The 67,432-nt window shown below is 38.0% G+C and overlaps 3 protein-coding genes, 1 non-coding gene and 2 pseudogenes across 5 annotated transcripts; all 6 read right to left on the bottom strand.

Annotated features, from left to right (window-relative positions):
- Window positions 1-22,104: 22,104 nt before the first annotated feature.
- On the bottom strand, window positions 22,105-27,816 carry LOC143592138 (callose synthase 12 pseudogene; annotated as a pseudogene). Its single transcript, XR_013145861.1, has 2 exons — window positions 22,476-27,816; window positions 22,105-22,379 (listed from the first exon to the last, which is right to left on the bottom strand). The product of XR_013145861.1 is annotated as a callose synthase 12 pseudogene (transcript).
- LOC143592143 (small nucleolar RNA J33) lies at window positions 24,753-24,828 on the bottom strand. Its single transcript, XR_013145862.1, has one exon. It is a non-coding gene; the product is annotated as a small nucleolar RNA J33 (small nucleolar RNA).
- Window positions 27,817-44,519: 16,703 nt separating the features above from the next.
- Window positions 44,520-50,735, bottom strand: LOC143592137 (26S proteasome non-ATPase regulatory subunit 2 homolog A-like). Its single transcript, XM_077072125.1, has 24 exons — window positions 50,514-50,735; window positions 50,323-50,423; window positions 49,489-49,609; window positions 49,332-49,391; window positions 49,156-49,223; window positions 48,772-48,814; window positions 48,621-48,686; window positions 48,452-48,490; window positions 48,290-48,372; window positions 48,007-48,121; window positions 47,790-47,864; window positions 47,526-47,684; window positions 47,315-47,422; window positions 47,132-47,233; window positions 46,911-47,051; window positions 46,720-46,824; window positions 46,415-46,636; window positions 46,199-46,312; window positions 45,890-46,105; window positions 45,635-45,808; window positions 45,463-45,548; window positions 45,274-45,382; window positions 45,011-45,189; window positions 44,520-44,921 (listed from the first exon to the last, which is right to left on the bottom strand). Exons 1-24 carry the CDS (start codon window positions 50,628-50,630, stop codon window positions 44,846-44,848), a joined length of 2,679 nt encoding a protein of 892 aa, XP_076928240.1. The 5' UTR covers window positions 50,631-50,735; the 3' UTR covers window positions 44,520-44,845.
- Window positions 50,736-52,436: 1,701 nt separating this feature from the next.
- LOC143592136 (riboflavin synthase pseudogene) lies at window positions 52,437-53,822 on the bottom strand (annotated as a pseudogene).
- Window positions 53,823-54,788: 966 nt separating this feature from the next.
- On the bottom strand, window positions 54,789-57,099 carry LOC143592142 (DNA-directed RNA polymerase II subunit RPB2-like). The gene is made up of 8 exons (XM_077072129.1): window positions 57,049-57,099; window positions 56,860-56,955; window positions 56,668-56,783; window positions 56,507-56,576; window positions 56,381-56,434; window positions 56,160-56,303; window positions 55,778-56,077; window positions 54,789-55,355 (listed from the first exon to the last, which is right to left on the bottom strand). The coding sequence occupies exons 1-8, from the start codon at window positions 57,097-57,099 to the stop codon at window positions 54,819-54,821; spliced, it is 1,368 nt and encodes a 455-aa protein (XP_076928244.1). The 3' UTR covers window positions 54,789-54,818.
- An 811-nt stretch (window positions 57,100-57,910) lies between these two features.
- LOC143592141 (DNA-directed RNA polymerase II subunit RPB2-like) lies at window positions 57,911-60,231 on the bottom strand. The gene is made up of 10 exons (XM_077072127.1): window positions 60,004-60,231; window positions 59,627-59,917; window positions 59,298-59,560; window positions 59,152-59,238; window positions 58,956-59,076; window positions 58,829-58,882; window positions 58,584-58,721; window positions 58,366-58,515; window positions 58,158-58,265; window positions 57,911-58,015 (listed from the first exon to the last, which is right to left on the bottom strand). The coding sequence occupies exons 1-10, from the start codon at window positions 60,229-60,231 to the stop codon at window positions 57,911-57,913; spliced, it is 1,545 nt and encodes a 514-aa protein (XP_076928242.1).
- Between the last annotated feature and the right edge of the window lie 7,201 nt (window positions 60,232-67,432).

Genomic DNA, 67,432 nt, shown 5'->3' with positions numbered 1-67,432 from the left:
AATCGTTTATTTAGTTTTTTTGTCTCTCCTTTTTATGTGTATATTTAGTTGTTCTAAGTTTAAGCTTGTATTAAGACAATATGAGTGATCAATAGTTTGGTTACTAAGTTATGTTTATTATGTGTGTTTATTTAATATGTCAGTGAAAAAATATTATGATTTTGATAACCAGCTTGTTGCATTTTTTTTAAAAGCGTATGAATTTATAAGATTATGGTTATAAAGTTATGTTAAAGTATTTTGATTTTTTAAATGTTTTCTTGTGAAATTTTATGATTGTCTAAATTTATATGGTAATTATTACATTCACACATTTTGTTTTTAGTTTTACATAATCTTCTAGATATTAATGTTAACATAAACTCATTATTAAATACATTAACATTTTAGTTTAATACTTAATTAATTAGGTTGCACGGTTTATTTTGTTTTTCAGGTTATATATCAAAATGCTTTTGTTTTTAGGCGGAAATTTTTTATGTTTATACTGGGCTAATACGATTTAAATATTTTCATAACTTTGCTAATATAGACAAGTTTGTGTAACTATTCACTTTTTATTTGACAATGTTGCATTATAATATTTTGTTTATGCCATCATAATGTTAATATATGGTTGTCTATTGATAAAATTTTATGGATGTCTATATTGATTTTGTTATTTATCTATTTTCAACCCGTGGGTAACACGAGTACTATCCTAGTAAGTATTATGAAAGCGCTTATATTCATGAGGGGTTTATTAATGACCACGTACAACTGCATATCGTACTATGAATGATTAACTATTAATTTTCCTCATCAGATTTGGTTTTGTATAGCTCTTAATATGTTCTACATGCATAATGACATATAAACAAATTATTATACAAATCAAATGTTTGAAGGGCTTACTTGTCAATTTTGATCATAACTACTTAGGTTTTAATAAGGACTGCAGTATGATTAATGGGGGTTTTGAGCTGATGTTCAATTCAATGACTGTATTTCTCAGCTCCGGTGTAAGCTTAAAACTAAAATGAGTGTTAACTCCTGATTAGGCTAATCTAATACTCATATAAATGATTACTCGGCCAAGTGGGAGAATGTAAGAATAATATATCTAACTATCTATATAATTGTCTACCATAAAAACCTATGTATCGCTCTCACATTGCTCCACCCCCCCCCCCCCCCCCACTCTTTAGAGCCACCAGATTTATTGATTTCTGAATAAAGGCCTCTCATTGATTTAACACGATTTGACCCGTTTAACCCTTACACGGGTCATAACATCTCTAGAAAAATAACCCTTATTTATTTTTATTTGCATTAGTTAACCAAAAAAGGTTATTATAATTACAAATTCTCCATTCTCTTTGTTTGCCATCTAAACCCTGAATTATGATCTGCTTTCACTTCAGATTACGCGATGACCATGTCTTGATGGGTGAGCACCAAATCGATCATTCAGATTTCATACCAGTTTCCAACGCGCGATTGAAGCTTCATCGTATTATTTTTGTTCTTTTATGTTATCCCAATCGGTATCCATGGTTACTGAAGGTCACGATAGTGGGTCAGTTGTTTGTTTATGTTTGTTTCAATATGCTAAATTTTAGTTGTTTCAACCATATGGCTTTTATTATGTCGTATGTTCATCCAGTTTAATCCACACCTGCAACATGTTTATATCGGAATTCGAATTGCCTTACATTTTCTTTCTCTTCATCTTATGTTTTAGGATACCATCAAATCAATAACTTTACCAATTCTTCAATTCAATTTGAATTTTGTTAAATTTGTATAAAGATTTAGAGAAAAAATGTTGGATTGCTACCAGTTCGTTTAGTGATAACCACATGATTTACATATTTAGTTTTGAATCATCCTTTGCTCTTTATCTAACAATCTTATGAAGTTAATTTACCATTGGAAAAAGAAGATTACTAGCTGGAAACGATACTCGTGTGAATACCATGAAACAAATGAATGTCTTTCACGATTGGATTGGATTGGATTGGACTGGATAAAAAGAGAGTGCGTGAAATGCTTACACGAATGGCTTTTGGCAGACAGTTTAAGGTATCTTGATGTTTTAAAACCCGTGTTTTGTAATCAAGACATATGTGTGACAATATTATATCTTTTGTTTGTGGCGGCAGTTGATTACATTTTGCAAATTCTGAAGCTGCTATGACTTTATCCTTCCGCCACATCAGAACCGTTTCATTAGAATTCACAAATTTGAGTAGAATATCTCTTTTCTATTTCAAAACAACTTACAAGATATGGAATATATACCTTGGCTACTGTAGGTTCCCAGCCGGATCTACACAGGAATATCTCGTAACACGAGGGTGCGGAATCCCCACGTAATACGATACGAGCGTAAGATATATAATACGTTGAGACGATACACGAACACAAGTTACAATACTAATAAACACGTTGTATTGCAACACTTCAACACGTGATCTCTAATCACAAACACGTTCTCTCACAAGAAAACCTATTTCTAAACATGCCGAAGTTAGGCATATATTGTGACAATCGTCAATTTCAGGTTAACCCCGTTAACTCAACTCCGTCAATTCAAACTTTAAGATCGTTGAATCTATAACGCACACTTCATTACATTTAAACTAGGGTTTAAATGACGCTTAACATTTACTACATGTGTAGTCTTTCGGGATTTGCACCGAAACGCAAACGAGTTGACGCGAACGATTGATAAATAAACGACAAACGTCAAAACACTAATTATGTGATAATTATGTGTTAGATATATGTGTGTTACTTGATTGTTATGTGGAATGTTAAACAAGAAACAAGAACCAACTAGTTTAGGCTAGAGATGTAACACTTGAAAGTAGAGGGACTAGAGTGTAACTTGTATTATTATAAATATAACCTTATCATAAAACCCTAACCTATTAACCCCACCCGATCGGCCTCTCTCTCCCTTGCTCCCTCACGGCTGCCGTCCACAAACACCCTCACACAACCCTCAAATCAAGTGATTAATCCAAGAACTAGGTGCTAGGAAGGTATACTTGATCATCCCTTACCTCCTTGTTGTTTAATTTTGATGTTTAATGGGTTAAGTATAAACCCTAGGCAGCCAATTGTGTTCATGTATATGGTTAATATGATTGTTGTTATTTGGATAATGAATTGATAACTAGATTGATGTTGTTGCATGATTCATTGTTGTCTTTGATTTGAGTTAAAACACAAACCCTAATCTTGTATGTATGGGGTAATTGAGATGCATGGATAATAGTATTAGTGTCTAGCATGTTGTATGATTTATTTGTGATCCATGGCTAGTGAAATTGTTAAGTTTTGATGTGAACAGAATCTGGACAGAATGTGTATACGATGTTCAAGTGACTGTAACGAAGTGTAAACGTGAAAATTGGTTGAGATTGTGGGTACTGCAGTAAACTAGGTTGAGTCTAGTTTCCATGAAGTATAAGTTTGTAATTTTTGGACAAGTATAAGTGTGCTTTTATGATTTTACAAAAACGTGGTGCAAAGCTGAGCTGTTAGACCTGCTGTTAGGTTATGTTGTAAATGTTATATCTCATGAACTACGAGACCAATTGGGTTGGTTCCACTTCTGGAAGTTGACTCATTGAGTTAGGAACCAAACCCAAGTGGTCTTGCATTTATTGGATTTTTCGTTTAACGGGAATTGCAAATAACATTCTGTTGCGCATGAATCTGACTGATATGAGTTTGCTGTAATGTTTTGGTCATTATAAGAAAAATATGTGGAATAAAAATAAGATAAAATATGTTCTGGAAACCTAAGATATGTATGCTTCTGTGGTAATTTTTGGTGAATTAATTGAGACGTTATGATCGGTGAACTAGTGCAATCTTTCAAGTAGAAATTCTGTCATAACGAAACTAGCTGCTGAGTTGTGTAAAAATGCATGAAATATGATAGTTTTTATATAATTGTTGTGTTTTGACCAAAATACCCTTGCGGGGAATAGTTGTTAATTGATTGCCATGAATTGACCAAATTGCCCTTATGGGGAATAATGGTTATTTAATCTTTGTTTGTTGACCAAAATGCCCTTACGGGGATAATTGATAGTAAAGTATGTTATTAGTACGTGACACGAAAGTAATTGCTCACTCATGTATCGTATCACAATTGTACTTGTTAAGTCACACACGATTCACAAACGAAACACGAAATCTGTTACGTGCATAGGTATTATGTGCCGAATCTAGAGACTCGTTAAACGTACCGATACTTAGAAAATCTCTTTGTTATTTAGAACGCTAGAGAGTTTCTACGACGCGCATCACTTGGTGATCTAGATCGGGATATTCTTCGCAAACAGTGAGTTTCACTTACCCCGCTCTTTGAACTGTTTTCAAACATTTTTCACTTGGGGGAGATAACATACTCCGATAAACGCATTTTCTAAGATAAACGCATATTTAAGATTTTGTTATAAATTATATATCACTTGTAAAGGCTAAGTGGCAAACGTAACATTTGAAGTCCCACACATCGAACCGGTTAATATTTGGAATAGCGAGTCACTGTTGAGTAGTATTACTGGGTTTGACAAACCCCACCCGACGCTAAGCTCAACTGGAGGTTGAGTGGGTGTAATTTTGGCTAACACTTACCATGGTCTGGATTGACCTGGTGACGGGCACTTGATAAACAGTCAGCTTCGGTCTCGAACCACTTAGCGATACTTGTTGTATAGATTAGCTACCTATCGATATATAATTTGACATAACACTATCTGGTAATGCAAAACACTTAAACGTCGTAACGTGGTTACGCAACACTTAAACGCCGTAACGGGGTTACGCACACTTAAACGCCGTAACGGGGTTACGCACACTAAAACGCCGTAACGTGGTTACGCAACACTTAAACGCCGTAACGTGGTTACGCAACACTGAAACGCCGTAACGAGGTTACGCAAAACGCTAAACGATTTATATTATATAACTTGTGAACTCACCAACCTTGTGTTGACACTTTTAGTATGTTATTCTCAGGTAGCCGAGGCGGGCGCGCGGTTTAGGAGCATGCATTAAACGAAAATACTTATAATCTGCAAACTTAATTTTAACAGTTACATTTGGTTTTAAGTCGTCCTGCGTGACGCAGCTTTGGAATTAAGGTTTTACGCTTCCGCACTTATTTACATTTAAACGTTTTTCTTTGGTTTGATTATAACTAATGATTCCGATCCTGCCAGTTCACACCCTCTGACGGTAAAACTCCGTTACTGGATTTTGAGGGTGTGACATATATAGGCCTCGACAACTTCGCCTAACATACTAGGCGAAGTTGTCTTAACTTCGCTTGTCCACAAGTTCGCTTACATCAGGCGAACTTGTGTGACACCATATCTAAAACCAAAACAACCAATATAACACGATTACAGACACATACAAAACACTAGATACTGAACTACTGACATTATGCACCAACAGACTCCCCATTGGCAGTAGCTTCATATCTCTATCTTCATTCACGTGTCTTGTAATCCCAAAAGCCTCATATCACTCGTCTTCAAGCATGAACACCCTGTCTGACACAAACAGAGACCACCCTCTGGTACTTCTTGGCTTCATCTTTCCATGCAGGAATATAGAATATCTTCTTATCGTTCAGCATCTGCAAGTCAGCCTGAGACAAATTTACCAAGTGCATGGGATCATACACTCTCAGAACTTCTTGTTCATCTTCATCTTCCATAACCGCTTCAGCTGTTTGGCTATCAACATACCACCACTTTAGATTCTTTAAAACATCCTTAGGCATTATCTTCATCGGCACTTCTTTTAAACACCGAACCCGTTTATATTTCATTACCATCCAAGGTTTACCATCAGCTCGCATTCCTCTTTCCTTATCTTCAACCAGCTTCCCTTTCTGCGGCTTTAACAATTCAAACTTCTTCTCTTTCATACTTTCTTTCCACACAATCTTCCCAATTATTCTGGCCATATTATCATCACTTCTATTAATCAACCCCAATTTTGCCAAATCCTTCACCTCACACTCAGGCAAGGTATTGAGAGATCTCAACATCCTCTTAAAATACTGAATCCCATCAAAGCGTTTAATCACAAATAATCTCAACTGCTCATCATACAACCAGCAAATAATACCCTTCTTCAACTCAGCATACCTTTTGATATTGTAACTTTTATTGAACATGGTTGGAACCGCTGGCTTCTTTGTCTTTACAAACCACTGAGCGTATCCTTCTTTCCATCTCGGCTGCTCTTCCCACTCAGACTCATCTGTCACATCCATATCTTGACTCACATTTACTTTGTCAACGCCTGGAATATCATGTTCTACACTGTCATCCACAATCTTACCCTCTTCAATCTCACTATCGATCACAATCTGTTCACCTATCTTTTCAATCTCTTCAACAGGTAACACATCTTCATCACCCACATCATCATCACCCAACGTTTCCTCATCATCCACAACCACAACATCTTCACCACCTGATCCACCTGCTGTACCAGTTGACTCCCCCTGAGATGTGGAAGTCCCAAGAGTTTGTTCAGTTCTTGGCAACTCACCACCTGCACCTTTCGATGCATTGGGATCATCGTCTCTATCATGACTTTTCTTTGTTCTCAACTCATCGCCCTTGCAGCTCGTCTCCCCCTGAGATGCTAAGAACTGCTTTAGAGCATCAAAAAGTTTACCGTGTGTTCAACAAGGAGGGACGATTGGATTTGATTTTCTGCTACAAGGCGTTGGATAGCTTGTATCTGGATTAGATTTATTCTCGACTGTTCAGCAACCACCCTTTCAAGAGCCACTATCCTTTCAGAATCAGACAAGGTAGCATCAAAATCAAAGCGCATGTGAGAAACGTCTTGAGCATAAGGTGGAGGTATTCCCAAACTGACAGGAATACCAGAAGCAGGCTGAATAGTAACCGCGGGTGGTATTGTGACAGATAACCCGGCAGTAGCTACCAACGTCGACTCAACAAATCTTGCAACAACCTCCGATGGAGTAAGAGTAGGAGGTGGCAAGGAAACTATCTCCGGAGCTGCAAACTGAAACGTGGTTGGTGGAATACCAAAGGATGATGATGTCACCACGGGAGCACTGGAGGTGATCGGTACTGTTACAGTCATCGAAGTCGGAACCATGGTCATACCAGATAATGAGGGTGGAGAGAAACGAACCACCCTTGAGCTTTCACCAGCTCCCGAACCCTCACCAGTTCTGGCCCTCTTTGATCGACGTATCAACCGGTCTAACTCCTCCTCGAAGTCAGATTCACTGTCATCTGAGTCTTTCTTTCTCTTACCATGTATTCTTTCTTGTGTGACCAGAATCTGTCGTGCTTCCGCGATATCGTCAGCGGAGGAGTCAGAGTCTGTTCTCTCAGAATCTGCTACAGACGTAGCGACCATCGAAACATTCACACCAGATGCCTCAGCTTCTGGTGCTTGAACCTCTGCAGCTGGATCAATCTGCTCCATATCAAAGAACCCTTGGCCACCAAAAGCAGCTTCAAGATCTACCTGTTCCTCTGGAGCTGCAACAGGATCAGCAGGCAAAGCTTGTTGTACCACCAGTGGTGGTTGAGGAACATCAGCCTGTTGAGGTGTCGGGTCCCGAAATTCATCTCCACGAGGAGCAATATAAGCAGGGATCACCAAATAACCAAACAATGGAGTGTGCCGCGGACGAAGCTCTGGTTTGATACGTGCGCTTGACGACCTACATTGCGCAAAGATCCTCTTACTTACACTCTCAAAATAATGGATGGGACGTCGTTGAGGTAGTGTAGGTGCTACATGATTCAAAATCATCTATAAGAATATGGGGTACATTAAAAATCTTTCACGAGCGACCGCGCGTCTCTGACGATCGATTTCATAAAACACCATCTGACTGAAGCTGTAGGGCTTGTTGTAAGTCAGGGCTGTCATAGAAGACTGCATCGTTGCCCCCATGCCGTCAGTACCAGCTTTACGACCCAACATGCACACAATCATCACGTGCATCAGAAAACGCCACTGATCTAGCAAGAATCCCTTTCGCCTTTGAGTGTCACCCAAAGGACCCGAATAGCCCATACGTAAAAATGCACCATCTTTGAATGGAGCTGAAAAATCTGTAGGATCATCTCTAGTTTCAGTCCCGAACTGCAAGGTGACTCTGATCTGATCTGCTGAGAACTGCACCTCCTGATTGTTCACTGTGGCGCGCATAACCGGAGGCTCAACTCTACAGTCATATTCTACCGTTCGCCAGAAATCTTCTATATTAGGTAGAGAAATGGGGAGAGTTGTAGTGATGGCGTGAAAAATTCATGAGCGAACGAGGAAGGAGATGATCTCGCGAAAATCATCGATACCACTGGCATCCGGATCCAAAGTAATGTACATGTTGTGACCAGGAAAGAACTGTCGGTTGTTGTCACCACCTTCGTCACCACCAGCACCACCAGCTCCTGCTACAGCAGCCATATCTGTACAACAAACGGTCTAAGTTAGAACATCGACAAAGCAGATCATAACTTCGCCAGTTACCATGAGCGAAGTTATGATAACATCTTATGTGCAGGCGAAGTTAACCAAATGGCGAAGTTGAGTGCAACTTCGCCTTAACCCTAACTTCTCCTGAGAACAACCAGGCTAATTAATTAATTAAACATGAGCAGGCGAAGGTAAAACTAAGGCGAAATTGAATATAACTTCGCCTAATCCTTAACTTCGCCCCTGAACAAACCAGACTTAATGAATTACAAGCTTGAGCAGGCGAAGTTAGACCCTAACTTCACCTGAATATGAACCGGCATACACAGAGGTCCGATCATGGTTTTGTGTGGTGTATTTGAGAATGAAAAGATGTTTCTTTCGCGGTCTAGAAGATCAAATGAGTTACAAACATGTTATAACCAGAAAGTTTATCGAGTGTTTGAAAGTTAGCACACACTATGTCACAAATCGAATCACCAAGTCCTCTGATTAACACCATTAGTATGAATTACATGTTATACAAATCCAACACACCTGTAACACGGATTGGAAACAGAAAATAACGAGGTTCGATTCGAGTTTTAAGTTCGCCGAGGGTTAGAAGATGATAAGTTCGCCGGAGTGTTTGAAAAGTTTAAGTGTTTGACCAAGAAGACACCTTATATAGGGTTGAAAATACTCAGGCGAAGTTAAGGTTAACTTCGCTTACCCTTAACTTCGCCCCTGCACAACTTCGCTTACTATTAAGTTCGCCTAAAGTGTACTTGGAAGCAAAGTGTGCTCGGAAAACAAGGTGTACTCAGAAAATAAAGTGTGCTCGGAAGTAAAGTCTACTCGGAAAGCAAAACACTTGTATTTTTCAATTTTTAACTAGCACAAAGTGTACCCGAAAGCACTTTCTTAGCACAAAGTGTACCCGAAAGCACTTTCCTAGCACAAAGTGTACCCGGAAATCAAACACTTGTGATTTTTCAATTTTCAACTAGCACAAAGTGTGCTCGGAAGTACAAGTGTGCTCGGATTACTTAGTGCTCGGAAATAAAGTGTGCTCGGATTCCTTAGTGCTTTTTCATTTTCTTTCACATAACACCAATCATGCTCGGGAGCAAAAGTGTGCTCGGTAGCAAGGGTGTGCTCGGGAGTACTTGTGATTTTTCATTTTCTTTCACTTAACACCAAGCATGCTCGGGAGCAAAAGTGTGCTCGGTTGCAAGGGTGTGCTCGGGAGTACTTGTGATTTTTCATTTTCTTTCACTTAACACCAAGCATACTTGGGAGAAAAAGTGTGCTCGGGAGCAAAAGTGTGCTCGGTAGCAAGGGTGTGCTCGGGAGTACTTGTGATTTTTCATTTTCTTTCACTTAACACCAAGCATGGACAACTTCGCCTCTTTACCTTAACACAAGTTCGCCTAACTTAATTTACAAAACAGGACCTTATAAATTTGATCAAAGTGCAACTGCCTTTTAAAATTCTACGCTAAAGATTTAAACTTTACGATCAAAGAACCAAGTAACCAAGTTTTAACCACAAAACAAAATATGCAAAGAAAATTTTAGTAATTAAATAAACGGGATCAAATTTCAGTCTAGACGGGGACCAGCATGTTTTAGAAAAGATCCGAACAGGAATCATACTAATTAAGTGGCTGTCACATAGATCCATGTTCAGCGGTATTATGACATAAGGAAACAGGTTGTAAGCGGGTATAAAACTTAGTATGGTTTTCATCGCTTCTGTGATACGGATTAGGTTCAATTAAGCTCAAAATTTAGATGGACATCACATGAGAGATTGTGATGCCTCCTATCTATTCTCAAAGCGTATTTGGCTTTCCCCAAGTCACCCCGAGTTGACCTCGACCCGTAGTGTCTGATTAAACAGTAAGTACATATCGATCTTTAGAGTCTTCTTCCCGGTCTCTTTCTTGCCTCTTGATTGATATTTGAAACAACATAAGCTTCAGAAGGCTTAACAACACAGATATATATTTAATAATAATATTTTTTTTAATAAAGACATTAACACAGCTTGATCTTTTAGACAACTGCAAGTCCCGAATCTGGATCACTGCAGGTACTTGACACTCTCTTCTCGGGAATCAGAACACTCACGGGCTCGTGTATGACTGGATAATCACTTTTCTGCCTATCATTCGGAAAGATGTATATGGAGACATGCACAACTCAGAATGATTCTCCACATTAAATCGAGGAGATTTAGTTTGTATCACTTCTACTTTTACACACTATATAAAGCTACCATAACTTACAATGGCTGTTATAGAGTCTTTTAGGCTTAATAACTTCACTAGTTAAGCACACAGAATTAGTTTTTCTATCACTTTCCAAGGTTGGATAAATTTTCTTTTAAACATTGTATTGAAACTTCTTACGAAGTTATAGACTTGAAGAATTATATCATCTCCCTCAAAAAAAAATTTTAAATTCTATCGCCCCGATCAAGTCAAAGTCTTCAGGTAAACGGCTATCCTGAAGATCCAATGGATCAGCTGGACCGACCACATACAAGTATGTGTCCTTCTAACTAAGTATGAACGACTATTTTTCAGTGAAAGAATAAAAACCCATCATAAACCGCCCGGTCACTTTCAGTCATCTGGTTAATGGCTATCCTCATAATCTACTAGTAGAAGTAAGGACCAAGCATATCTGAGGATGTGTCTTTCAAACTGAAGCAACCGACTTAATTCTAAGCGGTAGTGATTTTTTTTTTAATAAAAACGAAAAACAAGGTTACTCTGGATTGATCATCCCATTTAGCTCAACCAGATTTTGAAAACGGGATCGGTTAAATGCTTTAGTAAAAAGATCGGCGAAATTATCCAACGAATCAACCTTTTCAAACACAATTAATTTCTTCTCAACACAATCCCGTATAAAATGATGACGAATGTCAATATGTTTAGTTTTGCTGTGTTTGACGGGATTGTTAGTTACTGAGATTGCAGCAGTGTTATCAATGCAAATAGGAGTTTGAGTGAAATTCAGACCGTAATCTCGCAATTGCTGTTGTATCCAAAGAACCTGGGAGCAGCAGTTCGATGCTGCCATGTACTCTGCTTCACAGGTGGAAATGGCTACCGAGGTCTGTTTTTTGCACTGCCACGACACCAATCTTCCACCCATAAACTGACATCCACCGGTTGTTGACTTCCTGTTCTGATTGCAACCTCCATAGTCAGAATCTGTGTAAGATACCAAATTCAGTTCTCCCCCTTTCGTGTACCACAATCCCAACTTAGGCTTGCCTTTGAGATACCGCAATATTCGCTTCACTCCCTTCATGTGAGATTCCTTCGGGCTTGCCTGAAAACGAGCACAAAGACAAACTGCAAACATAATATCAGGTCTAGATGCAGTTAAATACATTAAAGAACCTATGATTGCTCGATATTGGGTGGGGTCTACGTCTTCATCACTGTCAGAATCAGCACCCAGTTTGTGGTTGACGCAAACTGGAGTATCAAATGGGGTGCTATCTTCCATCTTGAAGCGTTTGAGCACATCATGGACATATTTTGTTTGATGAATAAATATCCCATCTTTCTTCTGATCAACCTGCAATCCCAAAAAGAAAGTTAATTCGCCCATGGCGCTCATTTCAAACCTCTTTTTCATGACTGCTTCAAATTCCTGACACATGGTGACTTTTGATGCAGCAAAAATGATGTCGTCCACATAGACTTGAACTAGTAGAAGATCTCCCCATTTTCTCTTGACAAACAACGTGCTATCGATCTTTCCTCTTTCGAACCCATTCTCAAGCAAATAATCGGACAAGGTTGCATACCAGGCACGAGGTGCCTGATGTAGCCCATATAAAGCTTTACTCAGTTTGTACACATGATCAGGGAAATCAGGGTCAGGGAATCCCGGAGGTTGTTCAACATACACCACCTCATCGACTTTACCATTAAGAAATGCACTTTTCACATCTAACTGGAACACCTTCATCTCTTTGTGTGCAGCAAATGCAAAGAATAGTCGAATTGCCTCCAATCTTGCCACAGGAGCAAACACTTCATTGTAGTCGATTCCTTCTTGCTGATTAAACCCTTTTACTACCAGCCTTGCCTTGTTCCGTATGATTATCCCTTTCTCATCTCTCTTACATTTAAAAACCCACTTTGTACCAATAGCATTTACTTTCTTTGGTTTTTCAACTAATTTCCATACTTCCATCTTCTCGAACTGTGCTAACTTTTCTTGCATGGCTCCAACCCACGAGCTATCCTTTAGAGTCATTTGATAGTTCTTCGGTTCAATCTGGCTGATGAAGCAGGTGTACAAGCATTCATTTATGATACCCGTGTCTTTAATGCTTGCGTAAACACATGTGTGTTCATCCAAACTTCTTCTTGTTTGAACACCGTTTTATTAGAATTCACAAATTTGAGTAGAATATCTCTTTTCTATTTCAAAACACCTTACAAGATATGGAATATATACCTTGGCTACTCCAATTAATTAACCCATGTAACGGTTTTTTTAACAACCTTACTCAGTTTCATATAACTATTCTTTTCTTGAATAACATAAGGGTACTGTAATTAATTATTCATTTTGGGAATATGCATATTGTTAGTAAAAAGTGCTTACAGTTGAAGTCAACACTCTTAAGTTAGTATTTATTGTCGTAAAGTATGAGTTTTTTTACTCTTTTTTTAAAGTCTTAACTTTTTGTTGCATATTATGCTATGTTCATGATTGGGTTCCTTAAGTTTTCTTAGCCCTATTTTTTAGTAGTGATGCCACCTACAACACCTTTAGCAAAACAGACATAAAGGGAGCTATAAGAGTTGTCATGTACGCTCAACTAATCTCTTGAAAATTGATGAACATTTTTATTTATTAGAGCCTTCTATATGTGAATTTGACTGCATAGTTGCATTTATAGTTCGGCTATGACTATTTTGTGTGTATTGCTTAATCAAACTTTGATTGTATCTGCCATATTGATATTGAAGAGACTAATGTGTTAATTGCTTATGAGTATATCTCATTCGTTTGACACAGCTACATGTATTGCATCTAGCTAATTTGAAAATTTTTAGATAAAAATTAAACATAAGAACATTAAAATAGGAAAATTGATATGTAAAACAGTAAAATGATATTATCACAAATGTGTATATATGATTCGGAAAATATGAAATAATAGAATATAGTCTTCAAAATTAAAAGGGTATATTTTGCTCTTGAAACTCAGTTTCGCTAAAAGATTTTGTTGAGTTTATCAAGCTTCTTCAAGTATAAGTTTGGCGAGCCACCATAAAGATAAAAATCTTGCATTTTCATAGCTTTGATAAGAGTTTTACATTTAAGTCAAATGTTAAAGGAAATCGAATACATACACTGTTTTTTAGAAATATGCTTTGCTATGATTTGTTTTGCGTGCCAGATTCGTTTATATAGTTCAGGTATGTTCCATTGTTCTGCGTGTCGGGTATCTTCTGCATATTATGTCTGTTTCGCGGGTTAAGTTTATTTTGCAGACCATCTTTATTCTGCGAGTTGTATGGCACAAGATGAAAACATCTTGGAAAATGAGAACTTTTGAGAACCATGAGCATGGGCGAACCTGTCGGCAATCAATACAATGTATGTGACTTCAAAAGTTATTCCATTTTGTTCACGACATTGGCAAAGAGTAGTGATAGTATTAACTTTTTCCAGCATTTGTTTTTAACAGGAAACTGGCATGACCAGGTATCCCCTTTTGCATTTGCAGCCTGTTGTATAATACAGTTAGTGATTCTGAACACTTAGGTTCCATAATAACGTCATACGATTAGTGAATTCTGAATACTTGGTCCTATAATAATGTCGGAGAGGTTTTCCTAAAACTTCTTCAACTGCATAACGACTTCGCTCAAATACCAAGTCTCACATATGTTTAAACTTTTAGTTTTGAGTTTGTATTTTAATATGATGCTACCGCCTATTAGATTTTTTTTTTTGTATTGAATAAAGGCAACCAAAAACCTCACCAATCGATTATTCAAGATAAAACAAAGAACTTTAAAGTCATGAATGATAAAAGGGATCTCATGTGCAAGTTGAAGATAATAGAATGGTTAAGCATTTATGCTTTTAAATGATTAATACCTTATCTTGATGTTACGAACTTATTAATTTAGTATATTGTTTTATTATTTTGTGGTTGTAGGATATTGAGAGTTCAAATCACTTGCAAATGATTGCCAAGACGATGAAGGAGAAGGACTATTAAAGAATTGAAGATACGATTTATAAAACTGAGTGTGCTTTTTTTGTTAAGGTAGGTTCAGAACACGCTCTTTAGAATACTCATTTAGATGTATAAATGTGATGTATTATAGCTATAAAAAAATAATATAAATATGTTTATTTTAAGGATCTCTTGCAAGATACGAGTCAGGTAAGAATCGTTTGATCAAAAAAACTTTGTTGATGAGATTCGAATACAACGTTATAATTGATTATAATGCATTTTAGTTCAAATAATCTATAGTGTTGTTCATATATTATTATTTCACCATAAACATATAAATAAAACTTTGTATTTTGCATTTTTCAAGATTGTTTGTTTCACGATAATTACATAATTATAATAGCTCAGCTACCACCGCATCTTAATATTGTTCGCTTTGGCCGAGATGTACCACCATCGCCTCACGGATTTTCCCTAGGAGGTCACTCATCCTGATACTACTCCCATCAAAGCACACTTAATTGTGGAGTTCTCCTCTCATCCACTACCATTAAACACCCGAAACGCGTTGTGATGGAGAATGTATTCACCTCCTTATAAAGAAAACTTACTTCTCATCTCCAACCGATGTGAAATGTCACAATAATGGCTTCTACCATGGTGGAAATGATGAAGATTTGGGGGAAGGGGTGAGGGTTCAATTCGAACTGAAATGAAACTCCCGAAACCAAAAAGAGTAAATGAATAAACATAAATGAAAAGAAACTAACAACCAAAAAAATCGAACCCCTTTTATTACTATTACCGTTTAGGTTTAAAACTTACAAAAAAGCTGGAACACCTAATTTAAGAGTTCTGCTATGAGTTGAAGAACATGTATTAATTAGTTTGATTCTTTGCAATGAATTGAACATACAAGAAGTTTTCAGGTTTTCAGTTATTTATCTTGCTCATATATGAATCAGATTAATCTAAATTCTATCATTTGACTACAACATTAGTATGGTCTGCTGTCTAACTTGGTAAGAAAATGATAACCAAAAATCCATAACCCATTTGTTTAGATAATGTTCTCACACAAATATAATTATAAAGTAACAACATTGTCGACTTGGGTAATGTGTGCTCGGATGAAGGGTCATAACAAGTTATGAGTAAATTGAGTTTGGGTGAAAACAAACACAACACATGTTAGACTTGGTTTAATTATCACAAGTCATTTGGTTTTGAAGTGTAGTTAAATAAAGGTGTTGTCACTTTGCTTGCTTGAAGCTCTATTACCATGAGATTTATAGCCTTAGTTGACTTTAGATGAAACTTATTAATGGGTGTTTAATATATATCTTGTCTGAAATTGGTTATGATTTCTTTGACTTTATAAGGCACAATTAGTTAACTTAATAAAAATTATATTTTCACGATAATATAAAAAAATCTAAATAAACTCGCGTAACATGCGGGCTAAAAACTAGTAATAATATATATTTAGATATGGCCATTATAATCATTTATATTATAATTGATCAAAATATTAACTATACCTTATTATATAAGAATATTGGATTTTAATAATTCCTATTGAATGATATTGGCCGATAATAATCTCTATTCATTTTATCGCCACTGTCGGTCCCAAATTCAAAAAAGTTGGCCCCCAATGGTCCCCCGTTAAAAAGGACTTAACGACGTTATACTTTTTTTTGAATTTCAAACTAATTTTTTAGGGCTATTAATCGGAAGGAAGATACGAGTCCAATGATATAAAACTTAGCTCCAAACAATGATCTATACCACTTGATTTTGGTTAATTGTAAGTTCAAACACCCAAATTGAAGCATTGTTTCGTCATTTTGAAGCACTATTTCAAACTAAGTTTTACGCAATCGACTCGTATCCTCTTAACGATCAAAAGCCCTAAAATATTGGTTTGAAATTCAGAAAAAACTATAACGCCGTTAAGTCATATTTAACGAGGGACCATTGGGGGCCAACTTTTTTGAATTTGGGACCGCCAGTGGCGATAAAATGAATAGGGATTAATATCGGCCAATATCATTCAATAGGGATTATTAAAATCCAATATTCCTATTATATATTAGTTTGGTAATTGTTGATGTGCCATATTACCTATAATTAACTAATAAAAGGTTTCCCCTTGGGTGTATATATATAGAGATAATATAACATCATAACCTAATCTCACACACATACAATTTTGTGTGCCTCCTCTCTCATAAACCGGGTTCCTCTCAAGAACCCTAACACTATCCTTAACTATACATCCTAAAGGGGAACTCGACCAAGCTGATAACCATGTCGTCTACATCCTTCTCTGTTGCGGTTACTACTCTCACTGCTGTAACGGGTTTATAGGTTTAATATTTATCATGTTTTCCCTTGCTTACATGAAGATCTAACATGAAAAACTTGGTAAGTTAAGCAAAGTTCAAAATTGTGAAGACAATCATAAAGCAATACACAAGGGAAGAAAATATGCACCAATTTCAGTCGCCTACTTTCCTGTTGACTCAAATTTGCTACGCCTATAAACTGGCAACTATTCTTGAGTGAGGTTTCAAGGGGAAAAAATGAAAAATGAATTTGAATGTTAATCAGAGAGCTCTTCGTTAATTCTTTATAATTTTCACGTGAAAAAGTTTTATTAATCTAATTTTGATATATTAATTTTATGAAATTATATAAAATGTATATATCGTGAAATCGTACTACTTTTCGTTTGCAAAAAGAATTCATGCCAATGGAATTGGGGAAGCATATTTAAACTCAAGTTTTCTTTTAAGTAATCATTAAATTATAAAGAACTTGTCATTTTAAAATTATGAAAATCAATAAACTTACTATAAACAGATGTATTTCTGATAAGTGACAGGTTCAACTATTTTGAATACCTAAAATGAAGTAAAAACTCGAAACCTTTCTTTTAAAATTTGAGGTTATAAGTTTGATTTATACATGATTTCTATTTGAGATATAGATTACTAAGAACAAACGTATATAAGATACTTAAATCAATTTAAAATATTATAGCAGCAAGCCGTCATTAACCTAATCAATACCAATTATTACCAGGTATATAACATAGAACTAATATTACTCGAGAGCTTAATTGTTTTCTATGATTTCATTTCTAATGAAGGGAAAAGAGGCGTCACAAGAGTCTTTCCAACATATGAATATATGTGACTTTCTTTGACGATTCCTAAACATCATATATAACAGTAACACCAAATGAAAAATATACAACTCGTTCCGTCTTTTGGAATGGCGGAAAACCTTCGAAACTTGCATGTCACTAGACAATAGCTGACAACAATCGCACAATTTTTAGGATCCCTAATTTCAAATTGCGAATCACCTAGAAATCAAGAGCAAAAAAATCTCTTCTAGAGCCATTTCGGTATATGTTTCATGCATACGAGAACTAAAAGGGGGCCATAGGGCAAGTCACACGTCACTCGGACCATGCATGATTTTTTAAAATAATAGTGGTTCTACAAAAACATGCATGCGCACGCGCACATATATGTTTATATGTTTTCCTATTAAAACGGTGTTGCGTGTAAAAGATGTGAGATTATCTAAGAATGTCATATCAGTGAATTATTTAATCAAATGAAATGGAAAGGTAATACCGGAATAACCTACAATTTTTTAGTTTTATCAAGCTATCACTTTACTTTAAACATTATAGTTTTTTCATACTTTGACTTCTTTTTAAAAAAAAATGTTATACCATAAGCCGATCATTTTTCTTATCTTTAATTTGGGTCTAATATTATATACACAATTTTTTTAAAGTGTCTTGAATTTTGTGCAATTCAAAGGGTGTTTTTAATTTATACATGATGTTTTAATTTTTTAAATTTTTAACAGAGTTTTGATTTCTGCCTAGTTGTTTAACTTTATTTTAACATGGCGTTATAGTTATTAAAATACAGTTTTTTAATTTTGCCAAGACTTCTGAACTTGTTTGTAATGATATTATAATTTTCACAAAATGATGTTTTATTTATTTTAAATATAATATTTTCTTTTCATGTTCACTCTTAACTCTCAATATACGTGATATTTCCTGATACTTTCTATAATTTTAAACATAATTGACTCTTTAAAATAATTTGTTAGCTACCAAACATAATTTATCCATTTATTCAATAAAGGCAATTACTTGGCGGCCTAGGTTAGATCATTGGACTTTTTCTTAAGAAACCTTTCAATATTTTGACTCACTAGTCACCACTAATATTTCAAATAATAACACATTTTTTTAATTTTAAGGTTCTTTGATCGGTCCCATTTGGAAACACCTTAGAAGCTGTACGAATGCTCACTTATAAAAATGTGAATACTTGCCATGGTTTCATTCACAACAACACATTCCAGAATTATTCACAACAAAATTACAGTTTCTTTGTATATCGGGTTTCTACAAGAAAAAAAATGGCAATTGTGTCGGGCTTCTTTAGCTGCTTCTTGGGTTCAAACAAAGTAGTAGACGATGGAAATGAAAAAACTGACGCGTCATGCAAAGTTCAAAATAGGGATAGCAATCACTAAATAAAGGGCAAGGCAAGAAAAGGTGCACCAATCCCAGTTGTATACTTTCCTATTGGTTCAAACTTTTCTCGTTTATAAATCAACCAATATGATATCATGTTTGCTATGAATAGATCTGCAACTGCAAGTGGAAAAATAGAGAAATGAATCTAATTTTTAATTGATGTATTTGGGCATTCATTTTTATGTATTTATTATTTAATTTGTTACTTTTTTTAATCTAAAATTGTCACACATAGATAAATATAATTCTTTTTTGTCATACTACAAGTCTACAACACCAAAAGTAAAAAAAACAACGAAATTACTTTGTTTATTTTATGCTAAAATAGCTCAAGTAAATCAATTTTGATATATTAAAGTGCATAAAGGTTATTTAACATGTAAACATTGGTATAATTAATGATGGACGTTGTGATATACATCTGGTTTAAGGTTATGAAAGTTACATTATTGAGTTGGATTTTACTCCCATGCTCCACGCCACCTAATATTTTATTTACACGTTTAAGCTTCAATTAATTAATTTACATATAATATTTTATATTGTTTATGTTAGATATTTTGTCTAAGTTAAGACCATAATTAGAGATCATGAGAGCAGTGGGTAGTTTTTATCATCTTTTCTTTATGTATTGTACTCTACACACTTGGGAAGTTAGTGAGTTTATGAATGAAAAGTTTATTGAATTGATTTATCGCAAGAGTTAGATTGGTATGTGTATATACTACTAGTTCAACTTTGGCAAGTTGGATGGTGTTTTTAGACAGAGTCTCTAACCATGGTGATGTGCATGTATCCTTGGTTGGATTTTCGTTGCCTATTGTTTGTTTGTTTGGTGTGTCTGTATCACAATCGGACCTTAAATCTTTCCTATTTTATCGTTTAATTTGAGTATTAAGGTAGCGTTTGGTATGCATGAATGAGATGCGGAATGGAATGGACCATTGTGATGGAATGAAAAAAATGTGTTTGGTTGGTTAATGGAATGAAATCATCGATTACCATGTCTATTTCATTCCCTCTAAAACACCCAAAATCCATTCCATCCACCCCTTGTTTTTTTTTCCATTCCATCCATCTTTCACACTATATCAAATCCACCACCCTCCCACCACTACTACCAATTGTCATCTCACCCCCACCACCACCGCCTCCGCCGCCTGCCACTACTCACCACCATCGCCCACCACCACCACCCGCCTCCGCGTCCAACACCACCACCCACCTCCGCTGCCACTGCTTACCATCATCGTCCACCACCACCCACTTTCACCACCACCAATTGCGCTCGTCCATCGCCACTGCCGCCCACCACCCGCCACCACCATTACTGCCCGCCGCCAACCACCACCATCCCATCGTCACTCACTACCATTTTTATTTGATTCCGGGTTTTTCTAGCTTACCAAAAAATAAAATTAATAATTCATGTCATTCTCACATGGTAACCTAACATATCAATGAAATGGTAGTTATCAATTCCATTGCTTCGTCCATTTCATTCCCTTACTCATTCCATTTCATCGCCTATTTCATTACCTTATACCAAACAGACTCTAAGAGATATCCATTACCGGTTGATTTTCTATCACGTTGTCTACCATGTGTATTTTTGTATATAGAAATGTTTTAGATCAAAAATGAAGTACATTTAGAAAAACAAGTTTTTATTTGGCATATTAGGGGTTGTTGGTAGAAAAACAAGTTTTTATTTGGCATATTAGGAGTTTTTTTAAATGATTAGAACTTTTTATTTCACAAACTAAGGTCCGTTTGGTTCAAAGAATGTTTTTTTAAAGTTGTTGGAATAGAATCTTTTAAAAATTGATAGGGCGTTTGGTTGGTATATTTATTAAAGGAATTGAAATGTTAAAAAATTAAATCTTAGACGAATGGTATCTTCATCTTAATATTACACACAAACTCTTCAAATTATTCGGCTTCAACAAGATTTTATATGTTTTTTTAATTTAAATTGTGTTCTTAAAATATATTATAACGTTTTATTTGACCCAAAAAAAAACAGTTAATTAAGTTATATGATTTTGACCATTCTAAAACATATAACGAACCAGATAATAAAACCTTAAAACTTAAGAGGGGAAACCGAACTGATGATTATTCATCGTTAAAACTTTTATTTTTACAATTTTTACATACTTTATTTTAAAAATTGATAATTAAGAACAATATGTTAATATAAAAGTATTTGTTATAAAATATATGCTTCTAAGATTTAATGGTTTGAAAATAATATGATTCTTCAGTTTCCAACAGCAACTTTAAATAATATGCATAATGAAACTATAAAAAAAATCTTTCAAACAGTTATAATCAAGAAGGTTATATAAGTAATTGAGTAGAAAACAAAACAAATTATATAAGAATTACATAAACTTTATGATAGAAATAATCCTTGTATAAGAAACAGAATTTAAAATTAATAAACAAGATAAACGAACAAAATGAAAAGATAAACTATCTAATACTGTTAAGATCAGGTGGAGGTGTAAACAAGCCGAACCGCTAATGAACTACTCGAGATTGACTCACAAAACACTTAAATTGAGCAGAGCTCAAACAACTGAACAAGCTCAAGAGTCTAGCCTGATAATAAACTTGTTTAGTCACCGGGCTCAAGTCCGAACTTCACTTATTGAGCTCATTAATGCACACAAATGGAGCCTAAACAATTATATTTATGTAATTGTTACTTAAATGTATTATCATATATTTATCTAATAACTATAACATGTAAAGTTATGATAAACGAGCTCAAGCTTCAAGATGATAAAATAAAAACACAATTGAATGTAAATAATACCAACCAATAATCAAGCTATGTAAGCTATGCACAAAACAAGTAATTCAGTTACAAAAATTTCAAAGAGAACCTATATCATGCTACTGAACATATACTATAATAAGCCGAGTAAAATACCCAATAAAATGGTTCAAAAAAACAGTTATATATCCTCTCATTTCACATACATAATAAGTACATGTGTCACATACTAACCAAAAGAATCAAACCTTCACTGCATATCCACCCACTTCTATACTCCCTTCATCTTAACATCAAACCTGCAATGCAAATATTGCAATCAAATTCAGTACAAATGCAATAATTCAAACTGAAAATCATTATTAGATCAATTAAGATTAAGATATATTAACTACCTCCAATCAAAATTCAACTCTTTGACTTCTTTCCAACTAAAATCTGGATAATACGCAGACCCCTACTAAACGCATCATTAAACAAGATCCTCGTTTGCATTGACTGGAAGCCCGGCATCCATGACAAAACCGCCACCGGAGTCAACACAATCACACCAAACATAGTATCATACGTGCGCGCCACAGACACAACAGTATCCCATATTATAGTCTTCTCCAAAATGGGCCGGAACACTTGAGCAATCAAAAGAAACCCCCAGCCAGTAGGAATAAACGCCAACAAGCTCGTGAACATATCAAGAAACTTAAACTCGGTAAACTCCAACAAAGCGATTATTATCAGTATCCCGAGAGCAATCACCAGAAACTGAACCAACCGGTAATAGATATGTTCTCGTGCAGAATACTTATCACGCGCATACACTATAACCCAGTACAACCCGAGAGCCACCATCACATAAATCCAAGAAAGTACGTAGACCGCAACGCTTTTACTACCCGCAGCAATACCAAGCTGGTAAACGATTCCATATTGAAAGAAGAAAAACCGCAAATCTAAAATAACTTCCAATATTTTCGCAATTAAACCGGTATTCCGCAAATGATCTTGCTCTTCATACCACCATCTTTCCCAACTCTCCTCGGGTTTTGCAAACACGCCCCCACGAAAACCGATCCAGTTCATGAAATCATCGTAATCATAAACTGTTTTTAGCCAATCAAACCCCGAAGGATTGAACACAAACGGAGCCATAATCCACGAAACCACAAGAAACCAACTTGAAATCGTTAACGCGATATATGTAAACGTTCCTTTCGCAACAGGACTGTATCCCGCGTAAACAGTCAAGATCAAACCGAGCTCGATTGCTTTTATGAAATGGCTTCGAGCATAAAGTCGGTAATTTTCAGCAAATTTCTTATGTTCCACCACGAACCCACGACCAGTTGCACGGTACTTTGCACCACCGTGAAGAATCGTTCGACCGAAATAATGAGAACGGGTTCCTAAGGAGAACGTGTAGAATACAGAAGATAGTTGAAGCTGCATTGTTATGAAGTCCCATATGGCTGCAAGAAACCCTAACTCGAGGGTATTTTCGACAATCATTGGTAACGCGGTGAAAAGACCGAGCTGGACGATAAACTGCTGGTTTAAGATTGTCCCTAACGCTCGATTTGTTTGGGTATCGCCTGCAACCGAGTTCTCGACACCGCTAAGTGCGAGGTATAAGCGGCCCCACAAGAACGCGTAAACCGTTAATGAAATCATCATCGTGTTAAAAAAGAAACCAACGGTCGTGTAAAAAAACGAAAGCATTCTGAAAAAGTCGAGTCGGTGACCCAATCGATACACATCTCGACTAAGAACTTGCTCACCGTTACCGCTTGCAACTTTAGCTTCAAACATGGATACTTGATTTAACCCGACATCTCTTCCTTTACCTACTTGAATATACTCGTGGTGGGTCACATTTCCGCCTCTTAAAGTGCAGTTAAATCCTGCAAAAATGTCTTCACTTAAGTTGATCAATCTTGAAGCTTTACTGATTCCACCACGTGTTAAGAACCAAAACCGATCGAACACGTCGGGATGGCCATAATGCAACCGAATTTTCAACGGGTTGGCTAAGACCCGTTGACCCAATGTGACAAAACTCGTTTCTTGAGCTGACATGAACCACGCAAGCGACGAAACAGAACCCGTAAAGATGTTTTCTCGGACACCCAAAATGTTTGGCTTGCGAATACCGTATTTACTTTTGTATTCTTGAAGTAAATTCCTCATTTTAAGGGCTTCTTCAAAGTAATTATCTTGATTCATGTCAATAGTTTGAACCGCATCACCACGAGTGAAAATAAGAGCATGGTTTTGGTTCTCAGGTTTTCCTTCTCCAAGCTTTAACGGGCCCGGTAACTTCACCCGATAGATTTCAACCTCTTTTTCGAGTTCCTGATCATACTTCACAAGAACAGAATAATAATCTGTCACATCCCGTGTCCCGTCTTTTCTCGGCACCTCATCAACATAGGCAACCCGGAGGGCTTCATTGTTTTTCATCAAGTACAGAATCTCTTCAGCATGGGGATCTTTCTTCGCCTTTTGGGTCCCGTATATCTGACACGCAACAACATAAGTGTACTTCATCAATGCAGTTCCATACTCATGCCCCTTAAACATAATACTCATAGTACTACCGGCTCTTCTTAAACTCCGACCCGAGCGACTAGGATCATCCCCACTGCCTAACGGGACGAGCTCCCGTGCACCACCTTCACGAATGTCCATTTCAGAAGCCGAATCAAGAAAGGCAAGCATTTTGAGAGCTCGGTAATAGTACATCATCCCGCGAACTGTACGGGCCAGTGTTTGACCCCTGTAAGAAGCCCAAAGCCGAAGGTCTCTCAGCTTAGTGATCCACAACTCCTTTTCCGACACCATTCCTTCACGTTTCATTCGTTGCAAAAAGTTGACCCATTCATCAGCATATATAGTTTGCAAATAATAAAGAGTCGAGATCCCATCTTCATTCTCGGTCTTTAACTGTTCTCTATTGTAAACCACTTCTTCATTGTAATACGGTGTCAAAACACTAAAAGCCATCATCTTTTCAACTTGAGGCGCGTGAGGAATGTTCATAAACAACGAGTTGCTAAAGAATGCAATCCGTCGTCTTGCTTCTAAATTCACGGGAATATTATTCATGGAGTCATGTGAAGTAAGAATCGTGTGAAGTCTTCGAGTCTGTCTATAAAAACTCTCATTTTCTGAACCGGGTAACTCAACCGCGTTCTCGAAAAGCAAACCCGCTCCCGAAAGTGGTCTGTGTGGGGCCAGCCCGTCTTCTTTCAGCTCATTTATGGTTCGTTTTTCTCTAAAGAAGTCACGAATAACAGACTCGTACAGTGCTTGCAGTATGTTGACCACTTTGTTGACATCTTGATTGGACTTTATTAACAAACCCACAAGTGTGATCAGATGGATATGAATCTTGGGAAGAGCATACATGTTAAACGTCTTGGTGAACTTTCCAATATCGATTGAGTTATCGATTTCTTGAAAGATTGTGGTGATAATCGAGTGCTCTTGCGTGTTGTGCTGTACGATTGCGAGCAGCAAGTGTTGGACACTGTCGTAAGTTTCAATTACAGAACAACGTCTGTACTCGTGTTTCTTGATTTTGGACCATAACCACTTGTCAGGAGCATCAACCAATTCCTTGGCTTGACTTAAAGCAAGAAGTAACTCATTAGATAATAAGAAACATGGCCATCTTACAACACTAACATTCCATGTATTTTGAGGCAATTCAAGAAGCTCGACTTCACGGTCACTAATGATATCTTCTTCTCTAAATGTCAAGATTATCTCATTCCAGATCAATGCAAACTTATGGGCCTCAATCTGATTCGAATCAAGTTTCTTGAACGGTCTTCCGAGACCATATCGTAACTTCAATCTATGAAGGGAGTCTTTAAACTTACTCCTTAACGTCCCTCTCGTATTCAACAACTGTTCTTCAGGCATCAGATTAAACTGCATCGCGCTAGCAAAAAACTGAAACCGTAACTTCAACTGTTGCACGTTTCTAATCTCACCCAAATGGCTCAACAGCCCAACTCCCGCACCCACAAACGAAGAGTAAATCGAATACCAGATTTGTAAATCCATTAAGTAAATCAACACAACCGGTAGCCATAACAGCCCTACAGCAAACCGGTTGCTATTACCAAAGAACTCATGCCATTCATATCTTACATCATCAAGGTCTAAAATGGCTTTCGTGGGCTGAATCATAGGTTTTATCTGCAGAAAGTAACTGAAGATAAACTTGGTAGCGAGAACCACGATCCAAAACAACGAATACTTTATGTTATCAACCAGACCTTCTCTAAGTCCACGGCCCACAAACGTTTTACTTTGAAACCACCAAGTTATCAAGTAAAAGCCTCTCCAGTTTGTGTTTTCAAGAAAGTTACGAGCCCACGGGATAATAAACAAAGCAAGTGCTAAAATCTCTGGCAGGATGAACACGAATGCAGCTTCAAGAAAATCCACCACTCGCTTATTAGCAGCACCCGTCCAACGTCCATCATCATTCCTTTGGTTCCAGATCCTGGTGTACAAAACCAGGAACACAATAATCCAGACAAACGAAGTAATAATCTTCAACACCATTCTAACACCAAGCCACATCGTCTCTCTCGACACAAGCTTATACTGCATCACAACATCAAGCACCGCCTGTAAAAGCCTCAACGCGCTCCACGTAATAAACACACTCAAAACCTTCGCCTGCACACTTCTATCCTCCAACGACTCCCACGGATACGTCTTGTCATCTCTCCACGCCACAATAATCGCAGCCTGTAGAAACATAAACAGCATAATCCACAGCTTATCAAAGCTCCTGAACAAATTCAAAAACGACCTCTGCTCCACGAACCCCGTCTTCCCGACGCGCTTCCCACGGCTCGTCGTCGCGAAAAAGTTACTCCCGATATCAATCGGCCACTTGAGTTTATCGAAACACCTCCTGCTCCAAAAATACTCGTTTATATCATCGTAATTCCGCCAGTTCGAATGCGGCGCCGTCCCGTTCCTACTAAACTCGACCTCAGTTTTAACCGTGTCGTAAATCGGCTTAACCACACGGTCCAGAAACGCGTTTTCGCCCGAAATGGAGGGTAAAACCGGCCTTCCGGTGTTCTCATCAATGTAATCTTCCAGTATTCTATTCAACTCCATAGCCATATGATGGAAGATATAACAAATGCATTCTGGCATAAACCTTAAATTAGCCGACTCGCCCCATATTAACAAATACAAGGAGACATAGAGCAGCTCACGACGGTGGTCGGAATCGGAGTACTGGCGGCGGGAGTCGGAGATCCAAATGTTGGATTTGGCGCCGAGGAAAGAGCACCAGTGGGTGTAGTTGTTTAAAAGCTTTCGACGGAACTTACGTAGGACGGTGGGGTCGAGGGTGTCGATGTTGTCGGGCGGCGGCTGGAGGCGCATCTGGGCGTTGGAGAGGTGGAGGACGATGTGTTCGCGCTGGTTGGAGACGTTGTCGGACTGGAAGCCGAAGAAGGCTCCAAGCCAGTCCAGGAGGTCGTAGTGTGGCTGCCATGGGATGAAGGGCGGCCTTCGGAGGTCGCCCACCGCGCGTAGGGCGGAGGTGGCGGCGCGTACCTCGGGGAAGCGGAGGGAAGGGTGGTCGGCGAGGAGGTTGTGGATAGGGATGATGTTGTAGGTGGGTTGGTTGGGTGACGGCGGAGGACGGTGGCGGTGAGTCATGTTGATGAGTGTAGGGTTGAATGGGTTTGATTTTGATTTGAAAGTTGAAACAATAGGAATAATATATTATTATTATTATTGAGATGCGGGATGGATCTATGAGGGAGCGAAGGTAACGTTACGCTGGATATGGATTTGGAGTGAAAAAGATGGAGGTGGGACCGGGGGATACGCGTGAGTGGGTGGACTTTTTATAATTCGGCGATTTGAATTTGCCTTTGTTCCGGATCAAGACATTTAAATTTCCTAGTGTTTGCCACTAGCTAAAAAGATTTACATTAAGGAAACAAAACGTGTTTTATTCATTGAAGAGGTAGGTCCTAGCAGAGCCCAGTTGGACCCGCATGACTCACCTTGAAGAGAGACGTCTGCGCAGAAACCAACTGGATCCGCAGGACCCACCATGCTCAGAGACGTGACGTCCTTACGCGCAGTACGCAAGCTGTTCCCGCAGGAAATGCTTCCCAATGGCGAAGTACTCCGCCTGTTCCCGCAGCTGCGGATACAAGCCATCAGGGAAGGCCACCCGCGCAACAAGGCTACACGCACAAGGCACTTAGCTCTCAAAATAATTCAGTAGTCACCTGAAGGAATGAGCAAAGCCGGGAACAATCCCGCACAAAGGCGGGAGGGGGAATACTCCCACCCAAATGAGCCAGTCCGTACGATACTGGAGGATCTTTTGTACTGTACCTGACGAGGTATGGGCAAAAGATCTGACCAAAGATACGACAGCTCATTGACAACAGTATGGCGAGCAGCATACTCTTGTACTGTATGTCACTAGTAGCCGCTGCCTACTCACCAACTCCTGTCATACCACGTAGAGGTGCACAAATCGGTTTTTTTAAAAAAACCGGTTCGGTTAATAACCGGACCGGTTTTTCTTGGCCTGGAAAAAACCAGTTTTTAAATAACCGGACCGGTTTATTAACCGGTTTTTTTGGTGCAAAACTCGGACCGGTCTAACCGGTTAGGACCGGTTTAGAAACCGGTTAGAACCGGTTAATAACCGGTTTTTTTAATTAACCGGTTTTTTTTTTAAATAACCGGTTAATAACCGGTTTTTTTCATAATAACCGGTTTTAAAATTAACCGGTTTTTTCCATAACCGGTTCAGTAACCGGTTTTTTCTCTAGAACTTGTAACCGATATACGAACCGGCGGTTACTAAACCGGTCAAACCGGTTTTTGTAAAAACCAGTTTTCGGTTTAAACCGTTGAACCGGTTCACCAACCGGTTTTTTTGCCCATCTCTAATACCACGTGCATAGCCTGCAGTTGGTGGAAATGGAATAGTACACAGCAGGCCTGGTCACTGTCAGCCGCTGCCTACCCACCAACTACCAGCATGGCACGTGCGTAGGCCACAGTTGGTAGAACAGGAATACTATTCAGTCGGCTATACCCTCTTGGAAACCTACCTTCGGCTATAAATACCCCAAATGGTATGATCATCTCATCTTATCTTGTATCTTACATCTTATACCTGATATCTGCTCTAGCAATCTCTTAATATACACTTATATTCAAGAGCAATCTAGTCTGATTCTCACGCCGGAGGATGGTCACAAGGAGGTACCCCCCCCCCTCTCAGTGACTAGCTCACGGTGTCTGTTTTGCAGGTTATCAGAAGAACCATCTTTGCCGGATCTAACCCCTCGTGGGAAACATCTATTTAACCCCCAGATTATCCGTAATCTGCCCGGGGTCGATTAGTGTTTCTTCATTGGCGCCATCCGTGCATAAAAGCTAGAACTTCATTTCTTTTCAGTTTTTTCAAACTTCTGGAAAGATGGTTAAAGAAACTCCGGTAACCACAACCCCAGCTACTGGGGGGAATACCGGCGACTACACAGTTTTTACGAACACTACCCCGGTTACCCAAGCCGGGGCAAGTGCAGTAAATTTTACGAACACTACCCCAGTTACCCAAGCTGGGGCAAGTGCAGTAAATAATCGCCCACTGGGATTCACCGATACCCAGTTAGAGAGACAACGAACGAGGCTCCCCCGCCAAACACTCGATGAAGTTAAAGCGTGGGCGGAAGCACGTCAAAAAGAATTCCAAGCTGAGTTGGATGAACGTTTACGTTCACTCCAACAGCCTGAGGAATTCGGAGAGTACATGGACGGTGATTCGGAGGAATCCGATAGTGACGCAAACCCTCGTCATAGGACGAAAGGGAAGCGTAAGGAAACGGACTCCCAACCGAGAAGGCGTTTTGGAGAAACCTTCAAACCAAAAAACGCGGGTGGAAACCCACGTGACTTCTCCAAAACATTTACACCAACCGCTGCAAAGGCGGGAACGTCCAAATTTGCAAGGGACATTGCGGAAGCAATCGTCCCGAAAAGTGCCAAACGGATGTCCAACATCGGCACTTACGATGGTATATCTGATCCAGACGATCATTTGAACAGGTTCATAGCGGGGGCAACCGGCAGTAGTTGGACGGAACCTACGTGGTGTTACATGTTCCAAATGACGCTTGTTGGGGCAGCTAGAGCGTGGTTCGATCGTCTACCGGTCCACCACATCTACGATTGGGAAGACTTCCAGCAGAAATTTAGCCAACACTTCAGCCAACAAAGAAAGTATACCGAAGAGCAATGGACAATCCTCAATTGCATTCGAGAAAAAGATGAATCTTTGCCAAACTTCATAACTCGCTTCAACTCAAAGAAGCTAAGTCTGGGTAATATTAGCGAAGATCTTGTTCGCGCTGCTTTCATCCAGGGCGCGAACGACCCAGAGCTCATCCGCACCTTAACGGGTAGAGATGGCATGCCATCCACATGGGATGCCATCATGACAGCAGCTAAACGCTTTGCGGAAACGGAGAAGCAACTGGGTAAAGATCTCCCCCAGAGCACAAACCTCTACACCCAGAAAACAAGAGAAGACAACGTCCTTACCTCCCGACTAAACAAAAAATGGAAGCTAGGCATTTGGCAGTCAAGGATAAACTTTGACACCTCATCCAGCTTGCAACATCGGTTAGGCGGATGGGATAACGTACAGTCGAACCAGAACTCCAGATGGACGCCACTCACCAAAAGCGTAACCGAGATATTCGCCACTGAGGAGCTCCCATGGCCAAAGGCTCCAATAATCCGACATCGTCACAACGCTGATCGGAGCAAGTACTGTGACTTTCACAGGACAAAAGGCCACAACACTGAAGAATGCACAGACGTGAAGGACATCATCGAAGCATACGTCAGAGATGGGACGCTCGCGCACCTCGTGGCGTAACAAACGCTGAGCAGGCTGATGCGTGTAGAACCCCAGCTGGGGAAAACACGAATAAAATTGCAGCTTCAATGCCGGAGACTACATACTGCGTAAACAACGAGATCCCGAACCAGGTGCATATCGGCTCGATGGCACTCCCATCCCAACATGGAAGGGAGCTCACACAGTTTGCATGTAGATCAATTCCAAACTTGTAAAGAAAACGCCCAGAGCCACTTCTAATGGAAATGATTCTCCTTAGAACATTGATGCTGATGATCTTACATTTATACTTATGAACTTTCCACACGGATATGCCGGTCTTCACCGCATACATAAGTGTGAAAGAAAGTCGTTGCGTGGGGAGGCGGCAAAACCCACATAAACCCAAAAAATGGCAAACCTTCACGCAGGTCAGTTAAAGGTAAAGTTCAGTCATCCCACTAAATGAAAGTGCCGGTCTATCCGCACGAATCATGATAGAGGAAACTGAACACTAACCTATTAACAACCGCGCGTCGAACGGTTAATTTATTCAACACTGATGCCGGTACTCACCGCATAATTACGTGGAAAGTCGTTGCATGGGGAAGGCGGCAAAACCCGCATAAACCCAAAAAACGGCAAACCTTCACGCAGGTCAGTTATAGGTAAACTTTGGTCATCCCACTAAATGAAAGTGCCGGTCCTAACCGCACAAATCATGAGAGGAAACCGAACCTATTGACAACCGCGCGTCGAACGGTTAACTTATTCAAAATACTTAGAAAATTTCTAACAGAAGGATGAGGAAAACCTCCACGCAGGTCAGATGTAGGTGAAGTTTAGCCATCCTACCAAGTGCAAGTGACGGTCCTACCCGCACAATCACGAAGGAGGAAGCAAAACTTCAACCTATTATCTACCACGTTCAAAGGTTAACTTATTCTAAACACTTAGAAAATTTCTAACAAAAAGATGAGGAAAACCTCCACGCAGGTCAGATATAGGTAAAGTTTAGCCATCCTACTAAGTGCAAGTGACGGTCCTACCCGCACAATCACGAAGGAGGAAGCAAAACTTCAACCTATTATCTACCACGTTCAAAGGTTAACTTATTCTAAACACTTGGAAAATTGCTAATTTAAACTAAAGTATGCATGAGTAAGTCATATAACGTTTATAAAGCAAGTCATCCAGTGAAAGTAGCGGTCTTACCCGCACAAAGATTTATATTTCATAATATTCATTACAAGAATGGCCGGGTAACTACCCGCCTACAAGAATATAAATCTATACAAGCTAAACCTATCCTAACAGTGGGAATGGATCTTAGGGTTCAAGCTTCAGGACCACTCCCTCCAAACCCACTTGTACCCGCACCATCAGTTGGCTGTGGCGGTTCAAGGAAGGTCTTTAGAATGGCTAGCCCATCATCAGCAGCAGCAACTTCGTTCACCTTCTCCACCACCGGATGCGGGAAGGCGGCATACTGATTCACTGCTTGGTCATATATAGCTTCAGTGTCAACATCATATAAAGGGAAGTTGGAAGGCGGGATGCCTTTCTCAACGAACCCTAGACCAAGCAGGAAGCCGGCCTTTTCCCCATCCTCGTGAGAAGCGTTGAGGGCTGCGCTCATGGCATCGTCGTATGATGTGTCCGTGAAGACTCGATGCACAACCTACAAGAAAAAATACAAGTATCAAAACCTTTTCTATTTACAAAGAAAAGCGTGAAGACATTAGGAAGCTAAGCTTACCTGCGACAACGCTTCTCGAAGAAGCCATTCCTTGGTAACCAGAGCCTCCTGGAGGGCAGCTTGAGCTTGGTTACGGGCGCGTTCGGCTTCACTTTTGTTGAGGTTGGCAAGCAACACTTCTTTAGCCGCAGCCTCTTCAACGCCCTTTAACTTCCGCTCAGTATGGTCAAGCACCCCCCTCTAGTCCAAGATCTCTTGGAGCTTCTTGGCGTCTTCCATCGCCAAGGCATCATGAGCCTGTTGGTGCGCCTCTAGTTTGGCTTTAAGTTCCTCATTCTCGAGGCGTAGAGGCTCAGCAACAGCTTCAGCCTTGGTGGCCCTCTCGGTTGCGTTCCGTGCAGTTTCCTTAGCCAGCCGAAGCTGTTCGTTAACAGCTTGGGCAGCCTTGGAACGAGCCTCGAGCCGGGCCTGAACTTCAACCTCGAGGGCCTTGAAGGCCTTCTCCTTTTCCGCAGCCACTGCGGCAAGCCTCTTGTTCTCCTCCCGGACAGCCCGCGCCTGAGCTACTTCTTGTATACGAGCTGCTTTTAACTTGTCGTTTTCACGACAGAGCAGCTCGACGCGCGGCTGCATCCGGGCCAGGAGAATCCGAAGTTCGTTGGTTAGCCTACCCTCCTGGTAGCTAGCCATTGCTTCCCCCAACGCACCACTAGGAGCTGCGTGACGAGACCACTCCACGCACTCCACAGGCGTGCGAAGGGTTGTTCCTCGGCGGATGTTCCATCGTGGAACATACACTTCATTGGAATCCGACACTGCAAAAAACAAAAAGCAGTTAGGAAAAGATGATATATATAAAAAAAAAAAAAAGGCCAAAAGAACCCTACGCACCTGTAGGGTCGACAACAGGCCGATAGCCGCCAAACCCATCACCTGAACCCAAGGGAAATCCATCCAAGAGGTCAGGCAGATGGGAAGGAGGCAGAGGTTGGCGAGAAGCCCCAAGCATACCTGAAGGATCGGCTGTAGCTGCCGACGTCGGAGGCATGGAGGCCGCCGCGGTAGAAACCAACGGAGGTGAACTCACCGGAGGTGAACTCACAACCGTGGTCGCCGCTGCGGAAGTACCTGCAGAAATAGTCACCGCCGGCTCAGTGAAAGATTCAGTAAATATGGCACTGACAGCCGGCGGAGATGTCATCATAGTTGGAACAGTTGGCTCAACTGGGTGAGCAACTGAACCAACAACTGAAGCAGGCGCAGCCGCCTGGGTCATCGCCTCAGGTAGGTTGACCAAGCCTACCGTCATGGGTCCGAAGGTGCTCCTCCCCGCTCCACCCTGGAATGCGGTAGCATCCACGCCTGCACAAAGAAGATATAAGTATAATGGCGGAAAGATATGAAGTTAAAAAGTAAAGTTTGTACTTACGGGTTTTCTTGAGCCTAAAAGTGCGAACAGGCGGGGACGAACCCGATGGAGCCGGCCTCTTCACGCCGCTCACCGTCGTTGTCCTGGGCTGCTCGGAGGTGACGGTCGTCTCAGCCTCCGGAGCAGTGGTCTTATCACCACCAGGGTTCCCCGCCACCTCCTCGCTTTCGGTCTCTGAATCAGACCGATGCACCGGATCGGCAGTGGAGGCAACCTTCGCCTTCCCCTTCCCGCCGGCAGCCTTCTTTTTCCGCACCAACGGAGGACCATCTGCGGATTCCTCATCAGAACACAAGATTAGAGGAATTCCAGCAGAGGTTTCAGCATTGAGAGGTCGAGGATTGAATAACTCCTTACCTGGCCGCCTGGCGCTCAGGATCTCGTGGCCTGGCAGGTAGACCTCCACGAACCGATCCGCCGTCTGTTCAAGGATGGGCAACTCATTCTCATCTAGAGCACGAGTACCCATCCGAGCGGGACCATCAGCCTCCAGCGGATGCAGGAGCGACTGCAAGTCATTCCCCTCTGAAATAAAAAAAGAATAAACAGTTAGAAGACAAACCTATATAAACAAAGAAGACAGAGCATACCGTAAGGGGCAGAGTTCAAACCGTATTCGAGGACGATGGGAACCTGCGACGCCTCCTTCCACACCCGGCTCATCCCAAGCATCACCATCCCAGACTCCGCAAAACGGTATACCGGAGTCTGGACCCGGGAGATCTTGGCGAACCACTCCGCCTCCTGGTAGTTGAGGGCGTGAAGGGCGGGGAGTGCTCTCCCATTCTTAAAGGTCATCGCAAGGGGGACGACGCGAGCGGAGATATAAAAGAACTCACGCTTCCACGACCGAAGACTGCGCTCGGTAGCTCAGATCTTCAACCCCTTGATCCGATTGACCAAGGTGTACCACCCCTGGATACACCTCCAAGAATAGAAGGTCATCAACCGGTCAACATGGGGCTCCACGCCCAGAATGAGGCACACCCACTCAAAGTGGCGGATCTTGGCGATCGCCATCGGGTGTACCTCCGTCAGATGCACACCGTGCCTCTCCAAGACACGGTATACAAACTTCGTCAATGGGAACCTGAGATTCCCATAAACGAAGAATGCAGCGTACACCCCTATCTTGCCCTTGGGAGCATCGTACACCGTCTGGTGTGGCTCCGGAAACTCAGGCTCGAACGACTCGAGCATGAACTTCCGGACGACGTACCGATAGAGGTCGGCCGGAAGAGCACACTGGCATTCGCCAGCAGTGCTCTTATCGTCTTTATCAGACGTAGACGTCGGGATCTCGACGTGCACGTCAGATTCTTCGGCAGCAGCTTCAAAATCGTGAGTAGAAGACATGGTTTTGAGGTAAAGAATAGTGATTTCAGGAGAATGCTTGGCAGAAAGTATTCGCCGGAAATCGTTTACAAGAAGAGAAGAGTGTGAATTACAAAAGACCCTCTCCCCCTTTATATACTCATCGCAATTAATGCGATGAATTTAATGCGGAAGAGAGAGAAATCGCAGGTGCAATGAAACTATGACACGTGGCAATGAGCAAGCTGGCAACAGCTGTTGAATGGACGCGTGCCATTAATTTCGCGGCCACGCGCCCGAAAAATCGCGCCCACGCGCCTTAAAAAGCGCCTGGAATGACCATATACTGTCACGTCGCCATAACTTCCTGCACGTCCTGACACTGTCAGAAGAAACCGTCGGACGACGTTTCAACAGTTTGGACTGTTCTTATCCTTTCACCAACTCTTCGAATTTCAAAATTTCAAAAAGATTCAAAAGTAAGCGGGAAAATACCCCTTACCTTGGCAACCAAGTAACTATAAGACAGGTGCGAGTACAGTGTTAAGGCAAAACCCTTCACATACTTAGTACCTGCAGGGAATTGAAGCCAAGAATACCTCGGCGACCAAGTAACTATAAGACGGGTGCGGGTACAGTGTTAAGGCAAAACCCTTCACATACTTAGCACCCGCAGGGAATTGACGGAAGGAATACCTTGGAAGTAAAGTAACCGTAAGACGAGTGCAGGTACAGTGTCAAGGCAAAACCCTTCACATACCTAGCGCTCCGCAGGGAATTGAAATCAAGAAGGATCTTCTGGGCCATGCTTGCGGAAACGGGAATAACATCCCCGCATAGCGGGAACGTCGAGAACTATATTGTTTGAAACTCCAAGATGGAATTGGTGGTTTTAACATAATTGATCACTATGTTCAAAACTACCAGAACCTCATGGAGAATCCACACAAGTGGGACTCAACGCTCCTGACTTGCGAGGAGGTTACAGACCTACCCGCATCATACCCAAAGATCAAGCAGGAAAGTCGGGAATTTCTGCAAGTGACATTAGGACTTCCGCGGGAAGAATCCCCATGGAAAACCTTAAAACTAAACCCTTTTCAAAAACCCTTTGCTTAAGTCCAAAAGTTCACCTCACTTATTAAACATTCATGAGAAGAACATTGGACTGGGGGGACTTGAAGAGGTAGGTCCCAGCAGAGCCCAGTTGGACCCGCAGGACTCACCTTGAAAAGAGACGTCTGCGCAGAAACCAACTGGATCCGCAGGACCCACCATGCTCAGAGACGTGACGTCCTTACGCGCAGTACGCAAGCTGTTCCCGCAGGAAATGCCTCCCAATGGCGAAGTACTCCGCCTGTTCCCGCAGCTGCGGATACAAGCTATCAGGGAAGGCTACCCGCGCAGCAAGGCTACACGCACAAGGCACTTAGCTCTCAAAATAATTCAGTAGTCACCTGAAGGAATGAGCAAAGCCGGGAACAATCCCGCACAAAGGCGGGAGGGGGAATACTCCCGCCCAAATGAGCCAGTCCGTACGATACTGGAGGATCTTTTGTACTGTACCTGACGAGGTATGGGCAAAAGATCTGACCAAAGATACGACAGCTCATTGACAACAGTATGGCGAGCAGCATGCTCTTGTACTGTATGTCACTATTAGCCGCTGCCTACTCACCAACTCCTGTCATACCACGTGCATAGCCTGCAGTTGGTGGAAAAGGAATAGTACACAGCAGGCCTGGTCACTGTCAGCCGCTGCCTACCCACCAACTACCAGCATGGCACGTGCGTAGGCCACAGTTGGTAGAACAGGAATACTATTCAGCCGGCTATACCCTCTTGGAAACCTACCTTCGGCTATAAATACTCCAAATGGTATGATCATCTCATCTTATCTTGTATCTTACATCTTATACCTGATATCTGCTCTAGCAATCTCTTAATATACACTTATATTCAAGAGCAATCTAGTCTGATTCTCACGCCAGAGGGTGGTCACAAGGAGGTACCCCCCCCTTCTCAGTGACGAGCTCACGGTGTCTGTTTTGCAGGTTATCAGAAGAACCATCTTTGCCGGATCTAACCCCTCGTGGGAAACATCTATTTAACCCCCAGATTATCCGTAATCTGCCCGAGGTCGATTAGTGTTTCTTCATTCATTAAGCTAGTGTTGTTCTCGAGTTCTTTTAAACGAAGGAAAAGAAAACTAAGGATAGTAAAAAAATGGGTGTTCTTAAGTTTTTTTAGGATGGTAAGGAAAGGAGTATGAGGAGTTATGAGGGATTAATTTAATGTATTTTTCCAATAAGTTATCCTCCCAAAAATGGGATGATTACTAAGGATAACATAGTTATCCTTTTCTTTCCTCTAATTTCCTTCCAACTCAAGAACACACCTAATTAAAAAAAAAATTCTTCCCTTCCCTTTCCTATCCTTCCCTCTCCTTTACTTTTCTTTCCTTGGTTAAAAAACTCAAGAACAAGGCGTAAGGTATTGTTTGATATGTTGTAATTGGACGATAAAATGAAATGGATTACTATGGAAAAAAGTTATATTATAAAAACATACGTTAGGTTGCTCAACTGAATTGGATCATGTATTACACGAAAATCTTATTTCATCAAAACTATTTTATTCTCGGCCTTTGTTTTTCTTTCATTTCATTTCTCTTTCACCCTACCATCTCAACACCATCGTCGTCACAACCACCACCACTTGACCATTGTTGTCGCCGCCACTGCCATTGTGACCGCTACCGCCACCATAAGTTAACCGAACATTATAAATGAATAGTAATGACGTACAGTGGCGAATCTAGACCTAAATTTCAGGGCCGCCACTGGATGGGTGATAAGAATTTTAAATGATCGGTTTTATTAGATTCATTAAGAAGACTTGCCTATGAATGTCGGACTAATGTTTTTGATTAGATTTCAAAAAATGAAAATCCGTATAGAGCAGTTTTAGATATATGGTATTTTAATTATGCATTTCTAATGAATTTTCGTGTATTTTTTTTGTTATATTCGATTTTGTTTGGTTATCTATTTTATATATCACCAGACCCAATTCGACCCGACTGGAAAGGCCGAACTGGACCAAAAATAATTATATGCCAATTAAATGACTCGAACAACCGAACCGGAATCGAAAAGAAAAATTATATAGCGATAGTCAACTGAATATCGACCTAAAAATTTCCGACCCCTATGAGAAAATTTTCTGGATCCACCAATGGTGGTGAGCAATGGTGGTGAGCAATGGTGGTGGTGGTTGACGATGACGATGACGATGGGCGATGGTTGTGAAGGAGAGAATATAATGAAAAAAATAAGGGAGGGAAGGTTATTTTTGGGTGTTTTGTGAAAACATGATTTCTTGTGAAATATATGATTTTATTTCATTAATTAACCAAACACTATTTTTTTTTTATCATTTTCTCACAATGATTAGTTTCATTATGTATATCTAACACCATCTAATTGTGATTTTTGAATTTTGAAGTTTGGTTTACGGATATTATGGCCTAGTTTTATGCCTTTGAATAATATATTGTGTATTATTATGTAATAATGTGAATATGTTTCGCTGAGAAACCTCATTGTTGAAATGACAAGCTCAGAACGCGTGTGATGGGCTTTATTTGAATCTTATGCCAGTTACGTGTTATTATGCGTAATATTGAATTATAGGCATATATTACAATTAATCAATTATTACATATAATAAAATTGGAAACTCGGTAACCAACATCAATATCCATACAAACCAAATAATAACACACTTATATATTGGTAGAAGGTTGATTAGAGAAATCTTACATACGTTTTGGGAAATAGAGAGATTGTTCTTAAATGAGATACATTTTTTATAGTCTAAAATATAACATCAAGTATTTATTAGTAGCATGAAAAATAAATATGAGAATAATAGAAAAAGAATTTCAAACCGCTTAAAAAGGAAGTAACACTGATACCTAGGCATGTTCAAAACGGTTTGGGACTAGGAACCGGAACCGGTTCCTAACCGGTTCCTATATTCAAAACTCCCTTTTAAACCGGTTCCAGGCTCGAACCGGTTAGGGAACCGAACCGGTTCTCCCACCCTCGGACCCCTAACCTATCTAACCGGTTCTTACCGGTTCCTAACCCGGTTCCTGTACCGTAACCGGTTCCAACCGGTTACAGTGTAAAAATTTTTTTTTCTTTTCGTTTTTCGTTTGCGATTTGGATTCTAAACTACGATTCGTATTTGTATAACATGAAAAATAAAAAAAACAATTAACATAAAAATAAACAATTAACTGATGAAGAAAAGACAACTACTGAAGATGTTTGCTACTGAAGACAACTACTGAAGGTTGCCACTGAAGACAACTACTGAAGGTTGCCACTGATGACAACTACTGAAGGTTGCCACTGATGAGGAATACTCATCAGTGGGAACATTCATCAGTTGCAGAGTTTGTTGTCACTGATGCAAAATATGAATCAGTGACACATCAATTGCAGAGTTTCATCAGTTGGAACATCATCAGTTAAATATGTAACCATTGTACAATGTAAACTTGTTCATTGGATTTGCAATACAAGTGCATTTAGTTTTTTTTTTTTCGTTTTTCGTTTGCGATTTGGATTCTAAACTACGATTCGTATTTGTATAGCATGAAAAATAAACAAAACAATTAACATAAAATTCATTTTATTTACTTTAAGAAGTTAAAAAAAAAAAGGTTACATGTTTTAAAATCTTCAAAAACAAACTAACAAAACATTAAATTTATAAATATAAAGTTGTGACATATTATTTCTAGAAAAACCTTCTTGTTCGTCGTAATTATTGAGCGGCGACTTCTTCCTCGGAATTACTTGTAGAAATGCCTTCTTGTTCGTCGTGCACTCGAACATCAAGTGGTGTTTCATCTTCGAGAGTGGTTACGTGTTGAATACGATCGATTGAGTCAAAGTTATCCTTTAAGCAAATGCACATCTCCACCGACTCCGAATTTAGTCTTGTTCTTCTCACCGATATTACCCTGCCACTAAGATAAAAAGCGGATTCCGAAGCTACCGTAGAAGCTTGGACGGTTAGTAAATCACGGGCCATGGTGGCAAGAATCGGAAACTCGGTTTCCTTTACCTTCCACCAAGCCAAAACATCAAAAGTGTCATATTCCTCTTCGGATAAACCGGTAGAGTAATCATTTGCACTATACCTTCCTAGTTCGCTTGAAGGGGTGTTACCCCTTTGTTTTTTAGCCGTTACGTTGCGAACGGTGTTCATAAGGCTAATCATGGGATCTCGTACTCTAGTAGCACTTGAACTTGATGAAGACCCCCCCCCCCCCCCCGGCATAGGCATGTGTATGTTTGACCCATATTTATTTAAATAAAAGTCATACATAAATTTAAAATTCAAGTTAAAATCATTTTTTGCATCTGTTGAAAAGTTTGGGTCAACTTCATGCATATCTAAGGCTGAAAAAATTTCGTCTATCACACATTCAACCCCCGTAACATTTAACATTGGGTTTAAAGCGGTGGCGCAAGTAAAAACCGGTGGCAATTCAAGAAAATATTTTTTTAATTTAAACTTCATTGGTAATATGATGTTTGAAAACATTGGACTTTTATTTTCAAATTCTTTAAGATTGTTAACGATTAAAAATAACTCCGAAAGAACCAAGGGACTTGTCGGATAATACGTTCCCGATAGTTTCGTAGTTGATGTTTTAAAAACTTCAAGAAAAGTCGATAAGTCATTGATAATTTCCCATTTCTCATTTGAAAAGGGGATTGCCAAATCATTCTCGGCAAGACTAGAATGAAACATTTGTAAAGTTTCTCTTTGTTTCAAAGCACTTTGAAACATTATGCAAGTGGAATTCCATCGATGAGGTACATCCCAATTAGCTCCCAAAGCTTTTCTTCCCGTATCTTTACAAAATTTTCTATATTCCATTTGTCTTTTTTTACTTTTCTTAAAAACTTCATGTATCATTAGTCTAAAATCGTTTATAACCGATGTAACCTCATCCGAAGCAAGTCCGTCTTGCACGATTAAATTAATGATATGTGCAACACACCTTGAGTGAAAAAATACACCATTGCAAATCGGCGTATATTTTAATTTTAATTTATCAACCGCCGATGTATTATTCGACGCGTTATCAAATGCCATTGAAAATATTTTATTTTCTAGTTTATAAATTTTTATAACATAATCTAAAATTTCAAACAAATTATCTCCCGTATGTGGATACTCAAAGAGTTCGAAAGCAATGGTGCGTTTCATCATTTCCCACGATGACGGGTCTACCCAATGAGCGGTGACACAAAGATAAGATTCGGGTAGACCATGTGGAGCCGACCAAACATCACTAGTTAAGTTTATTCCCGTATTTATATTTTCAAAATATGCAATTAGTACCTATTTGGCCTTTTTCCACAATTTTAAACAATAACGTTTAAGAGTATGACGACTTACGTGAGTGTATTGTGGTTGAAGCGTATCTCGAATCATGGCGGTTAAGCGAGGGTTGTCGAAGTGGCTAAACGGCAAAGCTTCTTGAATCACAAACTTCGCCATACGATCTTAAACTCGATCAATTTGGTATGTAAATATTCCGCCTTCACTATCCATTTGCGTTTGTTGCGAATCGACGTTCTTTTTCAACGCCTTGCAATACGGTTTTTCGATGTGTTTCTTCAAATTTGAATTCGAAAGTGGGTTTAAATAAATCCCACAAAACTTGCACCGAGCCTTCAATGAATGGTCACTCAATTCAACCAAATCCCAATTGCACCAAATCTCTTGATTACGATTATGAAGTACAATACGAACGAAACTTGGTTCGGCGTTGGAACCTTGACCAACCGATGATTGTGAGGCAGCCATAACAACAAATATGAATATAGAATAAGAGAAAACAAGAGATTAGAGAACTCAAAACGTTGTAATAGCGTTTTTTTGTATTTTTTTGCGTTCGGGTTTGCGTTTTGAGTGTTGTGATGAACCCATGACACCAAATACAGTGGGGTGCTTGGGGAGCCAAAAAACGGCTATTTTTGACCCCAACGGTCAAAAAACGGCCAAAAAAACGATTTCCAACGGCTATATTCGATCCAACGGCTAGAACCAGTTAGGAACCGGTTCCGGATGGTTCGGTTCCAGAACCGGTTCCGGTTCCTACCCGCCCCCACTCAGAAATGCAAGAACCGGTCACGGATCATCGAGTTGAATCAGATAGGGTCCGATTCCTACAAAAAACGGGTAGGAACCGGTTCGGGTCCGGTTCGGTTCCAGGAACCGGTTTCGTTGAACATCTCTACTGATACCTATAAAGAAAGACAAAAAAGGGAAAGGCAAGCCAAGACACATGACTTAGTAAACTAACATCGTCTTAAAACCCTTAACATTTATTTAACGTCCTTAAGAAATTTTATAACTTATCACGTCCTAGAAAAGGTGCATGTCTAACAAACACAACTCAATTTGTTTGTCTTACATCAATTTGGGTTGATCTTTGCTCCTCCATTTCGCTATGAAAGGTTTTCACATTTCTTATGCATGTTGTCATATGTCTAATCCAAAATGTGTCACCCCTAATTTATCTCAATCTCCCCTCTCATATCTTATCCAAAACGCATGTCACCCCTAATTTATTATGAAAAAACTTTCCTTGTTTTTTTCCGGTTCATTCTTGTATGCACACGATCACACATATACATTCAAAATTCTTAACTAGGTACAAAATAAAAATAAAGGATAAAAGGGTTTAATTAATAACCTTAAGTAACATAATCCATAAACTCTTCAACACATATCATGTTGGTTTACCTAGAAATATCCTTAGAACTAATTAATCAAATAAAAGAAACTATGCTTACAGTTTAAGAAATCAAAAAATATATATGTATGCAAGTCACATCTTAAATATTGAATAAAATACGCATATTTCTAGGTTGTGTGGAAATGGTCAAACTTGGAAAGAACTGGTATGTCATATCGGAACGAGTTCGATGGGTGCTGTTTGAATTTTATTCCTGGTGAATCATGGTCATACATTGCGTAATCGAAGTCTCTGTTTGTAAAACGTATATATTTTTTTCAAATTAAATAATCTTTTGGTAACACTTGCCAATATATAAATTCAAATAATCTCACAAAGTCATCACTTCCTTTACTTTTAGTTAATAAAATAAGCATGGATGGCAATGGCTAACATGCATGTAAGTTTTTGTTAAAAACCACTTGCAATATATTTATTTAGCTCCATAATAAATTTCTTTATACAGGTAACATGAAATGAAAACACTTTTCATGGGATCCAACACCTTCGCAACAGTCTGTCAAACTACTATATGAAACGACCAACTCAACTGCCCAAAACACAGTCTGGTATCCGGTCTGTAATTTTCTACCTTTCTGGCAAAGTGGCAGCAATGTTGGATCTAGAAAAAAAAATTTTAGGGGTGTCCCAAATTTTTTTTTTGCTTATTAAGAAAGGGTTTTGTTATATGAAAATGATGAGTTTCAAAGATTTAGGGAATACATTACATAAAAGTGCACTTTGACAAAAAAGTTGAGGGGTATCCCGGCCCCCCACACATTGCCACCCCCACCCACCCCACCCCACCCCCTTCTTTGCTTTTCGGTACTGGCCCCTTACGGTGTATGCTCTCACAAAGTTTATTTACTTGCTGTCAATCTCCTTTGGTAATTTAGCTACTACACATGCAGGCATACTTACATGATATTGGTACAAAACAAGTGCATTTTGTTCCCAACGTTGATGGTATAAAACTAACTACATTGGTTCCCAACCATGCAAGTTGGTGTTCATGCATAAAAATCTGATCAGGCTGTAACTTGAACATCATTGGGTATTGTTAAATTTGTTGTAAACAACACAACATAAAATACTATTTATGAGGTTTGGTCATGGTTGAAACTAAGCCAGAAGACAATCTCTAGACGGCCAGCTGCTTCTGACCAATACTGGTTTGTGTAATAGTTTTCGGGTGCTATTAGTAATATACATTGATATCAAAGCAAGAGACAACATATAACCTGTGTATGGCAAGCATGTCTAGGCTCCGTTAATGGATATAACATTGCAATACAGATATCACAACTAGCAATTAAAGTCATCTACTTCGCTGGAAAAGAAATGAGTGTACAAGTTCGTGATAGCTTGTTAAACATATATCTAACTTAACATCAACATTAAACATAACTTGAAAACATATTCAAATCATCATCCAACATATCCGAAATTGCCTCGAAACCTAAGCTCCGGTTACAAAACAAGATACAACTTTATCACCATCAGAATCGGGTCACATGGCAGCCAGTTCAGTTTCCAGCAAATCCCGTCTTGTCAATCCTCAACAATCTGTGTTTAGGCTTCTTCCCTGTAGTCCGGGTTCTCTTTCAAAATGACAAATCCTTCCAAAATAGGGGAGAGTGGAAGATACCTACATAGAAAAACAGCCATTAAAATATTATAACATATGCTTTTGCAAAAAAAGACAAAGGCAAAAAAAAGATGTAATAGTAATAGTACTTCTCTGTTGCAAGTTCAGCCCTATCCCCAGCAGCCAAGAGAACTGGGGTGGAATGGGTTTGGAACCCAGTAATTGTCTTGGGCCGACCCGCCTGGCCCACAACATCAACAGCCTGACCCACCCGAACCGGTACCGATAGAGGTTTCAGATTTTCATCCACAGTCAGAAGCATTCTAGGCTGTTGAACAATCACAAAGATAATTAGTGAACTTCCGTCTAATGATAACAAAAAAAAAATAACCAATAAAATAATGATACAAACCTGCATAGCCAAAACTACGAAGTAGAGAACATAGTGATATTTTCCCAAAATAATTGCTTTCATATCAAGAGACGCATGCAATAGTACCACAAGTCCAGCCAAAGCCGTACTGTCAATAAAAATGAATAATGCTTCTTCATTAAAATTTAATAATTAAATAATTGAAAATTATGTTACTAGTCTACTTACGGGGATAATAAGAATCGCTCCGAATGATATGGAGCAAGGGTTAACAAACCTTTCCCCATATGTACAAAACCTTGAGCAATTCGCACCTGCAAATATATAAAACAAAGTATAATATTAAAATATGTATTTATAAATATGCAACCACAACAGTTGAAGAGCATTTGCTGATTACACAAAAGAGAAGATTGGCTTCTTTGTAATAATAGCTTGAAAGATTTCGAAGCATGCCAGCTATTCTAGCGTTATTGGTTCCGGCACCTATCAATCCCAAAGAGATAACAGCTGCCATGGCAACTTCTGAATCAGCATCGTGACTGAGTCGACTCAGTGTATCCATAACATGAACCTAATCAATCAAAACAAATGTGTACAATTTCTTATAATTATTCTTGTTAATACTATTATTAACAAGCAGATTTGGTCATACCTTTGGATTTGATATGCAGAGAAGACCAAGAGCCAATGGAACCGCCTTTCTGATATTTTGTTCCCCATACTGTAGCAGATGCTCTAATGAACGGATTGCCATATCGAGCCCTAGTTCCTCAGCCATTGCAACCATGGCAATACCTAGTACAGCTGGACCTTGAAAAGTTTCACCCTTCTCAAAGTGTTGTGCGCATTGACCAAGAAAGTGTTGAACCTATGAAAACATAAAAAGAAGCACATTAGCAATTACAATTACAATTTCATTGCATAGGTTATGCAAAAATAAACTTTATTAACAGTAGATTACCTTCAAAACATTTCCTGTCCCAGCATAGGCGCAAGACAACAGAGTCATATCACAATACTTTCTAATCTTTTCATTAAATGTCTTCGACACCTCAGCAGTAGCCTCCACACTATCCTGTAATATACAAACAAAATTCAAATTTACTGCTTGTTAGAAATTAAATTTTGCAACACAAACTCAAACTCATAGACTTCCATCAACTGCATATCTTCTTACCTGTTTCCCAAGGTAAAGAAGACCTAACCCAAGAGGTAACAGTCTGGTGAGTGGTTCTCCCAAATCTGACTCACTTCGGTCCATAAGTGCAAAGATTATTGCCTGGGCCACCTCTTCATTACAAGAACCAACATACACCAAACCTAAAGCAATTGCAGTGAAAGCAATAACATCTAGTGGTGCTTTCGGGTCTCCAAGAATTGGAGTCAACTTGTCACGGATCTAAAAAGTTATTAAATCTAGTTATTATATATGAATCCAAAGAGAACAAAGTTAATAAAAAAATTAAGTGTTTAATAAAAAACCTGTTCATTTTGAGTGCCAGCATATGCAAAACCAAGGCCAGTTATAGCACCAATTCTAATAGAAGCATCTTCTTTATCCAGATAATCAGCAAGAAGTGCCAAGGCCTGAAAACAAACAAAAAATTGACATAAGAAATAATGTCACCATCACAAAAACAATGCTTTAGAAAGTAAAACTAAAGAGTACTCACGGGATCACAGTCATTCTTGATGCCACAGTTGACAATCCCAACACCTAATAATGCACCAGCTATGACATGATTATCATTGCTGTGAAAGTACTTGTCAAGTTGGGCAAGACCAGTGTCCACATCCCAAAGATCAATCATTCCCTATAACAGTACAAACAAGAATTACAGTTCATATATGTAATTATGCAATTAAGAGGAGAAATTTAACAATTTTTACGTACCAAACTTGCAGCAGCACTTGCTTTCCCGTGATCTTTGTTCTTAAAAAGCCAGTTAGAAGAACCTCCAGTTGAAGCCTCTGAAGCTACCGTCATTAATTTATCCTATAAACAGGAAGGAAAAAAACACAAATTATTATAGAATACATAACGATAAAAATTAATGTATATAGATAAATAATCCACCTGACCAAAACCAGCATTCACGAACGCATTTACAAAAGTTGCTGCCAGATTTTGTCTGGCTGAATCAACACTAGCACCAGCACTAGCGCGACCATCAAGTAAATGTGCCTGATAAAAGAAACAAACATTATGTTAACTTATAATTGATCATGAATGAGATTTAGTTCTATATTATTACAACTTAATAGATATCATGATAAAAATTTCAAACCTTATAAATATCTTCAGGAGATTTGGGCTCCATGACCTCAATATCTCGAGCAAGGGTAAGATAACCTTCACTTAATTTAGTGTTGTTGACAACTTCTTGCAAGGCCTCCCTCTCTTCATCATCAGCACACATCCCTTCATCAAGCTCAAAACTTATTCCCTGCATCACACAATCATTACATTGCAATGGAAAGTTCAATTGGTATAAAAATACTACTTAACTGAAGTAAAATAAGTTCAAGGGGACATAAGAATTAATGCTTACTTGTCGAGCGAGAATGTAACAGAACTGCTTCTTGCGCAAGAGATCAGGACAAGAAGTAAAAACCTGCTTCACATGCTGTCAAAAAACATCCAATCAAGTATCAGAACACAAATTGAACAGAAGAAAAGCTCACTTATTATATCAAATTATAATAAGCTCACTTATTCATCATATATCAAATTATAAAAATATATCAAAATAACAATGAAATGCAAACCTGCATGTTGTCAAGATAGAGTGCAATCTGAAGTGCACTTGGAAATTCTTCAAATTGTTTGTATATTGTGTATGCAATTTCCAAAACTGACACGTCATCCGGTCCTGGGAGGTATCTAATATTTTGAAAAAAAAAATCATACACAGTTCATAAGCGCACATACATCATATAAGAACGCAGAAATAATGAAATGAAAAAACTAAACAAAAAATATATACAAATCAAAGGTCTTAAGACTCTAAGCAACATGAAATAGACAATTAATCTAAACTCTGTAGTTTACCTGGCTGAACTCGTCAGGTACAAACAAGTTCTTTTGTAATTTGTCTTGTCGACATGCTTCACTAGTAAATCAAGAAATTCAACCTGAATTTATTCAAAGGTAAGTATCATATTGATCTTTATAACCAATAAAATATGTGTCAAAAATTATAAAACAGAATACCTCCATCAAAAGATCTACAGCCTCGGGTTCAGCATTATGCTGCAATGTGAAAAAAGTTATAGAAACAAATAAATGTTTTGATAAGACAAGAGAATAAAAAAACAAATAATCAACAAAACGACACAGTAAACTACAACTCAAATAGATAAGCAAGATAAATAAGACATACCTTCATGTGAAAGGCAACAATTTGTTCTACAAGCTCTATTAGATCATCCACGTTTGCTTCCTCATTCTAAATTGGCACAAATCAAAAAACAAATAACTACACACGAAGACAATAATAAAGAGATGAAGTTGTTTTAAAGTAGAAACAGTACCACTCTTTTTGAATACTCTTGTGCGATTTCACCAGCCAAATTCCTACAGAGATGACATTATCAGTGACCTGACATTTACACTTAACTAATCAAGTAAAAGTCATCTCAGACATCTATGATTTGTATAGTTAATTCTTAGATACAAATTCTATAACAACACGATAGATCAATATAAAAAAACGCAGAAGCTATGAAAGATGAAAGCATCGTCACATTGTAATATTTCACATATAACATGATGATACATAGCCTTAGACAAATAACACAAAGTTTAGTGATTTATCCCCTTAAAGCCCATAAACACATCTATATTGTATATAATATAATAATTACATAATTACAAAAAGAATCAATTACCAATAATTACAAAAAATAATTAATTACCTAACATACTCATGACCCCAGGAACCAATATCACCTTCAGAACCCAGCAATCGATACTTCAAACTCTCCTGATAGACAAAATGCAGAAAACAACATTAGCAAAAACATAATAATCAAACGAAAAGTTAAATGCAATCAATAAAAAGTAAATTAATATATGTACATGGCTCCCTTACCCGATCACCCTCTGCAGACATTGTCAATGCCAAAACAGATAGTATATCTGCAAGCAATTTCTACATAAAAAAAAAGCTGATCAGAAACTTAAAATAATAATAATAATAATAATAATAATAATAATAATAACATATATTGACAAAGTAAAAGAGATACCTTTACATCAGAATCTGGCATTGTCTCGTAAAATGATTTCAAAGTTCCATAATGTGGACGTAAAAACTTCAATGGCTTTGGAACCGAAGTCATGGAACTTGTAGACGTCCTGATTTCTTGCCTACAAGCCAAGAATAAAAATTGTAAGCATCACAACAACTTCAATCATTTTCACATGTATATGGTAATATCGTAAAAGTTTCAAATAATAATGTGAATCAAAAAACTGTATACGGCAACCTTTTAAGTGAACCAAACCTATCGGTTATCGGTCCTTGGAAAAATATTGGTCAGAATATCGGTACCGATAATATCGGCGATATTGGACCGATATTTGACAGATATATCACTGATATTCCCGTATTCCAGTTTTTAGTCTTAATTATCAACTTTTAATGTTCAATGTTAGTGTTTTAAGTCTTAATCAGTTCCAACATGCTATGATTGTTAGTGTTTTGCAAGTTGCAAATGGTTAAATTGTTAATGGTGGAATAGAATACTGAATTATATATACATGAATTTTACATGATATTAAAATTACTGATATCCCACCGATATCTCGCCAAATATATCAAATATTGGTCCTTGACTGATATCTGATATTTTTTGGCATTAACTGCTTAGACCAAACACACTCTAGCTCTGACAGATTCAAACAATAACTTAAAATTCTCATTAGGCTTCAACTAAGTATAACTCTTGTAACCCTAAGTTTAACCTCTTTGTGTAGCATGTTTCTGACTGAATAAGTTAAAGCAATCTAAAGCCCTAACGATAAGTAAGAAATCTAAAACCAAATAATAATAATAATAAGATTATAAAAAGTAGTAGTACCTCATGCTCTCAAGAGCATTCTTTTGTAAGGCTGGGTTAGCATCCTGAGCTCTTTCAACATACAGCTCCAACTGCTGCTTCAACGCCAAATCCTCTTCCGACTAAAAGAACCACAAAATCAATTAATAATAATAATAATAATCGTTAAACCTAAATACAATTGATAATAATAATAACAATTAATAACTTACGAGATCTTCGTCTTTCTTATCGTCTTTCTTCTTCGGATCTTTAGACGGAGCCTTCAAATTGGAGTCGTCCTTAGGGTTACCAGTAGCTGTGTTGTTGTTGCTTGATTCTGGATCCATCGTCTACTGATTGATTGATTGATGAGTGAATGAGATTGGAATGAATTGGGGGTATTATTTGCAGAACCCTTGTTTGTTATTATTATTCTCTTTCTCTCCAAGCAACCTCACTGTGTTTTTCTTTTTCTTTTAATAAATAAATAAATACGATGCAGGCCAGTAAAGGGCCGAAAGACTTCAATTTGGGCCGAAACTGAAGCGTCGCTGGGTTCAATTCAAGACAACGGCCTTTTAACCAATAACCGGGTCTTGTTCATTTGGGGCGCGATTGTGGCGGGTCTACCGACAATATTTTGTCTATGTGGCCAGAAATTGTGTCGGGTTTATTATAATAAGGGAATGCTCGTTATTACTCTTATTGTCGCTAAAATGACGACACCTTATTATTTCATCATGGGCGCGCTTTGGGGCCCGCATTTACTTGCTAAGGAAAGGTATTTAGGTTAGTATGAATGCTAGAGGACGATAAGGATTTCAAATCATGTACTTTCTCACCATACTCACTCTCGCTAAATTTTCTAGCACACATTTTTTGCTCATGCCGAAAGATGGTCACAAGGAGAAATCTCCGATGTGTGGCGAGGCTAATGTTTATTTGTTTTGAAGCATTTAGTGAAAAAGATTTGTTTCTTCATTGGTGTTATTTGTGTGACGAACAAGTCATTATCTAAGATTTTTTTTTCCGAAGCAATATGGGTAGTAACGTCATATTTAGATCGAAAAACACCACCACATACACTCCTCTATAATCAAGCAATCTGGTTTTCTACATGTGTTATGAATAGTGATTTTTAGAAGGCAAATGATTCAGTCAGTTATCTTAACTGCTTGTTGCGTGATTTAAAAAGCTACAAATGATCTCATGTTTTTCAACAACACGATGGCAATCGGGAGGCTTATTAAAGAAAACAAAGTTATGGGGTTTCTTTTGGTAAAGAATAGAGTGAAGGCTAATACTTTTGTGCTGATATGTTGGTGTAATTTTAGTTTTGCTAGTATTACCTAGTTGGTTATTTGCTAGACATATGTATCCTTTCTAGCTTCTTGTTAGATGTAACATTTTTATCTTTAATATAATTTTGAGGCTGATAATAACATCAATAATAATACTTAAAAGTTAGTCTTTCACGCATACGCAAGTCAAGGGGCTTTACGAGTTTTCAGTTTCCTACTGAAACGGGCTGACGCCATCCTCGAGAGTCAAACTAACGACAAACGGTTGAAACCTCGTCTAAGGTATTAATACACCTGAGCTATGAAAAGGCATGCCACTGAGCTTGAATCGTCATCGATGTTCGAAAAATAGTTAGTCTATAGTCTAGATTCTATTTATACATGTACCAAATAAACAAAACCATAATGCAAAACAAAATGAACTCTCCAACAAAAAAATAAAGTCGATTTGAGCTATATTTCTCTTTTTTTCAGTTGACAATAAAGCCCTGTTTGTTTCACGAAACCCTTTAAAAACTTAATAATTCTATCAGAAATAATGTTTAATTAGCAAACGATAAACTGGAATAAAATACATTCAATCAAATAAATTGAAATAAATTACATTTAATCAACCCTCGTTCCACAACATGGCAATGGAAGGTTGCTCTGTTTCGGATCGAATGCCATTCGAACCTCATGATGAAGATGCAAACATCATCATCATCATCATCATCCCACCACCACAAGCTCCACAGGATGGATATTAAGGCTGTTCTGGTTTGAATCCCTCCATGCACGCCAATTCAAAAAATATTTGACACACTTATAAAGCTCATGTTTTCTCTCTCATTTGTCATTTTTACAATGCTCCAACCCTCACCCTCTCATTTCAACCAAGAGTTTACATTCTTTGAGCGGAAATCACCCACCAACCAAGATCTTCGACAGAAGATTCGTTTCAACTACACATACAAGAGCACTCGCTTCAATCTGCTTTATAAGATGGAGTCGGTCTGCTTTATGAGATCACTCCGCTTCACACTATAACACCTCAGGCGCACTTTTTAAAACCAACATGATATGTATAAATTATTTTATTTGCGTCTGAACTTAAATCCATACATAATTTAACTTAAGAAATGTCTATTCACACTTCACAGGCAACATCAGAATCAAAACATGCAACTAACATCTGTTACTTTGACATATGTACTTGTTTTGTTATCAAAGCATGTGCCAAATTCCAACTTCCACATTAAGAATTAACAGTGGAGCATGTTCTCATTTTGATAGTACAAACCAACACAAGATTACAGAACCATTATTCAAAACTTATAATTGTAAAACTTGAATTACAGAACACATGATACCCGCAACTTTTAGCTCGAATTCAAACTAAAAACTGAAAACAAAGTACCTCCAATGCGATCATCTTGATTTGATACTCTCCACAAACCCGCTGCTAAGCAGCCTCTCGACATACTTCCCCAATATATCCACCTCCAAATTCACCTTCTGCCCGACTTTCTTCAACGGTATAACAACCTTCTGTTGCGTATACTCGACCAACATGAAATTAAAGCACGCCTCATCGTCGAACACCTTCACCACCGTCAAACTCGTCCCATCCACCGCAATAAATCCTTTCGGCACAATAAACTTCAAAATCTCCCGCGACGTCTTCACCTTAATCCACAACGAATCCCCCTCGGGTTCCATCGACACAATCTCCCCCGTCCCATCCACATGCCCTTGCACAAAATGCCCGCCCATCCGAGTCGACGGCTTCACCGCCCGCTCCAAATTCACAGCCATCCCTCTCTCCAGCTCAATCAAGGACGTCTTTCGCAACGTCTCGGCGCCAACCCGACTTTAAACTCGGAGCGTTGGGAGTCGAATTCGATTACGGTTAAACACGTGCCGTTTACGACAATGCTGTCGCCAAGATTAACGTCTTCCAGGATGGTTGGTGCGTGGATTAGCATATCGAATGATTGACCGGAGTCGTCGAAACCCAATTGCTTGACTTGAAGAGTGATTTGATTTGGGTTTTTTGGTAGGGGTTAGGATTAGGGTTTAGTGATTTGGATCTGAATATGTGAGTGAGGTTAGGTATTGGTTTGAGACTGGATGAGGTAAACGGGTGGGCTTTGTGAATCGGTAGTCTTGAGACAGAGATTGATGTTGTTTTCGTTAGGGTTTTGGAGATTGAGACGGCAGCCATGGATGAAATCGCCATGGGTGCACTGAGTGATAAAATAATATTTTTCAAATTTAATATTATTTAGGAAATTATAACAACACAACTGTATACAGCTACCATTCGAATGTTGAATCGCAACAGTAACACACGCCTTTTTGTTTTAAATATGTTAACTTGACAAGACTATTTTTTGGGTTTTGTCCTAACCATTATAAACATAACTGATACTGATTAAATTTGTGTCGACTCACCGCTGCAACGACAATGTTTTTCCAACCGGATAAGCTTTGTTTTAAGTATGTTAGTTTTTGTGTATCATATGTTATACGAGTGTCACTACTATTCTAGGAGTTTGCTAATTTGTGTTTTGGGTTTAATATCAATACCGATACAAACCTAACCGATACCAACCGAATTCATGCCCGCCATCGCAACGTGGTGGGTTTGCCATCTACTTTATTAAATACTGATTATAATAATATTAAAGTGAAATCAAATGGTTTAAGTCTGTGAACAAACCGAACGAAAACGAACGGGGACATGTTCGCATGTTCATGTTTGTTCATTTAACTTAACCGAACATGAACACAAACAATTAAACGAACCGATTTTCTTGTTCATGTTCGTACATTAAGAAAATAAGCATGTTAGTGTTCGTTTATGTTTGTTCATTGTAAATGAACAATTAATGAACATGAATGAACAAATATAAATGAACGTAAACGAAGATAAATAAGTAATTCTCAATGAACATCACCAAATCACCAATTGAACTCTAATACACGTTTAATTATTTTTTAAAATAATAAAATTACATAGTTAAATGAACTAAACGAACATAAACACACGAACTTAAACAAGCAAGCATAAACTCACATTAACAGACATAAATGAAGAAACATGTGTTCATATTTGTTCTATGATTAAATGAACAAAATTTTTGTTCATTTTCGTTTGTATATTAAATAAACGAATATAAACGAACCTCTACCTCAACAGTTTACCAACTGTTAAATTAATATTCGGTTCATTTGCTGGCCTAAAAAATGTTATGATCGGATCTTCTGATCCTTGGTTGACTTAACTTTAGTCAACAACCTTGGAGCTATGGCCATTGACATTAGTTCTTGAATAAGAAGCTTGCAAGCATATGGCAAATGTATCTGAACAATCTCAGTTTTATTCTTGCAACTTTTACACTCAAACGAAACTTTCTTTAAATTGGTGAGCGCGATCAGGCCACAACACTCGCAAACATGAATCCTGTACGCGTCGCTTTGGTCAAATAATCGTTCTTTCAAGAAATGGGCCGCTCCATGAGCGATCATGCAATCACGTTCCATTTCACCAAACCGCAGGCCACCGTAACGAGATCGGCCCTCAGCTGGCTGCCTTGTCAGGATCTGAACCGGGCCTCGCCCTCGTGAATGGATCTTGTCATCCACCATGTGTTTCAACCTTTGGTAGTATGTTGGACCAAAGAATATCATGTTTGTCATTCTACGACCTGTGTGCCCGTTGTACATGGTCTCGAAACCACGCATTTGATAACCGCATTTGTGTAGTGCTTTGCTAATACTATCCACCTAAAATATGCACAGTTATTATAGGCCCTGACTAAAGAAACACCACTGACACGCTATAGTATGCACATACCAGTGATGTTTCAAATGGGCCGTATTGCTTCCAAAAATGGTCATACGGGTTGTATGACAGATAAAAAATTGTCATACTGTATGAGGTGCCATATGAGATGGTGTTCACCATATCATACGGCCCATATGATGTGTTTGAGTGACACATAAATGCTTGATGTTACCATTAACAAAGTCATACAACATATATGACTGTTTTTTCGCCATATCATACAACCTGTATGACATGACACTATGACAGGTATGCTGATGTAGATATTTGGGACAGTGCCTCTCTTTAACATCACCCTTATTATTAATTGTTATAACTTGGTTGACATTTATGCAAACTTTTAATAGTATCATATGCTTACAGTGACATCAGTGAATGGAGTGGCGTCTCCTTCTTTTCCCATGTGAGCAGCAACTTTGCCCATGATGCACTCGATGAGTTGACCGATGGTCATACGAGAAGGGATAGCATGTGGGTTCACTATGATGTCGGGAGTGATGCCTTCAATGGTCCATGGCATGTGTTCTTGTGTGTAAGTCATCCCAACCGTCCCTTTCTGTCCATGCCTACTGCTAAATTTGTCTCCTATTTGAGGGATTCTAACCGACCTCATTCGGATTTTAACAAACCGTAATCCATCTGCATTTGTTGTCAAGCAAACCTACCAAATTCCAAATGTTCACGCCTCACAAACTCAGAATGAATAATCATTTAAATGAGTCGTTTGGGGGCATGAAATAAACCTGATCTACAACTCCACTCTCACTGTGCCTCAAACTTGTGCTATGATCAGTTTGTGTATACCTTGAAGCTTGACCTGGCCCGTCATCTTGCGGAACTGGACTCGTTTTTCCAATGATGACATCATCACCAGAGACTCGTGTGCCCTGACAGCCAGAAATCGATCTTAAGATTAGCTATGGTTGACATAATAATTACGTAATATTTAAGTTTAATAACTCACAGGAGGTGCAAAACCATCATCATCCAGCTTGTCATAACATCCATGTCTCATTCCCTGCAGTGTAAATAAGCGTGACATAATCTCTCGGTTTTGTTATAAAATGAAATGGTAATTATATATGCTAACCGTTGTGGTGTCCCGATTAGGACAACAAAAATCCTCTTTGACCAAAGTTCCCATCTTTTTTTCTTCATCCCTATTATTATTATTATTATTATTATTATTATTATACAAAGTTAAACACAAAGGTGCAGATATATAATTTTATTTGGTTGTATAAACATTACCTATATGAACGGAAGAACAGTGAACGAAAGAATCCCCGGTCTATTGAAGATTGATTCATGATAACAGAATCTTCTTGGTTATATCCGGAGTAACAAGCAATTGCAACGATAGCATTCTGTTGATGGTCAAATTCATAGATATATTTACAAGTTGAAGATAAAAAGAAATTGTATTTAGCAGTCGGTAATTACAATGCCTGCTGGAAGCTGCCTGAAATGCAAATGCTCCATAGCTCTAGTGGTCACTAAAGGCTTCTGAGGATAATATAGAACATAGGCTGATGTGTCCTGAAAATCACAATAAAAATAACATTAAACATATATTCGAAATGAATATCAAAAGCCGATTCAAATTGTTCATCCTGATGAATATCTTCTTACCATCCTTGTCTGGTAGTTGGTAACATACATACCCATCGCCTGCTTTCCCATTGCTGATTGATAAGTGTTACGAGGCGACTGCATCATTAAAATGTTTTAAATATACATACACACCAAAGAAATAAAACAAAATGAAATACCTGATTATGGTCAGGAAATGGAATGATAGAAGCACAAACACCCAATATTAATGATGGATGTATTTCACAGTGGGTGTATGTTTCAGAATAAGCATCATCCGGGTTTGTTCTTGATTGTATAAGATCCTAAACAGAATTAAAAAAAAAACATAAATTTAGTTACTTCAGTTATAAAATTAGTTACGCGCAGCTAACAGAAATACGAGTTTTGTACTTTTGTTAACTAATACATTTATGGTCATAGAGATCATAGTAGTCTCCTCTTCCTCAGTATCAACATACTCGATAAAACCTTTTGCCACAAGATCATGCCACCCGCATTCCTCAACAGATTCCTTAAATAATATAACAAGAAGATGTTAAATTGTACATAATATAACTAAAAGATTTATCAAGAGTATGAAATCAAAAAGTAAACACCCTTTGTTGCAAAGCTGTTATATCTCTTTTCTTTATAAGCAGTTTTTGTTTCTCCACAATAAACAATGGCCGACTGCAGCGCCCATAGTCTGTATAAAGCCTCAATTCTTTTAAACGAATATCTCGTATCACTCCAACTTCAGTGTTTACATCAACCTACAATATCACAAATTCAGTTAACATTTCTATTATTTTAACACCACCTTGATAGTCGTGTAAAGTATTAGAGAGAATATATAAGCTACAGTTTTTTGTTATATAATTACCATAGTTATAAGATACGATTTGAGATGATGGTGTTTTCATGATTCTCTAAAGATAATAAGCAATAAGAAATTTGCACCTGTCTCCTTAGCTGTCTCAGGGTCCTCACTAGGAGCTCGGGGTTGCGGTGGATCCCTACCCAGCTACCATTAACAAAAATTTTTGTAGATTGAGGTATAACTGCAGGTGATATTTCCTATAAAAGAATCAGATCATTTGCAATAAGATTATTATAAGATAAACACATTTTCATTTAAAAGAAGAAAATTAAAAGGAGAAAATGACCTCAAAACCTTCCATGCTCCATTCATCCAAAAACTCAAGGATGGGATTTGCTGCTGATCCAACTGTTATGTAAACCATTAATGCCAGATTCTTTACCAGTCCACATGCCTTTATTTTTTGTAAGAACAAAACAGTAATATTAACATGTAAATAAAAGTATATAAGGAACCAGCGAATGCTAATAAATATGAAATGTAATGAATGTTACTTGTCCTTCAGGTGTTTCTGCAGGACACATCATGCCCCAATGTGAGTTATGCAGCTGACGCGGCTTTGCCAGTTTACCTTCTCGTCCAATTGGCGAGTTTAATCTACGCAAATGGGATAGTGTCGATGCATACGTTAATCGATTCAACACCTGAATGCAAGCATTATAAAAGTGAAAACAGATATAAAAATATTATCCTAAAAGAAATATAAAATGACCTGCGAAACTCCAGCTCTTGACCCTGCTGAGTTAACTTGCCCCCAGTTCCCCGTGGCAAGAGAGTACTTAAGACCGCTAGTAATCGTTTTTGCTTTGATTGCAAATTTTAAGTTAACATCTTTCCCAGTATCAACACTCTACCTCATCCAGATAACTTCATTCATCATTAGGCATTAAAAATAATACTTTTAACATAAAAAAGCTGATTAAGCAAGAAAAATAATGAACCTTCTGGACATATGACCGCACGTCGCGTGTGAGCTTCCTGAACAACTGAATCGGTTATCAAAACCAAGTGCTAATAAGAATAGAAAGTTAAAAAAAGTTAAAAACAATCAACTCAAAGAAGTTTTCTGAAAAAAAAAACGGACCATACGAAACAAGCTTCCAAGTAAAGGACCCGCGAGGTCCAGCCTTTTGTTTCCATAATGATCTCTATCATCTTGTTGCCTTCTTCCAAGTGCACATAACAAAAGTCTATGGATAATGTAACTGTTGAAGAAAACATCATTAATCTTGTCATTATCTAATTTACAACATAAGCACATGTTATGAATATTTGCATACCCAAAATAGTAAGCTTTCTTGGTCTCACAATACTCGCCTACGCCAACATGTGGCAGCATCTCCCTTTGAAGGATCTCTTTCGCGTACCTGAAAGTATATTAATAAAAAAGACTATATCTTAATAAAGATAGTTAAAAACTGCATACTTGATTCTTTTCTCTTTTGGGGTACCAGTTGTAGATCCCCTCTTTCCAATATAATCAAGAGCCACCTGTTGGTTTTGAATAACAAATGCCTCTTCTAAAGATGGTCTAAGTAGTTCCATCATTTGAGTATCAGAAAAATCATAACAAATATGTTCCAATATATCTTTATCAGCAACAAAACCCAATGCCCGAAACACAATAATTATCGGGATTTCAGTACGAATGTAAGGTAAAGTAGCCCGGATATATTGCCCTGAAGATCCCTGCATTTAAACCAAAAAAATGTTAAATCAGTTATCATTACAACTATCACTATTTACTGTATTTACCTCTTTGCCACCTGAACGGGAAAGCATACGAACAAACATCCCGCTTGGGGTTTTGTTTTGTGATTGAGAAACTGATCGGACTTCAGCTGCGTATGAGTATTTATTAGGTTGCCTTTTCTTGAACACATAGACATGGTTTGTGCTCATCTTTTCTTGAGCTATTAAAACTTTTTCACTTCCATTAATAATGAAATATCCTCCTTGATCAAAGGGACACTCTCCAAGCTCTGTCAAGTCCTTCTCAGATGTCTGATACAAACTACAATAGCTCGAACGAAGCATTATCGGCACCTGCATGCATGCATGTAATATTCAAGAAATCCAACTAGAGTGGGAAACACATGGTAGACAGTATTATATAGATTATAATTCCATACCTTGCCTATGAAAACTTTAGGAAATTCTTGCGTTTCAGCGACTTCTTCGCAGTCGTGACCTTTTTTAATGACTCTTTTCGTAACATCAACGTATAATGGCGAAGAATATGTCACATTTCTTAACCTAGCCGCTTTGGGATACAAAGAAGCAGTTTCTCCGTCTGATTCTGTCATCATGGGCTTACTCAGGTATATCTGACCAAATCTGATTCTGTAAATGGTCTGCATGGAGTATATAATCTCTCTTTCAACAAAATAATAATAATAATAATAATAATAATAACCCATGCATGCATATTAATAGCATTACAAATGTTAATCTTAAACGATCAAATCCGCATAATTAACCTCAACGAAATCTGTATGTCGTCCCGGATTGTGTTGTGATTCAGGACGGATCTCGATATCACCAGTCTCATCAACAATCTCTTGCATGGTGTTTTGTATGAACTCATCAAATGAATCTAATTGTTGTCTCACCAACCCTTTGTCTTCAAAATAAGCACTGATCACTGCCCATGCATCATCCTGAGCAATCTCTTGGGATTCATCATCTTCATTATCCATAACATTAATATTATTATTACCTGATTCATCGTTTCTGTTTCGATTAACGTACGGTTCATTCGCATAATCGTACATGTTTCTGGTCTTTGTCTTTTTGATTGAATATTGACAACTGGTTTTGTATTACTTTCGTTTTGTGTTTCAAAGGAGTTTTGTCGGGAAGATTGGTGGAGTTGTTTGAAAGAGTATAATGTTTTAGTGAATCACAAAGATGGTCCCTTCACTATTTATCAATCTTCATTTTCTATCCTTGATTTTATTTATTTATTTATTTATTATTATTTTTTTGCATGAACAATCTAATCTAAGCTATATAATAAAAAACCAATATTGTACAGCTGTCCACCTCTCAATCACCCAGAATTTTGTTTACTTATTTAGGTTTTTATTAATATTAAAATAAAAACATTATTATTTCTCCAGTTAACAGATGTGGGTGTTCACTTGAATATCTACTTAGTTACAATCGGTTCCGTCTTTCAACATAGATTCATCGCAATTAAAGCATTCCTCTTACAGATCTCAATTTTTAAAATCAACTCGCCAATATCTCTTGATTTAATGCATAACTGTGTGGTTGTTGGATGCAGGGTTTAAAATGAAAGTCCATAAACCCCTAATTGTGTTGGATACTTGGATTCTGTTACTTTGGTGTTTAGATTGGAGCAAATGCTATACTGTCGTTGTTTCCTGTAATCTAAAAATCACAAGGTGAGATTTTTATGATAAAGAACTTGTACAATTAATCTTTTTATTAGTATTGATGTGAATTCAATTGATATGTTTGAGTGAAACTTTGTGATGCATGACTATTTCAGTTAATCTTTTTGTTTGTATTAATATTTATCGACTTGATGTTTTAGTTAATTTTAAGAAGACGTTTCAACAGAAAGCCTAATCCAAAATTTGAAATCAAGCTTCACATTTAGGATTGACTAAATCAAATGACTAAGATCAATTGATTTGTTTTCTAATTATTTAGTATGTAATATGAAATACTAATCTTTTGGTCAGTAATGCAGCACATTTAAATTGAAATTGTAGATCAAAGTGCGGTTGCAAATTTATATAAACTGTTTGCAAGGGTATAATTGTAGCTCACTGATCCAGATCTTAACTTGATTTCATCATTTGATTTGATGCTTTCAATATTAATCTTTGATTTTCAATTTCAATTGTTTGACTTTTGTTCAGTTTCTTTTAGTTGTATTTTTATATGATTCTTAGAAGCTATAGCAATTGAAGACGTGAGTAGAAAAGTTAAGATATTGTGCACGTTGACAGGTCATAGTAACTTATTTAAATTATGAACATCATGAAAAGGTCTATGTTGTCATGGACTAAGTTATTTGTTTTCTTCCATGTCTCTCAAGCAGCTTATATTGATCGAACGATTTTAGGTTATGCCAAGGAGGGGAGCTCTTAGATAGAATACTTGCAAGGTACCATTTTTATTGCTTTTGAAATGACCAAATATCAGTCTTTTTCAAGGTGTAGTTCACAACGACTTGAATTCAGAAGTGACCGCTCATGGCTTACTTAGTTTAACCATTTTTTATAATTGCATTTGAATGAACGCGATAAATCTATTTTGTATTGAACTTAGCTTTATTACATGAATAAAGATAAGAAACATAATTTTACATTATTTTTTTTATATTTATTACTTATAATTCTTCTAGCTTTAGAACCCGTTTATTACACATATAGAACCGTCACATTGATAGAAGATTTTAAAGATCATAAGTTGTTTGGTGCTAGAGCTACAATTCCTCAGTTTTATGAATTGTATAAGGTTGAGTCCCGAACTTCTAATGATCATAGGTTTATGGCAAGTTCAAAAGTCTTGGAATATCTTTTGACAACACGGGTAGTAATGTCAGTAGGAAATATTGAAGAAAATATGTAATTTGATCAAATTTAGCAATTCTGACTTTTAATGGGCCGCTTTTGACTTCTTGGGTAATTGGGAAGGTCAATGAAACCTTTATATCATAAAGGGTATTTTGGGTATTATTGAAAATTTGCAAAATAGTAGTGTTCTGGTAAAGTATGACTTTATGGGCAACCTTGACTTTTTAAAGGTCAAAATTGTTGTGTGGCAGTGGTTTACTTTTATGGCTGTTCACAGTTCGGTTTAAAACCGCTAAACCGTCAAAGCCGGACATTAGTTTGGTTCCACGCCCTTCATTATTCAAATTGGTAAAGCATAAAAGGTGTTAAGTCAAGGAAAGATTTTGAAGAGCAAGAGGAAATTTTGGTTGGAGCTGCTGTTGGAAAAGAAAGCTGAGCACAGAGATAGAACTGGGCAATTTGCAGGATCATTTGTGAGCGAGGTTGGCTGAGGACCAGGTGTGTACTAAGATAAAGAAAATCACATGGTGTGCATTTAGTTAAATTTTGTTTGTATGTTTGTTTTCTGTTTCATTTTATAAATTATATAACCTGTAATTAGGGATCGTGCAGTTTTTTATTCTTATTAAGTTGGAATATATGTGAAGGGTTATGGATCAGTAATCTTTTTCGTAGTATTATTGACACTATATTGTTTATAATATTATTATGTTTAACCAGCAACCATTTGATAAAAAAAAAACTCCACTGTTTTTTTTAGTGAAGATACAGCCAACAATTTTCAAAATTTTAGCACTTACATTCCAAACCCCACTTTTGTATACCCAGAATTGAAAATTGTCTATAATAAACGTTACACAAATGTTGTTATATATTATAAACATACCAATGCATTGTCGAAAGTTTTGGAAGTAATTTTCCTAATTACTACAAAATAACAATTGCTTATATAACTTTTTTATCAACACTCTCACCAACTATTAATCTGTATAAATGTTTGTAATACTATAGTAGTTTTATATACTTTTTTTTTTATTATTATTCAATTAAATTTCATTTAGTCTGTTACACGGGTCCCTAACATAGTTATATATATAAGATAAATATTGCATTTTGGTGCCACAATCTTGAAAGCCATAATTAGTTTTGGAAAATTGGTTTTATTGGTCCCAACTATCGTTTTTTAGTCATTGTCGGTCCCAACTAACGAATTGGCTGCTAACGGTCCCAACTTTTAACGTATTTGTTCCTAACGGTCCGCGACTAACAAAATTCTAACGTCTTTAGTTTTAGGTCGCCGGAAAAACGTTTTTGCCGGAAAAGACACATTTTTTCCCGAAAACTCAACAATTTTGTCTCAAACATCATGGTAACTTTGTATTGTACCTTTAGGAACCTTTTTCTAGTAAAAGTTCCAATTATTGAGGTCGCCGGAACCCTAGAACCATCGTCGAAATCAGCTGATGTTGCTTAAGTGATGGTGGTTGGTTAGCGGTGAGTCAATTGGTGGTGGTGGCGGTGTTCAGGTGGTGTTTTCCGGCAAAAAATTGACTTTCCCGGCCAAAAACGTTTTTCCGGCGACCTGAAACTAACGGCGTTAGGATTCTGTTAGCCACGGACCGTTAGAAACAAATACATTAAAAGTTGGGACCTTCAGTGACTAATTCGTTAGTTGGGACTGGCAATAACCAAATGACAATAGTTGAGACCAATAAAAACCAATTTTCCATTAGCTTTTGTATTTAAGTAATTTAGTTGATGTTCTAACTAAAGATGTATATTTGGCTTGATGGTTGTTATTGGGTTTCTTTAATATAATGATGTCTTCCATGTGAAGGTTCGAATCCCATCAGCTAGTGATATGCTTTTTGTTACATGTTTTTGTTTCTCTTGGATGGGTCTGGCACTCTAGCATTGGTCGTTCACAAAAATTTTTTTGAATATTGCAATGAGTTTTTTTTCTCTTTTTTTGCTTTTAATATGTACCTTTTCTTGTTTTTTTATTTCTGGTACCATAACGAATGTAACCAAAACCGATTGAATTTGCGATGCTCAGGTTTTATCGACCAAATAAATGTTGTCTGAAATGTGTTGTAACTGAGACCAACCAAATCCGTGTCGAGTTGCCACCACCGCAACGCCCAGATTTTACGTTCAAAATGTGTCGTAACCGAGACCGACTGAATTCTTGTCGAGTCGCCACTACAACATCCGGGTTTATTGACTGTATAAACGTCATTTTAAACATTTTGTTTTTGTATCGTATGCTATACGAGATTTTTAGTTCCGGTACCATATTGAACGTAGCTAAAACCGATCGAATTCTCTTTAGGTAAATAACCGGATCCTAGTTGCCCCGGCGCAATGCGCCGAATGTAAAACTAGTTCCTAAATCAAAAGTTAAGACTTACTATCAGACGGCGGATTTAATATGCTTTACCAAAATAGTCAGCCACTCGAATTTTTGGTAAGTGAGTAAACAAAATTCCACACGCGATCTCATAGATACATCTAGAATTCTGAGATAGGGAGTTTTTAACTCCCTATTCAGACTTTTGGGCCTTTCTAATTTTACACGATCTAGGAACTTCCATGACATTGGTGTGATGCGTTAGTTGATGAGGTCAATCTCCCCGTTTCTAATTATTTTGGCGATGGAGGCAATGACGGTTTTATTCAGACATGGGTGTGGTTCTGGAGTGTTTCAAGGTTTTCAAATGACCAATGAAGGTCCGCTTATATCTCATCTAATAGAACTCGGAAATCAAATTGAATTGGTTAAACAGGGATAATTGACCTGATTCGAGATAGGCTAGATCTTCAAAATAAAACTATATTTTATTCATAGTACTTGATAACAACATGGACATGAAAACAATGTTAAGCTTGCATTTAGATAATACTTTAACCAAGTGGGTCAAGGGCTTAAATCATGAAAATACTTTCTATATTGTAACTTGGGGGAGTTACCTTTTTTGTACATTGGAATCAAAGTTGGTGCTAATATGAATAAAATTAACAATTGCCAACCGGTTATGGATGCTTTTGACAAAAGACTTGCGACATTTATTATCGCTTTACACCATACGACTAGTTGGTGGCCGGTTATCCAACATAATAAAAGGCTTAATGGGACATGGGGAACAATTGTAAATTTGAAAATGATCTTACTACCTCTCAGGTCTCGGTGGTTAAGTTGACCAGGGGAGGGGAACGGGTCAAAATTTCTATTTTGGTTGGACTTGTGGATAGACGATTGCCCGCTAAAAAACCAATTTCCTAATTTTTTTCCTCTGGAAGCTGATAAGTCTTGTTAAGTGGTTGATCGGTGTGTTGAAAGAAATGTTGAATATCCACTTAAGTGGAACTGAAATTCTAGCCCATTTAGAGTGATGTTGTTAATGAGCTGATGGTTATTTCAAGTTCAAAGATGGTTACGGAAAATGGGTGTGGGAAGGCGACATGTCGGGGTCGTTTTCAGTTGCATCAATGAAAAAACTCTTGTATAGGGTTAATCCTCCTACTCAATCTTCTTCTAATAAAGCAGTCTTGCCTTACGGCTTAATAATGTTTCCTACCAGATCTCTTCAAATTCCAAAAACATGCAAAATTGTGTCTTTAAACTCAGTATTTCAAGACACATTTGTGGTGAATTTGTACCAAGGAGACGAGCTAGTGATTTATTTCTTATGAGTTGAAATCTAGTCAACACCTACAAGATTAATTTTTATTTCGTCTACACCGACAAGATTTTCGGTAATTCCGTCTACTCCGACATGATCTTCCAATGAATATAACTTAAATTATTTTCATATACAAATATATGTTTCATCTTCTTCTTCCTCCTTCATATATTTATATGCCTTCATACAACCCTAAACCTTCATCTTCCATGGAATTTGATAATGTTGTTGTTTGTTATGGTGGTAAATGGAAAATCAGTAATGGAAGCTGTGATTATGGAAGATAGGGTGGATGATTGAGGAAGATGAGATTCTACATATAATATAAATTATAGACGGACCCGGAAGATATTACCTAAAATCTCGTCACTTTAGTACAAATTCACCCGCATATGCGTTTTGAAAGACTAAGTTAAAAGACACATTTTTCCATGTGTTTAAATGGACTTAACGTACTTTTATGGTTATGAACGGCTCATAAGGAAACCCTAGATCTAGTTTTTTAACGTTTTAAGCCATAAAGGTTCGAGCTTTATGGTTACCAGGGTCAAGTTCTGGCCGGAAACGGTTAGGGAACCATTTATGGTTGATATTGGACCATCAAAGGTGTTAAAGTCATGAAATGTAGTGTTACTAGCAATAAAAGAACCGAAATGGTTCAGCCCGTTCGATTACAATAATCAAACTCGCGTACAACAGTGTGTTCGATTACATTGTTTAAGTTCGCATACAATCACATGGTCGAATACGAGGGGCAACTCGAATGCAATGTAAAGATCAATCACATGTTGAAATCGAATACATCGGTTGTACTCGATTACAAGGTTAAACTCGCATACTTACATACACTCGCATACATTGGTTATGTTCGATTGCAATCTTGAACTCGAATACATTAAATGAATCGCATACAATTAATGTTCGAATATAATATATAACTCGCATACAATGGCCACTCGATTACATTGTATTATTCGAATACATGGGAACGATCAATTACAATGTACTGTTCGAATACAATGTATATTTCGCATACATTGTAGGGATTCAGATACATATTCAAACCGCATACATCATAAGGACTCGATTGTAACAACTCAGATCTTTCGATAATAAGCAAATACCAAATTACCCGACCCATTTTCGTTTTTAGAAAATTTAAATCAATATAAAAATATTATTTATCTTTCTCTTAATTATATTATTATTATTATTATTATTATTATTATTATCATTATTATTATTATATAAACTTTAACTTTGAAAACTTATACATTTTAACCCAAAAACTAAACTTTAACCCGTGTTTGTTTCTACCCTAATTG

Source organism: Bidens hawaiensis, unplaced genomic scaffold (genome assembly GCF_021521415.1).
Source record: "Bidens hawaiensis isolate Kalapana, Puna unplaced genomic scaffold, B.hawaiensis_p1.1 tig00040545_1, whole genome shotgun sequence".
NCBI classification, from domain to species: domain Eukaryota; kingdom Viridiplantae; phylum Streptophyta; class Magnoliopsida; order Asterales; family Asteraceae; genus Bidens; species Bidens hawaiensis.
Note: the sequence above shows the minus strand (reverse complement) of the source record. Positions and strands in the feature narration are given on the sequence as shown.

What these genes read in the sequence shown, in the direction of transcription:
- LOC143592137 (XM_077072125.1), bottom strand. Translation starts at nt 50,630, where the DNA reads ATGGATCCAGAATCAAGCAACAACAACACAGCTACTGGTAACCCTAAG. An exon ending in GTTACATTCTCGCTCGACAA is followed by an intron (nt 47,685 to 47,789) that starts GTAAGCATTAAT and finishes TGTGTGATGCAG; the next exon opens with GGAATAAGTTTTGAGCTTGA. An exon ending in CTGGCACTCAAAATGAACAG is followed by an intron (nt 46,637 to 46,719) that starts GTTTTTTATTAA and finishes ATAACTTTTTAG; the next exon opens with ATCCGTGACAAGTTGACTCC.
- LOC143592142 (XM_077072129.1), bottom strand. Translation starts at nt 57,099, where the DNA reads ATGGGAAAGCAGGCGATGGGTATGTATGTTACCAACTACCAGACAAGG. An exon ending in AGAGTGGAGTTGTAGATCAG is followed by an intron (nt 56,078 to 56,159) that starts GTTTATTTCATG and finishes GGAATTTGGTAG; the next exon opens with GTTTGCTTGACAACAAATGC. An exon ending in CTCCATTCACTGATGTCACT is followed by an intron (nt 55,356 to 55,777) that starts GTAAGCATATGA and finishes TGCATATTTTAG; the next exon opens with GTGGATAGTATTAGCAAAGC.
- LOC143592141 (XM_077072127.1), bottom strand. Translation starts at nt 60,231, where the DNA reads ATGCAGACCATTTACAGAATCAGATTTGGTCAGATATACCTGAGTAAG. An exon ending in TTGGAAGCTTGTTTCGTATG is followed by an intron (nt 58,883 to 58,955) that starts GTCCGTTTTTTT and finishes TATTCTTATTAG; the next exon opens with CACTTGGTTTTGATAACCGA. An exon ending in CAAGAGCTGGAGTTTCGCAG is followed by an intron (nt 58,516 to 58,583) that starts GTCATTTTATAT and finishes GCTTGCATTCAG; the next exon opens with GTGTTGAATCGATTAACGTA.